Below are 56,231 nucleotides of genomic sequence, written 5' to 3' on the forward strand. Positions count from 1 at the left end.
TCCTCTTCTACATTTCCAGGTAGATCTTTTTTTTTATCTCTGACTTCTCATTGATCCCCCTCTTCCTCTGTCTCACTTGTCCTCCAACGTCACCCTCCGCACTCCCCCTTTCCCTCCGCTACCACCTCGCCACTCACTGTGGTAATCCCATTACTCATGTGTGAATACCAGCTGGGAAAGAGAGGGAGGGAGGGGAAGGAGGATCTGGACAGAGGATAACTGTGTAGAGGCCACGGGTCTCAACTGGACGGTTGGACATTCAGGACTTTTGTTTCAAACTCTAAAGAAGAGAGAAAAATATTTACCGATGTCTCAACAAATGTGACAACCCACTCTGATCCTATCAGGTCTAAAAAGGGAAGAAAAGGAGAGACGGAGGATTATTGAGTGGATGTCTCAGTCAAAACATAATTCTGGGACACTCTAGAATATCCATTAACGCCTGGTCTAGAAAAGACATTATATTTTTTTTCATTTAGACCCCATTAAGACCCCATTTTGGGATATGTAAGGAGAAAAACAATGCTGGAGGAAAGGAGACAGGAATATCTGGCTGTGTCTCCTGACGGTTGGACTGGCAAGCTTGAAAATAAACAACTTCTTTGGTGACAAAGAACCCATTGACTCTCGTCCTCCCTCTCTTTCTTTCTATCTGTGTCTCTCTATTCCACTCCTTATTCTCTGCAGCTTTGGTCTCTTTTCCACTCTCTCACTCTGTCCTTTTTTGCTCTTGCCATTTCGTAGGGGTGAGGAAGGAGGGTGAGGATAGTGTGCGTGTGTGTGTGTGTGTGTGTGTGTGAGGGTTTGCAGGGGGAAGGCATTAACCGCCACCCTGCTGCACTTGTTGTACCCTCAGCTGCCGGCTTTTCCTTTCATCCGGGGCCGCTCTCACCCTGCATGCTTTTAACAACTAGCGACCCATCTTCCCGTCTCCTTTCTCCGTCACACAAGAAGTTAAACCTTTTTTCTTCTCAGTCAAGGTTCTCCATGTGAAGAATCAAAGCTGAACAAGGGTTTAACTTTGCAGGCACTTTATATAAAACCGTCTGAAGTTGATTGTGTAAAATTATTTGCTGGAAATCGAGTAATAGATAATTGCAGCACTTACAGAGAAGGTGAAAAGAAAGCCAGCGAAGAAGAAAAAGAGTGTGTGCACATGCATTATTTGAATGTGTGTCTGCACGTGTGTTAGTGCTTTTGTGCATGTCAGTGGTATGAATCATCACATACCCTATTATGTACATATTACACCTCTGTTGGTTGTTTAACGCCCCGTCCAGGAATTATAATCCTGCATGGCTTCTACTGTTTGCAGAAATCAGGTTCTGCATGAACGTGTGTGTGTGTGTGTGTGTGTGTGTGTGTGTGTGTGTGTAAATTCCCTGCCCGTGGTGGCACAGGTAAGTGGGCTACCACACCCATTGTCCATGATAATTACACTGATGAGCCATCTGTAGTTTAGAGGCACAGAGCTGAAGAAACTAGTGTATGTATCAGTACTGATCATGATGCAGGATATGGAGTTGCAACCACTAACTTCCATTTATAACTTTTTGAACCCCTTGCAGACTAACCTGCTTCATAATTTTCAGTCACATACTGTGTCTCACTCATGTCACCCACTGCCACTTAGGTTGGCACTATAACCTGAGCACACATGGGATAAAAAGAAGTGAAGATGGGGGATGGGTAAGGATCTCAATCTATATGAAAGATATCTGGGGATGTTCACACCCTCACCCACCCAACTCTGAACATTCACATAAACACTCCAGTGACAAACTCTCCGCTCTCCCTTTCATTCTCTCTGTCTTTCTCTGCTGAGCGTCTGTCTGTCACTCTGATTAGAGACGGACAGCACTGCATAAAGCGCTGAGGGGATGAAAAAGGGCGGGATAGGAGATAGAGGGAGTTACAGATGATGTGGAACCAATAGGACAAGGCTCGTCTGTGAAACACCCTGTTTGTCAAACCCATCAACAAGATCACTTGCCAAAGTTCCAGCCAGGTCTGATTTAATGGCCAACATGTGATAATTTAACATAACAGATGTGAGGATAAACAGATGGATAATTGTCATTCCCTACTGATATCAAAATATGTCTATAATATCCATATTTTTATATGTAATTAAAAGTGAGTGCACTAATTCATGCTCTAACTTGAGGACAAAATGTACTGTTTATCTACTGAAATTGTTATTTGTCCATTAGCCTTTAGTCAGAGCTTCAAAGACAGGTTCATATATTTCGAATCGCATACAAAAACTAAATATAAGACAATTAAGATTATGGCCATTTCTGGCATACATTTCTAACACATGTAAGTGCTTGTTAATATTTCATTTCTAAAAAAGAAAGCCATACAATGTTGGAAAATCTTATTCTTTTACTTTGATTCTGAGTGAAAGAATATGAATACACAAAGCAGCCAATCACTATAAATTGTAGAACATCTTTGACATATTCTATCCATGCATCCATCAACCTTGAGTTTATGATGAACTGAAGAGGCAACGTGTGTGGTGAATGTGAGGGCAGGAAAGAGATGGAGGCGTGAGAGTGGCAGAGGAACGACCAGGAGGAGAAGGAGAGGAGGTGTAAGCATACAGGTGTGAAGGAAGAGGGTGGACAGACATATGGAACAATGGCTGTTGACGAACGATGGGATTGCAATGAAAAAAGTAAAGAAAAAAAGTGTATAGGAAAAAGGGGGAGTAAAAACAGTAGAGGTGGATGAACAGCCAGAATGAGAGAGGAAGACAAGGAGGAGGAGGACATGGGTAGGAAAGAGGGAGGGTATCGAGTGAAGCACTGTTTATCAGTGTTCAGAATGTACTGTGCCGTTCATTTGTCTGTAAATGTCATCTCCTGTGCTAAGAGAGTGCTCATGCAAGTCACACACACACTGAAACACACAAATAAATTCCAGAGAGGAGAAACCATTTGTCTGCTCTGCACTCAACCGCTTAATAAACTCCTCTGGTCCTCTCTTTGATTTCTTCTCTCCCGCCTTTTCCTGTGTGTGAAGAGGACAGGGCGCTGTGTCTCCTCACCTCCACCAGAAAAAAAAGGCCTACATGTGAAAATGATGATGGTAGAAATGTAATGGATGCATGCCAGGTAAGATGGCAACAAATGAGACCAAAACAAAAAGATAAATATAGTGAAATATACTGGAAGTGAAACTCTCTTGTTCCGTGCTTATTGATTTATTGTCAATATTCACCCATTTCCCTGTGACTTCCCTTTCAGACTGGGAATCGCAATATAGTGTTGTAGTATTTAAAATTTCTCGATAATCAAAATTAAATATTGTGTTGATTGATCAGTAGAAAAATCATGGACATTAGGTCATATTTCAAGTGAAATCAACATCTTTTGTGACACACTAACTGTTAATGTTAGCATTCAGTGAGTTTTTATCTTTTAACCAATTACACTATGCTAGAGTGGCTAAATGCTATCATCAGTATTTTATAGGAACACTTGGAGTAAAGTTCTAGCAAATAGTCACGTTAGGATGTAGCTGCATGATACCATTAGCTGTTGTCTATTGGTAACTAATGGATTATAAAACATGTTATTTATCATTAAAACATGCTCTGTGTCGTTCAGGATTTTCACTATCCTTGAGCAATTCAGCTTATAACCAATCAGGGATGGCGGAATTATAGTGATTTATTTGTAGGACTTTGCTTTAAGGGCCCCACCATGAGCTGCAAAAGGAAAAATGTCTGTCAAGTTGATATTTTGAATTGTTAGCCTGCGTGAGAAAGTGCAAGAAATTGCTGTTCAGTGGTTTTCCTGCTCTAAAGAAATAGTACAGGATGACTGTTTCCTGAACGTGAAGGTGCAACATGTACTATAGATGCTCCTCTTGGTCTAGTTTCTTATCAGTCAGAGCAGAATGGGTTTCCTGATTCTTGCAGTGAATGGCCAGTGAGCGGAGGAGAAATCCTGTTTGTAAATCAAACTGAGAGGACACTATGGCTGTCATGGGACTTTGTTTACTTTGTTTTACTACCCCTGTCTTATCCTGTTGACAAGGCAGGTCAGTTGTTCAAGAAATGCACAAAAACACACAGAGCCTACATCCCCTGTGCCAGGTGCCAGTGTGCAAGAAGGCAAAAGAGGAGATGCACATCATCTCCCATGTATGACGCCTCTCCCATTCATATGCACTTATTGATAACATCTGACAACTTCATGGCACGTGAGAAAGCGGAAGGCCTAAGGGTTTGAGGTGACAGGAAACAAGCACTGGCATGACAAACGCTACTCACAATCAAACAAGTCAGGCGTCAGGTGAGAGAGTGATATGACCGGATGTGTCTATATGCTTTGACACACGCAAAAAGGAACATTTACATGCATCATATGTACCCTAAGTGTTAGCAAAGATGTGTATGATACTGGGGTAAGGGCCAGATTGTACAGTTGGCTGCACCTTTAAATAAGAGGAAAAGGGTGTTATTTCTACATGAGAGACAGAACAGGATGCAGCTTTATATTTCCTATTAACATTTTGTTTTGTTTGGTTCATATGTGAGAAGTTTTGGGGCTCTTTAATGCCCACTTATGCTAAATATAGCAATTACAAAACACTAAATGTGGCTACTGTGCAGTTTAATATAGTTGTAGTATTCTATAACCTGAAACCGACTTTTCTTGCCTGGACTTTAGTACAATTACAATAACAGGTAATTTCCTCCACTGTTTTATTAGTGTGAGCATAACAATACTCAAATGTCAAACAAAAAAATACAGTCAATAAGAGATAACATTTGTTTAGTTGATCTAATTATAAATTAACTGTATTTTTGTATTTACCTTTCAGATCTGATAGATTACACGTATTACATTGGAATTGGTTGCGCCAGGCCTACGTTTGTTATTCATCAGAACAGATCAAGGTAGACCATGTGTGTCATAATAAGGTTACTGGACTGATCAAATACGCAGTAACACTGACACAGAATTAGCTGTTTTTAACAGTTAGTTACACACTGACGCTTTTGAGACTTAATTTGACAATTTAATAAGTGTAATTATCTTGATATGAAAGCGGCTGATTAGAACTAATAACCCTGATTGACGCAAGTGGACACGGAGAGCCGAGCATGATCTCGCGCCTCTCGAATCGTAGGTTGTGATGTCACCACGGCAGCGCGCTGCCTGGCTGTGTCGGTCTCCCAGGCAACGCCGCGTGCTGCAGTGACGCCAGCCCAAGTCTCCCGGCTCGTGGTGAGTGGGCGTGACTCGCTACATTAGCCCCCCCCCCTCTTCTCCTCCGTCAGTGTGGGCGGGCCCCGCTCCAGAAGAGAGCGAGCGAAACACGACACCCCGAGGACGGCGAGAGGCACGGGGGGAGGAGAGAGTCGCACTGAATGGTGTGAGAGTGAGTGGAGGACTTAAAAAAAAAAGTCTGTAAAGAAAGAGAGCTTCCTCTCCAACGTTTATTTCTGTCAAATAAGTAACACAGCTTTGCGGTAGAGACATGTCAAACAGCGGCGAAGATGCGGTTACGATGGACTAAAGAGCCACTGAACAGTTAGCCAGAGAAGTTGTTAAAAGAGAGTGAACGGCTGTTTGGCTGCCTCGAGACGGGACGGTTGGCAGTTTTCCGCCGCGACTCGAGCGGAATTCAGCGCTGGTTGTTCCAGAAGCGACGACCGACAGCGAAGTCTTGATATCGCGGGGAAGTGAACCTCTCGGTTCGGTTGGCGGAGAGCCGGTGGAGGGGGAAGCGGAGCGCGGTGGCGGCGGCGGCAGCGCGAGGACGGGAAAGCCGCTGAAGTTGTTGCTCCAAAAAGTTTGCCGTGTGTCTTCACCTAGTGATCCAGATCAGGAACCAAAGGGGAACGGAAAGGGCCGAGGGGACTGACTTTCCTTTCCACGAGCAACTTTGTGGGAGCACACCCTGCTCTGTAAACTTTTAGCAAGCCCGCTGAGAAGCTTAAAGAACAAAGAATGAAAACACCTGGAGAAAGTGGTAAGTTTGCATGACCCCTGCTCTGATTTCATTTTAAGTCCATCATTGTCTTTCTGTTTACTTACAGTTAAAAAAAAAGCTTACAGTAACTACATTGCTTATTAAAGAGCGAGCCAGATAGTAATCGACATCTGCATCCATACCAGAAAACCTGATGAAAACCTGTTGATTTGAGCTGTTCAGGATCAATGCACAAGTGCGTGTATTGTTGCTACAGTAGATATGAGAATCAAATCTGGTGCAGGTTAAGTACTGTACTCCGATTCAAGAGGAAGTGGTTAAACTACTGTACAGTTGTTACGGCGACATCCTGTCACCCTGACAACCCAATTTCACCATCCAGCACCTGTAGGAGAACCCACTGAAATCCTGGAAACACTGTAAGGGGTTTGGTTTTTTTTAATTGCTGAGTGAGAGAAAAGGGGAGCGATGGGGACGTGTTAATAAGTTAGTTGATGACTTCCTCTCTTGGTGGGGGTGTTGAGGTTATTGGATCTGGCTTAGGTGTACATGGAGCAAGCTGATATTAACACTGAGCATACAATTGTCAAGTACTTGACTTGTCAGCATAATGAAGTGGGAGCAGGGGTGGACTGAGGGTGGGTGGGTGGGGGGGATTTCCAGTAGTCAGCTGAGGTTTGCGTGTGTCATTTTGTCTAATTCCTGAAATGCTTGCATAAGTTTGTTCTTGCTCCCTTCACAGGAAGACAATTTTTCTCTTCAAAGGAGGAAGTGGAAGTGCGATCATTGGTGCTGGCTATAACACAGTCATAGTTGGTAATCTCCCTGACATGACCTTCTCTTTAATGAGAGTCCACAGGAGATCAGTTTGATTTCATTTGTTAATATAAAAGCAGAATTTGTGCAGCATGAAGATAACGCATGAAAGTAAAGATTCCTACTGCATATTTTTTCAGTACAACATATACATATTTGAAATAGTTTTTTTTAAAACTTAAACAACTTCCACTTTTCTAAGTAGTTACTGGTAAGCATTTTGCATAAATACGTATGCTTGTGAATAAGTACAAATTGTCTTGGACCCTTACTTTTCCACATGGGACATTCCCCTCCCCCACCCTGTCCCCTCCTGACTCCCGCTGCACCCAGCCTCAGCCCCTCAGCCCTTCACATTCCTGCACACACACACCCTCTCTCCCTGCAGCAGTCCTGAGGAGGCTACCATGACATCACACTACATCCCACCACAAATAGCCTTTTATTATAAGGAACTCTGTGTTTGTGTGGCAGCAGATAGCTTAAATCCTTTTGGGAAGGTACTAAATAAAAAAGATTGTACTCAGGTTATTTGAATGGTGTGTTGTTGTGTAGTCGGTTGTGATCAATGCACATTGTTTGGTCCGTGTATAGTTGTGTGCTGCCATCCATGTGGTCTTTGTAATTTGGTACTATGACAGCTTTGTATATCAGTTTTGATTTTTCTTCTTCTTTTTTTTTGGGGGGGGGGGGGGGGGGGGGGTTTAGACCATTTAGAATAATGAAGCCCAAAAGGGAGACTTGGGAATGTTCACTCACTTTGGCTCACAGTCTTAACACCCAAAGTTCTCAATTTGTAAAGATAGGGGGCAACAAACACTTTCTTTTTTAGAAGTTTTAGTTTTTGACCCATTTTAACCTGATCAGTACTGGCTCAATAATTGATAGAGCATATTGTGATATTTTGTGTGGTCCCAACATAAAATACACATCCACCTATTGTACCAGTGTTATATCATTTAATATAATGCTCTCATGACTAACTTTTTTTTCTATAGAATGATAAATAAATACGTTTTTTTTTTTCTGTCCACTATTGTGAAATCCTTTGTTAATGTAGACAGAAACAAAGAAACTTATATATTTATGTAATTTCTGTTGAGCATAGTTTCACTTTCAGTTGCTGAAAGGGGAGGACGTTAATATACGTTTTTGGAAAATGCTTAAACTTGTGGTAATAGATTATTAAGACAATGATTTATCAGCTGGCCTCTGGTGTGCAATCCTTTTTCCATTTACTCGCCATTTCAGCAGTATCTATTTGAAATGTTCAAAAATAACTGGTTACATAAATCTACAATTCATCAAGTTACATATAATTTATCTAAATGAAATGTGATCACCTCCCACTTGATCATCTGATTGATTAATCCTTTCTGCTTTAGTGGGTAAAAAGCATCTCTCTCTCTCTCTCAGAGGCATTATCTGACATTACATGTGATGTCATAACATCACTTTTAAATAGTTGAATTATTGACATGGTTTATCCTTGCCGCAGTCCCGATCTCTCAATCTCCTGCTGTTGCTGCATCTGCAATCAGGACACAAGTTTGAACCCTTAACCTGTGTATATCTCATTGTTTAGAGCAAACGCTTTTCTTGAATGTGGACGGATATAACAGTGCCAGGATAAGTGTAGGATAAAAAAATGCAATCATCCCTTCCCAGGATGTTTGCTGATGTAGGATTATGTCCCATACGGTAAGCTGCTGCCTCTGTTGAGCTTACCTCCTCTCCCTCTATCAGCAGATGCTTCCCCTTGCACTCCTGTTTTCCACAGTCACTTCATTAGCCTGAATAGATAGATGATAGGATTTCTGCTGAGATAGAGAATTGATGTGATGAGACAGGAAATGGCAGGGCGATAGATGCATCTGTTGTTAATTTTGCAGCATTTTAAATGATCCAGATTAATTTCAGTGTATGTCTAATTACTGCTGTTTAACTAGTCTTTGTTTTGGAAAATGGTTGGAGGCAAATAATTCTACAGGTGGCTTGAGTCAGCAGACAGGGAGTTGGGGGCTTGTCTATTCTTACACAGTCTCTGATATCTACTGTTTTGTTTACGTAAAAGGTGTGCTAATGATCGATTATGCTAAGATAAGGACACACACACCCTCCATAACAACATGCCCGTTGTGTCTCCGCACCACCGCCACACATGCTTTGTAGTTTGCGTTTCTCCCTTTTTCCTTCGTCCTTCCCCAATTTTTCATCCTCTTCTTCCAAATTTTCTCTGTCAATCTTTTCTCTCTCTCTGATGGGATAAGGACTGGTGTGTGTCTTTGTGTGGTGGAATTGCTTAGTGGGACCCCTGGCTTTAGTGTGGCCTTTGTGTGTGTGTGTGCGTGTGTGTGTGTGTGTGGAGTGTGGGACAATGGTGGGAGTGGGGCAGGCCCTGGGGCTGATTGTGTGCAGACTTGTGGGGCCAGGGACCTCTCATTGTACTCATAATGGTGCGGAGTAGCTCATAGTTTGGTGATGCTTTTGACAAGTGAAGAGACCGCACTTCTGCCTGCGTGTGAAATGTGTGTGTGTGTGAGAGAGAGAGAGAGAGAGAGAGAGAGAGAGAGAGAGAGAGAGAGAATAATGTAAATTTGGCTTGTCAGTTTAGTTTTAATTAGTCACTCAACCACGTGGCTTAATGATTATTGTTTAGTGCCTCTGTTCTTGAGTGATTGATGTGCATTGATTCCACACAGACAGTTCTTCCTCAGGTTGGGACAAAAGGCTAACTTTTGAGCGTGTTACCTTTTCCTTGTCTGGGTTTGTACCAGCTTATGCTTTTCAATCTTAACACACACCCACTGTGGTGATAAGAACAGTGATTAGCCTTATCTGTGAAAACTCCCTCGCACTGCTGACCACAGCAAAACCACTACCTCCCATTATCCCAATTCAGTTTTACAGCCGGCTTTATGGGACAATCCCTGCTGTGATCAGGCTCAGCCGACATGCTTTAAGCTCGAAACAGATGAAGTTTCATAACACACTCATTATCTTCCATCAAAGAATGCAGTCAAATTCTTTTATGTGACAAGAATTAAATAGTTTGGGGTAATCTCAGGAAATGTGCCATGCTATTTATTTAACATATTGCATTCCCTGCACTTCTTTTAACATTATTTAACACATTTCTCAGGGACTTTCTCCAGGGGACTTTCATTGTTCTGTTGCTGTAAATGCCAGTTTTTTTTAAATGACAGTTTACAGGGGATCATGGAAGTGATTCTCTTTAGTTCTCCACCTCGATGAAAACCAACTCCAAGTTAACCATAGTTAAGAGGAACAGGCGAAAAAGCCCAGAGGAAGAGGATGTGTTTACCAACAGCTAATGTCTCCACTTATAATGTACATGGTGTTTTCACCACAGCAGCACATACATCAACAGTACTGCAGCTTTCAGTTACAGTGCCCGTTATTCAGGGGTATTTGACGTGCAGTGTTTCCATGACAACGATAAACATGCTGTGTATCAGGACGGCTCTTGTCATGGCGGCCGCCGTGAAAGGACGTATCCCGTTACAACTATGAAAAGAAGGATTTTTCTGAAACACAAAGATATTTGTGGTAATGTATGTAGCAGTCAACAAACGTTTTTATGTCACATGTTCAGACAATTTGTAAGTAACATAGATATTTTAGTGTAAAACTTCTTCATAATGGGCCTTTAAGAGTGTGAATTTTACACTCAATATTAAAGAGTCAGACGACCCTCGTTTTGTCATCTCCACGACTCAAGAGTTCTTAAGCTTTTTGACATGGCTGTCTGTGAAAAAAGACTTCTGGTAGGAAAAGCCTTCAGTTGTGGAAATGTCTGTATGTAGGCAGGAATGTGACCACAGAGAACAATGCGCTCAGCCAATTGACACTAATGGACCTCCCAACCATTAGTCCTGTGTCGCCCTTGACCGGGGAGACCACAGAGTCCAAAGCCAACAACGCAGCACTACCCTTGAAGGGTGTTTCTGACCGCTGTTCAGCACCCCCCCCCCCCCACCACCACCACGCTCGCTGCTGCCCCAGAGGCCTTCACATTAACTTCAGATCTGACCATCGACTCCTATAGATCTCCGACCCGTTTGATCAGCTTTGTGATTGTGAGGTTCTGCTCTAAAGGCCTCCATTTAAAATGCACTTTTTAGACTGACAACACATCAGCACATCTCCATGTGTCCTCAGGCCCTGTGTGTTTTCCTGTGATGAGAGTTGAGCCTACTTTTACCACAATGCTATTGGCTGCAGCCGACAGCATGACCCCACATCGACCATATTAGTTGTTGGTTAGAGATGGTAATGAACCTGAAAGGGATGAACTGTTGACAGATAACTGTAAAGCTTCAAGAACACATGTGTGAGTACACATACACCGAAACACACGCGTGCACACACTGCTGCCTTTTATTGGAATTCTTGGACCTCCCACATTCCTGCTTAGAAGGTTAATAGTTGCCGGCTGTGTTGCATTACACATGAGGGGAAAACACAACAGTTACTATCTCTGCAAGCCTCTCTCTGCACACGCTTAGTGTGCAGAATAAGCTACATGTGCTCAGTATGTGACTTACTAAAGGCATGTGTGGACTATACAGACATTCTGACTTTGAATGCACACATTAATAAAACAGGATTAAGATAATTCCCTTTTTTTTTTTAGTAACCATCAACCTCAAAATGCATAGATTACACACACACAAATGCACTGAGGCTCTAATTTCAAATGGGTATCAAAATTCATGTGGAGAATGCAGAAGGGTGTGTTGTTCTGTATGGATTGACTTGCTCTGTTCAGCAGCTGTTTGTGTCTGCGCGTGCATGTGCATTGTAATGTAATATGGGGAATTTACAGAGCTGCATTGTTGTAGATGTGACTCAGAGTGTTGGTGCAGAAAGCCATGTTATTGTTAAAGAAATGTAAGTGTGTATATGAAGGAGACAGGTTTCAGGGTGGGCAGCTGTGTGGAAGGTGTTACTTGTGAACTTGTGGGTGAATGTATAACAGATTTGGCGACGTCGGTGCCATTGATAGGAATCTGAGTCTGACAACACACACACACACACACACACACACACACACACACACACACACACACACACACACACACACACACAAAGTTCAGGTAACTTTATTCCTCTGATCCTTCCAGATGAGAGGTTTTATTTTAGATCCTCAACACAATGACCTGTCCTTTAGCTGAGAGCCTGGAGTGTCATCTCCCTGCTGGCTGAAGTGCAAGCAGGGTGTAAGCTATCAAGACCATGACAACACCATGCCAGTCAGTCATGAAGCTATCTCTCTTTTCAAACCAAAGTTCTAAACACAGCACCACTTCACATAACATGGCCTGTTGTGAAAAGACACAATCCTCTCTTGGTGGCTCCTCGCTGCGGCTGAGTTTCCCAGTCGTAGCCAGGACTCTGTGTCCTGTGTTGTAATGTATACACTTAATCTTTTTAGATTAACCCCAATAATACAGGTCACGCTGAGGGCAACTTTACAGTGGGGATCAGCACCAACGTGTCTGCTAATACACGTTCCAGGGTCAGAGCAAAACTGGATCTACTTAGTACTGGGAAATAAAGTAAACTGGAAATGTGTCTAAACGTTCCAATAGCCTGTGTGTCCTTTAAAGGCGCATTTATACTTAGAAACATGTGATCTTTGTTTCCTTATTCATGTAAAAAAAAAAAAAAAGGACTTACAACTTGTTCACGCTAATTTTAACTTTATATGCGTGCCTGTAAGTGTGTGAGAGTTTGGGCTCTCCCGCTGTCCGAGGCTCTGTAACACAGGGAGGGTGCTGAGAGGAGCGCCTAACCCCTCTCTAACCCCTCTAAGTCCAGTGCAGTCAGCAGACACTCCCTACAGAAAAGCAGCAGTGTTTGAATAGTTCCTCTGGCTATTTTTATCTGGGAATCTGCCTCTGTGCTGGACCCAGGGAGTGGGGGGGGGGGGGGGGGGGTTGAGGGCAAATATCTAATCTAATTTTGGATGATGGGAAATCACCAAAAACACTTCTGTGCCACTTGCATAGTGTCGATATTTTGTGTGAGTGTCTGCTGAGTATTGAAACGCTGTCTGGCGCCAAGTTAAACTTTTTGAGCTTGTCACCCTCCCAGCTTCTCCTCTCTCTCCCTGCCTCCATTACCCCTGTTTTTTTCCCTTGCCAATCCCTTTCTCCTCCTCCTCTCTCTCTCTCTCTCTCTCTCTTTCTCTCTGTCTCTCTCTCTCCTTCCCAGCACCCTGGGTAAGGAATGCACAATCACGTTTTGGAGTTTTCTTTTCAACCAGTCTTTCCTCTTCCTCTCTGCTGGCTGTATCCGTCTGGCAGCCTTAATCTTGTTTCTCTTCTTCCCTCCATGTTCAGACCTGTTCTGTATACGTCAACGCTCATTTGTACTTTGAGCCAACTCATTACAGTCTGATGTAAGAGAGTTATGTGCTTTGGAAAGGCGAAAGAGCCATGTCAGTGTTAGAAGGCGCACAGACTGTTGCACTGATTGTTTTATGTACTTAAACAACATAAACTTCTGATCACGAGCACATAGCGCTAGATGAAGGACGGATTATCTGCAGGACATAAACTTGTCACATTATTTAAAATCAACATGCATTCTGTTTGGTAACACAGGTGGTAACAAGCTGTGTGTGTGTGTGTGTGTGTGTGTGTGTGTGTGTGTGTGTGTGTGTGTGTGTGTGTTAGTGAGGAAAAACGATCAGTGGGAAGAGAACCTCCTCTGCCTTTATCAGCAGCAATTGCTCAGTCGTCTTTCCTTCTTTGGATAACCCCACACATCAGAACTGACTGTTCTCCTTTAGTGAAATCTAATAGTAACATTCACTCTGCTGTATAGTTTGTAATGCAGGCGGTTTGGGAGTTTGAGAGAAAGAAAGAGGCAGAGCAGGGTGATATGGGACTGACAATATGAGGAGAAAATGGGCGACCGCTGTCTGTATAGTAGAATCGACTAACCTTATTTTAACGCAACATAAACTCTATCGATATAAAGGATATTGTATTACCCTATATCTCCTTTGAATATATCAATATATCTTAAAAACTCAATATATATCCCAGCCCTAACATGCACATGTCCCTGCAGGGGAGTGAAACCATTTTAAGCATCGATTGACCCGCCCGTCCCACCGCCCTCTCCCCCTCCTCACTATCATTTCTATGTCACCAATCCATGTGCTAATACCCCAGTGGCAGCTCCTCTTCCATTAGCCTACTCCTCCTCATCTTTCCTGCTTTCTCCCCTTTCTTTCCTGCTTCATGTCACCTTACCCTATCGCTTTTTTTTTTATCCTCGGACACCCTGATTTATCAGCCTGCATGACTGGATGGGCAGTTACATTAAGACTTTCTCTTAGCTTGGTTCAAATGGTATAGAGGGCTGTCAGTCAGAGTACATCAGAAGTAAGACATGTTGCCGGAAATATGAGCTAAAAGTCAGACTTGATCACAAGCTGCTATCAAGTGTAATAAGTTCATGGAGAGGTTTGAAATTATTATGTATTTTCACTCTCTCTCTCTCTTTCTCTCTCTCACACTCACACACACACACACACACACACACACACACACACACACACACACACACACACACACACACACACACACAGCTAACAGCTAAGGGCTCCTTTCAAGTTGTGTGTTCCCCTCAGGATAAAGTGTGGTGGATTGGACAAACATCCCTCTCTATTTTTGCCCACTGGTCATCGTCCTCTTAAATGTTCTTAAGACTTGCTTCCTCCTGTCTTTCTCTTAGCTCTCCAGGTGTGTTGATATGTGTGTGTGTGCATGTGTATGTGTGCGTGTGTATGGGCTGGCCTGAGAGAAACTGAATAATGCATTGGATCATTGGAAAAGTATTTATAGGAAAGTATAGCGATTAAACTTTAATGACAATGTCGGCCATCAGTGCAGAACATCGTATAGCATATCCTCCTCCACTAACACACACACACACACACACACACACACACACACACACACACACACACACACACACACACACACACACACACACACACACACACACACACACAGGACAGGCTGGAAACACGCTTATCTCATCATATATTTCTTATGGAGTTTGTTCATAAGTGAGATCAAAAACCAGACTCATGTGCTGTACCACTCTCCAGTCTTTAAGTGCCTTGACCCAAACATATCCTCATATACAGCTTGATTTATTTATCATTAATGTCGTTCCAGTGATGGATTTGACCTGGGTTGTTTTGACTCCTGGATGGGATCAGTTTTGAAGTGGGGTTTACTAATTTAATAGTTGTGTTGTGGGTTGTTTGCTGTAGTTAGTTTGTTGTAGTTGAGATAAGAACCAGTCTGCACTTTACCATCCTAACAGTTACCTGAAAGCATATCTTTCAATTCAAAGCCCAGTTCTGTAATTCATACTGAGGAAGCACAGATTACAGCTTGGCTTGACAACCTCCCTGTTAGGCTGCAACACCTTTTTTTTGTTTGTTTTGGTCTGTTGCCTTTATTCTGTAGGACGGCAGATTAGAGAAGCTGGGGCAGTGACATGAGAGAAAAGATTCAGGCTTGAGTCTGACATGAACTGGCCTGACTTTAGCGTCTGTACATGGGGCGTGACTGCTGGCTTGACTATGTGCAACGATATTAATGGGAAAAGAGTCAGGTTTGGTGTGTGTCCCTCAATTTTGGTCTTATAACTTTTATTCAACATTTCTCATTATGTTACATTTATAAATGCTTATGTCACGCTATTTGTGGATTCAATAAGGACGTGAATAATGTGTTAAAAATTGCTCATGTAAAGAAAATCTTGCTTTGTTTGTCTCTGCTGGATCTATGATCTAGTCAAAGGACTGACAATCAATGTCAGAAAACACATCAAATCTGCATGTCATAGTTCATGACATCAGAGTTAAGCAGCTTGCCCAGCCCCTTCTGTCTTTGTGTACGTTAGCCGTGTTTGTGTGTTCACCAGCGCTTCCATACAGTAGCCCTGCCCTCGGTCACATTAGTTTTATCCATGTCCATTTTTAGCATCAGATGTGGCCCAGTGAAATTATGTAACAACCAAGCAGTTGCTTGTGGGTGGGCGCACACTCATATAGGCCTACTGTACATTTAGACACACATTTAGGCAGCAGGGGGTGAGACACATGTCCCCACACACACACACACACACACACACACACACACACACACACACACACACACACACACACACACACACACACACACACACACACACTGTTTGCTTTTGATGAAGAGAGCAGTGATTTTGATCCCCTGACCAGCCTCTGTATGTGAGGGGGGAAAGGAGAGAAGAATGGGTGAAGAGATTCACAAATAGAGGGAGAGAAGGATGATGAATTAACCTTATGATGGGGCTGGAAAACATAGACAAAGAGGTTAATGATGACTCGATTGTTTTCAAGTCCAGCATAGTTGAAATTCACTGATTTCAAAGGTGACTTTTATAAAGGTGAGGTGGAAGGCACTTCACATCCAAAATACTGTGCAGAAGCATCTGAAAACACTCTTTAACATGGAACATGTTTCATTGGCATATTTTCTCTAACGTGGGCTATCTGGTTTTTTTTACAACCAGAATGTGCATCTGTGGTAACTAATTATACTTTGTATACATGTTACCTTGGAAACAAGTCCCCAGCAGAGCCGATTCGCCTGCAAAGAGATGTCAATCAAAAAAAAACAAGAAAAAGAATTGACTGCAGGCGAGGGAAAGAGGTTATAAAATGAATTATAAAGTGATGTAACAGTCATTTTAAGGAGTTGTTTTTGCCCACTAATATAAGGTCTTTGTAGTCTCACACACCTTCATCAAACAACACATGCACTTTTGTATGCAGCTTTCCCTCCAGCTGGCCCCCCAGCTCGCATCCTCACTGTTTGTGTGTGGGTGTTGTGTTAGTCGGGGTTATTGTGTTCGTCTGGCCCAAGTATTAGCCGTGTTCTGTGCAGAGGTACTCTCTCTCCCTTAGGTTACCAAAGAGAAGGAGGCAGAGTGCAGAGGTGTGTGTGTGGGAACGTGGGATCTGTGCGTGTGACTCATTGATGTCGGTGCTGTGAATGTGTAAGCTGATTTTTTTTCTGCGTAATAAAGGGTTTTTTTTTGTTGTTTTTTTGAAGCTTCATACATGTAGTCTGCGTGTGGCTCTGTTTGGTCAACTGCACAGTGACATTAGATCATCACAGCAGCACAAAAAAGGGAAACGTTTCTACGCCTCCTGTTAACTTGAATGATGACTATTCATTTTCCACGACTCTTTTCCATGACTCTGTTTATAAAAATGCATCATTTTCATGATACACTCCCCAAACGCCCTCTTGTGTGTTTGCTAGATTCAAATTCAAACAAACATCAGGTATATCTTACAGGGTTTCAAGCAGTGAAGAAATTCAAACGTTTCTCACTCCAGCTTGTCTGTCCGAATTGAACTAAAGTGTGCTTTACATGAGACAATTTTCAAATCCTAACCGATTTTAAAAAATGTGGGCGACCAACGACCTAAGGACAGTCTACATTATGATACTCTAAATCCAAACTATGACTTGGCAAGACTGTTAGACCACACAGCTGCCGTTTCCCAAATGTGAGCTCATACAGAAACGAAATCAAACGTGACTTCAGAAGAAGAACAAATATGGCGGATGATCGGCCTGCAGTGAGTTCTGTTTGAGAGTGAAAAACAAAGAATAAGAAAAAAAACCCTGAGAAGATGAGCTGGAGGTGATTCAGCAACATCCGGTTGGTTACGCTTCACGGTCTGCTCTCTCATTGGCTGTAATGGGTATTCCTTTGGAGGCAGCCCGACCTGGAGTCTGAACGATTCGAGATCGGAGAGGCTCTGACTCGATTGGAAGCAGTAAAACAAAATAATGCAATATAGTTACACCACACACGAGGATTATCTGACAAGAAAATCGCTTGCAAGAAGCCGAAAATCAGAGGGTCAAATCTTCTAGTGTAGCCATCTTTGGATTATACAAGCTTTTACAAAGTGACTCTGATCTATTGTTTGTAGATGTGTGTCATCAAACCGAAATGTAGAGGTGTAGCTGGAAGCTATTGGGGCTGTCACTTCTTGGGGAACTCCGGTGCTACCTTACACTCTGACAGATGATCTGAGCTCTTTCAATCACAGCTCGCGCGGGACAATAGTTTGCATGCATGCTGTCTGTATGAGTGTTTGTGTCTTTGTGAGAGTCGTGTAACTGAGAGGCTCCACCATTGTATGTTCCCATACATGAACCCACATCCAAACCCAAACACTCTCACTCACACACACACACACACACACACACACACACACACACACACACACACACACACACACACACACACACACACACACACACACACACACACACACACACACACACACACACACAGAGACAGACATACAAACAGTGAGGTCACAGCTCATGTCCTGAGTTTCACAAGGCGGAGGGTATGAGTGTGTGTGTGTACACTCAGCTCTTGCATAACACCATCCAAGCAGTATACTGACAGAGTGGGAGAAAGTTGTGTCCTCTCTGTGTTTGCCAGTCAACCTTTATCGTTCTCTGAACTTTCTTCCCAACTCCTCTTCCATTTCTTTGTTTTGACTTCCTTCCTTCTTTTATCATGTTCACCCTGCTGTAACCTGTTTTATAGCCTGATACCTTAAATTCCAAATACCAGAAAATGTACAAAAAAAACAGCCTGTGGCAATTTAAAATTTGCAATATGGAAAGGCATTATGCCTTTCAGAAACACATCATGAACACATTAAGAAAATGAACGTACATTTGAAATGCAGCAGCAGTAAAACAACAAATGACAGAAAGCTTGAGTGAAGTTTAACATTCAAAAGACAGCTCATGTCATGTGGTCTCTCTTTATTTTAAGTCTAGCTGATGTCGCAGTGCAGATTCTTTTATATATTGTACATGTAAATGTACTTAGCAAAATAAAAACTGATTCTAATTTCTACATTGTTGAGAGTAATGGCAGCCTGTTAATTAAAATGTTGAATCTGATTAGGTTTTTATTGAGTCGATAATCAATATTTGTCCATTTGTTTGAATGTGTTTTTGAAAACTACGTCAGTAACAAGACCTTTTACAGTATCTGTATGCATCTCTAAAGTACATGTAAAGCTCATGATCTCAACTTGACCATTTAATGATTGAGAATCAGCTGCATATATGGCTACGATGCGTTTCCTTCCTTTCTGGATCTGACCTTAAATCCTGCAGTTTGGTTCTGCGTCTGGCTGGGGCAGGGCTTAGAGCGTGAAGGGGACTGATCTGTGCCAGTGCAGGGCAGCTGTGTGTTTACTACTGCTGAGCTCATTGCCTAGTAAAGCAGATTGTCCAGCATTGTTCAGATGGGTAGCTGGCACCATAAAGCACAGCTAGGTATATACATTGGAGCTTGGTTATTGTGTAAGGTCAAGTGCCTCAAGACCTTCTGTCACACACCTCCCTTCTTCTTTCTCCTTCGCCCTTCATTTCTGTTTTGCTCATCTCTCAAGTTACATCATCATCAGCCTTTCTTTCTCTCTCTCTCTCTCTCTCTCTCTCTCTCTCTCTCTCTCTCTCTCTCTCTCTCTCTCTCTCTCTCTCTCTCTTCCTCCCTCTCCTGGGCTCTTGCATAACGTCCAGCTTTATTTGCTCCAGCTGAGGATTCTAATCTTTCCCATGAGGCAGAGCGCAGGAGCAAACCAGGAGAGGAGAAAAGAGGAGCCGTGGCCGACCTTTCTAACCCGTCTGTGTGCACCGCCTCGTTAACTCAATCACTCCACCAATTAATGAGATCTGGAGCAGGGCTTTGTTTACATGCACTACCAACACAGTGTTTGAGCCTACGAGACGGGCGCTCGTTTTTTGTAAAGGTGTGTGTGTGTGTGTGTGTGTGTGTGTGTGTGTGTGTGTGTGTGTGTGTGTGTGTGTGTGTGTGTGTGTGTGTGTGTGTGTGTGTGTGTGTGTGTGTGTGTGTGTGTGTGTGTGTGTGTGGGGGGGGGGGGGGGGGGGGGGGGGGGGGGGGGGAGACATGTGTCTCACCCCCTGCTGCAGTGTTGTGGGTTTTCCCCCTTGGCCTTCGACAAAGGGATAAGCACTGATTATATGCACTCCTGCAGTCGTACCCCACACATATACACACACACACACACACACACACACACACACACACACACACACACACACACACACACACACCTGAGGAGGCTGTGATAATGTGCACATTCCTCCATCATCGCCAAATGTGCTCATGTCAGTGAGACCATGTGCTTGCTTGGCTCAAATCCAAGACGTGTTACCATAATACATGCACACAGGCTTATGCGTGTGTGCAACTGCAAATACGCCATGCAGAGTACTGTTCATTGAAGCACATTTTCCCTCTCTGATTTCTCTCAATCTCGCACCAACACACACACATTTACACACGCACATAGACAATATGCTGGCTGGCTGGCAGCGACGTCTGTGCGAGGTGAATGTTACGTAAGGCCGATCAACACTACTTAATCAGCTTTAGGAGACATGCTTAACAAGCTGACCAAGTGGGGTGAGCTAGAGAGGAGGGGGGAGGGGGGGGGGGGGGCAAGACGAAGGCAAGGCCAGAGAATCAAGACCTGAAGGAAAGGAGGAGAAACAGAGGGAAGGGTGAGAACAGTTAGGAAAGAAGGGAAAGTGGTGACAGGCGGCGACACGGCATGTGTCTCTTGTCCCTGTTTACGACGGGATAAACACACACACACACACACACATAAACACGCTGTGCTCTGCCCTCTGTGTCCCCCTCACAGCCCACTGTGACGCACAGTGCTGACTGCCAGGAACCGTGTGTGTGTGTGTGTGTGTGTGTGTGTGTGTGTGTGTGTGTGTGTGCGTGTGCGTGTGCGTGTGTGTTTTTGTGAAGTTGTGCAGAGTGTCTTTTGCAGGGCAGTGTGTGTCCAGTCAAAGCTCGCTCTCATGGCAAGCTGGGGACAGTGTTAATGCAGTGTTATTAAAAATGCACTAGATTTTTTAAAGGTTTGTTTTGAGGCTCTTTTTATTTTAGAGACAGGACTCTGGATGGAGTCAGAAATCAGAGAGAGAGAGAGAGAGAGAGGAGGGAATGACATGCAGAAATAGGTCGGATTCGAACCTCGGCTGCTCGCTTGGAGGACTCTAGTCTTCGTTCATGAGGCTCACACACCAACCAAAAAGCTACCAGCTCCCCAAAGTAGGCCTAGAATTAAACCGGTAAACACTATGATGCTGTGACTTCATCAGATATGGATGGCTTGCGGTCTATATTATATTATAGAATCTTAAAGAAAGTAAACTGTAAAGAAGTGTTTTTTTGTTTTGTTTTTTTACCAAAGGTTCTCAACCCTTCTGCAAAAAAAAAAAAAAGAGTTATTTGTGTTCATCAACCTGAGTTTTGACTTCTTGTCTCCTGTGGCCAGAGTTTCCAAACCATGGGTCGTGCGTTCTCCCTCTGACTTTTGTTTCGGCCTACAAATTACTTCCATTTGGGTGATTTATGTTCATTAAAGAGAGCACTGTTTCAAGGCTCTCTGCCTCAACATTTGGCCGTGCTTTTCCAGGGCAAATTGAGCTAAATTATAATGTTTCGTTTATTTCGCATTTCTCTTGACTTTTGATGGCAGTTTGTTGCTCTTGTGGTTTACCGCTGTCAAGTAAATGCAGAGAAAACACTCCAAATCCAAATGATTGTGTTTTAGTCGTGATTAACTTCTTTTTTTTTTTTTTCTGAAGCGACTCTGTCTCTACCTCAGTTTTCTTTTTTATCCTACTACACACACACACACACACACACACACACACACACACACACACACACACACACACACACAAAGCTCTTAAAGAATGACTAGCAGATGTGGACGGAGCTTTTTCCTTCATCTAAAATTAGCTGATAGAAGAATGGCAGGAAAGCGCAGAGGGCTGGACACAGTTGGGAATGGTGACGGTTGGGATGGAGGATTGATGGAATAGAGGAGAAATGGAGGAAGGAATAGGTTGAGAGGACGTAGCGAGGTAGTGTGTATTTTTGGTGCTTTTCACACACATTTCTGACGCACAAAAAGCATTGAGTCTGACGCCCGAGACTCGGGTTGTTTTACGCTCTGTGAATTGTTGCATGTTAGTGGGCAAGTGTGAATACATTGTTGCATAAGGTAAGAAAAGGTTACAATCTTCTCACTATTTATCTGTTTGTTTGGGCTATTACCATTTTTGCCCTCTGCACGGAGGGCAACAGTCCAAAACTTTATCAACTTTCATGATGCCAAATAAAAGCTTCCAAAATGCTGATCTTTTTGTTCAGGCCCCTGCTTCAGCTGGAAACACAGAGAAGGTGCACTGTCGTCTTCAGACTGTTTATCTTACCACTCCTAATGCAATGCTGATGTGAACCTGTTTTTTTTTCTACTAATTAGTCATCTATTAGCACTTTCAAAGCTGGATGTTGTAGACGCCTCCAAAGCTGCTCTCCCTCCAGCAGCAGAAAGGTGTTAAGGACAACAGTGCTGGTTGGCAAGCTGGTGATGTCCCCTGTTCACTCATCACCCCAGGGCCCGTTCAGAATACCAGGCCACCCGCCCTCTGCTTCACCCTTTAGCAAGGTTTCTCCTCCCTTGATGATAACCGAGTCTTCAAGGAAGGGTGCGTGCATGTGTTGTATGGGAGCACGTTGGCTCGGTCAACAAATGACACTCTGATCTTGTTTTCCCCGCACACACTTGCTGCCAGTGTTTGTTTGTGTGTTTAATTTCGGAAGACCTGTGCACCATTTGTATTTTGATGAATCACTTGATCTAACTGTGTGTGAGCCTGTATCACGCAACACACCGTGAATACCTATTGAATGCAAGCCATCGTCATCTGCACAGTGAGCAGCACCAGAGAAAAACACGACTCCCCGGGGCCAGTCACCTATTCCACTCGCCCCTCTTGTCTGAACAACAGCATGCAGCTCATAACAAGAGGCACACACAAACACACACACACACACACAACATCCTACACGCTTCCCATCTCAGCTTTGAGTTTTTTTCAGTGGATGCTGTCTTCAGCTGTTAAAGTAGTGCCATCGAAAAATCAACATACATGCAGTTAAAAAGTGCACAAGGGAGTATTTACTGGGGCTTTTAGGTAGGAGTTTTTTTTTTTAACAGTAGACAGTACAGTAAAGGTCAAACTTGTCAAGAAGCATTAAACATAAGTTGTGCAATTTAGAAGAAAGTTTGTAGATATTTGCAAGGAACAGTTAAACAAATACACCCACAATTTAGAACTCCTTCAGAGGCTCCGACCCCGACATCATGAACACCCAGGGCCATGAAAAGGACTCTTAACAAAAGGGTATGTAATAATCCGAATGTCTTGAAGTTGTATACTTGACATTTCGTGTTATCTGAAAAGGTTGACAGCACTGTGTCGCCACACCTTGAATCAAAGTCGCAGCGTTTTTGTCCAAGATGTTTGATTGTTTGGCTTTAAAGCTTTAAAAACGCAGTGAGCCTTCAGATAGGAGAGCTTCAAGAAAGACCAAGCTCAACATTGTCCTGAACAATACAGTGTCCTTCAGCGCTCACTTATAACAGTTCCACTTACTGAGTTGTTACATGAAACATTTTTATGTACCAGAAAAACCTTTGGACAAATGAAATCCATTTCACTGTGATAATACTTTTATTCACATAAAGCACCAACCTGACCAGAGCCAATGCTTCATTGTCTTTTGAATGAATGTGTTAAGGAGATGTACGCTAATGTTTGGGCTGCATCTGACTCTCCACTTTGTCAGGCCTATTGCTAAAACCCCAAACTTTAGTTATATTATATTAATTAAATGAGGATATATTATTATTAATAAATGACTCTAACTTCATACAAGCCCTACTACATCAAACTAGAGAGCAGCTCAGAAAAAATCCTGCATTTATATAAACCTGTTTTATTCATAGTTTCAATCACCCAGTTCATTTGTCCAATTTGAGACGTTTGTAACTTAGCTCCTGGTAAAAACTTTGTCAGTGATGGAAACATAAAACAGTCTTTTGTGAAGTGAATAGCTTGTCTTGCTGTTTGTTTTTTTATTATTGGTCCGATGATGATGCATCATGAAAAAACTAAGAGGAGCAGCAAATTGAGGGACAAAATGTGACCAGCACAAGGTCTCTCATGAATGTAATGGTCAGGCACAGAGTTAGGAAAGTAATGTTCTGTGCCAGAGGACTGACCAAATTTACAGCAGAGTTCAAACGATTGTTCATCAACCTTGACAGTTGATACAAAAAAAAAATAAAAAATAGGATTTTTTTTTGGTCGATAGCCTTCATAAGACAGGACAGCTGAAGAGGCACAGGAAATGCTGGGAAGAGAGAGCGTGGACAAGAAGCCCCACATCATGGTCTCAGCTTTGGGAGTCGAACCAGCAACCAGCAGTGTGTCAGGGGCATGGTTTTAGAGCTAAACAAGTGCTACGATTGATTCGTGGTGAATTAGATTTAAAGGGCTTCACAAATGAAACATTGTCTGAAAACATCATGTCAAATGGAACAATCCATATTTTTAACATTTTAAATCAATGCTATTTTAATCTCTTCCGGTTTCTGACTTTTATTTAACAGTCAGGGATTTGAATACACTACCTCTTCTCTAGAAACTTGCACAAGACAACTGTAACATTATTTATATATATATATACACACACATATATATACACACACACACACACACATATATATATATATATATATCTGTAACATATCATAATAATGCAATGAAAAACAGTCTGTAAATGCACTTCTCTCATAGACTCATCCCTCACCTCCGCTTGAGGTTTTTTTGCTAACTTGCACACAGATTGATTTGAAATTCCACCTCTCGTCTCCTTACAGGCAGGGCATACAGCAAGAAGAGATTAGACACAATTACAGACGTTTAGCAGCATGATATTAATGCATTATGACTCTATCAGAACAACCTTCTCCTGAACTGTGAGACGTCTGGTGTAAAGATCAGGTGTCTGGCTGCTTCGTCTCTAGCTTGCCATCACTCATCCAGAATGTTAATCCACCGAGGAATGTGTCGGCTTCAGACGCTAGACAGCCAGCCTCTGTGCCCGCTCATGACTCAGTTTTCTTTCATAACATTGTTTTTTTTTATTAAGTTGTAGAACAAGGAGGGAAAAGGATAAAAAACACAAAGACAAAATAAAGGTGCCTGCCGTCAAAGATTGAGAGGTCCTGACTGATCTTTTGACGTGGTGTCCTCCTTAAACTCAGCTCTTGTTTGGCGGTTGTTGCGGGACAGCCGGCTTCGTTTATACTGGAGACTTGTTTGTCTTGATCGGCCCTGGATTTTGTAGAGGGTGGAAAAGTTCTTTCTTGTTCGCAGCCAAAACTAGTGGGCACACAAGCACACACACACACACACACACACACACGCACACACACACACACACTCACACACACACGCACACACACACACACACACACACACACACACACACTGTCATTTAGCTTAGACCTCTGTCTCCTGACGACTACCTGTTGCTGGCAGATTCAGCCCTCCCACTCTTTTCTCTCAGCATCTCTCGCCCGCTTCCTCCTGCCCTGCTCTTTTCCTTTCTAATACCTACTCTATTTGAGTCTGTGTTCCAGGCTTGAAAGGATTAATTGCCGTTTATGCTTTATTTTTTTGTTCTGTTCGTTTCTGGGGGGTTATTTTTAGGACTTAAGTGTCTGGTTGCTAGGAGACACTGTGAGAGAGAGAGAGAGAGATAGAGAGAGAGAGAATGGGGGAGAGTTTGCGTTGTGAAGGCTGAATTACAAACACATTCACGCACTGAGTCAGCACTGACACACACTCACAAACATAAATATATACACGCGCAGGGTGTTTCAGTCTGTAGCTGTAATTGTGGACTTGTTTTTCTGGTTCTGTGTATATTTTCAGCAGGTCGGAGAACTGTGTTTGAAATGTCAGGCTTTTCAACAGTCCCTGCTGTCACATGCACACTTCTATAAGTCTGTAAACAAATGAAAGCGTGTACACAGTGTTGAAGTTGCAGATGTTTTTGCTCATTTGTTAAAAAGACAGTTTAGTGCAACAATTGTGCATAATTTTTTAAATTCTAGTTTTGAACTGTCCACTTTCATAAAACACCAAACATGACTAATAATGTTCACTGTTTCGAAGTAGAATGAGCTGTTTTTGATTCGGATCAGATTTGAGTGTAAATCAGAAGTAGTGACATGCATGGACAAACACAAACAAACACAAACACACACACACACACACAGGAAACAGACCTGTGGTTGTGGCGCACAACAGTTGCTAACATCCTGTCCCGCTTCAGTGGCACATTCCAGGAAACCACCTCCCAAAAGTGCCATCTATCTCTTCGAAACACACGCAGACGAACACGCAAGCACAAGCAGTAGACAGATATCTTATTTACTACCATGTGGCAAAAACACACTTTAACCTTTTGACCTCACAGCAGACATTTACACTGACCACAGCCACGTGCGTAGTGCTCCACGATTAGGACCAATAATCTCGTCATATGTGATCATTCGTTCACATTTCATTCATTTAAATTAATAAAATGAGATACATTTACTTTTATCCCTTATCCATCTATTAGATATTGTCTGTATATGATGTTGGAAAAGAGTGAAATGTGCCTTTATGTCCCAGTTCCACCTGAACTAAACTTTAAATGTCCTGCAGTCCAAAACACATCATCACACTTAATAGTGAAATACAACTTTAGATCTTCAAATTTTGACCATTTTGGTTGGAAAACTACTAAAAACATTTATAAAAGTATTAAAACATTTTATTTGAAATATTTGTCAAGTGGACTTTGAGTGTGTTGTCAAATTAAGATAATGTGTTTTAGCATTTTGAAGAAAGACTAAGAAAATACACATCCTTTACCACTGTAATGATATCTCTGTCCCGATGCAAGTACACACACACACACACACACACACACTGGTGCAGGCAGTAGTGAGTGTGGGCAGTATGTTGTTGAACCAGAGGTGAAGTGTCATCTGGCAGCTCTCTGCCAAGCTGTTGGCTGCAGGAGTACATTAACAGCAGCCTGTGAGGTGGAGTGACAGAGTGAAGGAGAAGAGAGGCGCCTGTGGCCTCTAACACACTCGTGCTAGCCTTAACAGCTTTTCCCTAAAAAGTCACTTTGAAGGACATTATTAGGCCATCATGGGAAAATGACACACGACTGACACTAACCAAACTCTAAAAGCCACAATGGTCATGTTTTGACTTTTGGACTGAGGTAAAAATGAACAGCATCACTTTGATGGGGTTGCTTTTCCAGATTAGATCATTCTTATAAATCTCGCACAGAGATTTTTAACACCGTAGCTTTATGCATTTTGTGTTTGACTCACTGAAATGATTTCAAGACACTGTTTTATTTAATTTATTTATTTGGAGCTGCCATGCTAGTATGCATCCGCTGAAAAATAAGCAATATTTATTTTAGCCTTATAGGTGGGTGTTTTTACTTTTGTCCTTTGCAATGTTGGGTTTTACAACTGCAGCGTGTGTGTGTGTGTGTGTGTGTGTGTGTGTGTGTGTGTGTGTGTGTGTGTGTGTGTGTGTGTGTGTGTGTGTGTGTGTGTGTGTGTGTGTGTGTGTGTGTGTGTGTGTGTGTGTGTGTGTGTGTGTGTGTGTGTGTGTGTGTGTGTGTGTGTGTGTGTGTGTGTGTGTGTGTGTGTGTGTGTGTGTGTGTGTGTGTGTGTGTGTGTGTTGTCCAAGGAGAGAGGTTAATGTCCTGGGAGAAGGAGCTTCACTTTGGTGAGAGTAAAAATACCAAACAGCATCCAGAGACAAACAGGACTCTTTTCCCACTGACACAATGTTATTCTGCTCTTCTGAACACACTCTGGGGAATACGTTCATCAAACACACACACACTCCCTCCAGGCTTGTTTATGAGTATGATTACACAGGGGGGAAGTCCAGTTGTCCAGCCTTGCTGAGAGCGCATCAGGTGCAGGGCCCTAGAGCTTCACCTGTGGACATTAAAATCTGTTTTTGTTCACATGGTCCTACAGCTGTTTGTGGACGGTTTGCTCTTTTAGCTCACATGTTCCTGTGTGAAAAAGCTTGATTGGTGTGTGTGTATGTGTCTTTTCTTGGAGGTCCCAGGTGAAGAAGTGTCTGTTGTGTGTTCATGTTGCTAGTGAGCTGGTCTATGTAGAGTGTTTAGCTGTCCCAGAAGGAGATGCTGAAACACTCCCAGTCTCATATCAAAGGATTTAGCTCTTTCGTAATCAGACGACCCGCTCAAGTGATGTAATAACCGTCTCTCCCGATTGGTAGTTGTTTAAACTTGTTTCATGTCAGCACTTTGTGTAGACCCGACGAGAATCTGTTCCCTTGTCGACTGTACCCACCTGAGGGACATTTGTCTTGTTATTGGTCAGTTAAACGTGTGTTAAACTTTTCGTTTGTGGAACCTGTGTGACAGCTCTTCCAGCCGATCCCTACATCTTTTACTCTGGCTTCATCCTGTTCAATGAGAGGAGGCGTACTGTCCATTTGTATACACAGTCCTAAACAGGTGCTCTACATGTAGCTGCCCTTCTTCACTCCAGCTCCCCAACAAATAAACCAATGGCTGTGTTGTTTACATTAAAATATAGTTTTCAATTTAGCAGGTATGTAAAGTTATTTGTAAAGTATTGGTTGAATACCCGAGAGCAGTGGTACAGCTTTAAAAGAAAAAGACAGGAGATAACTCACTCTTCCACCCACTTCAAAGCCTTTCCTCACTTAATGGGTATTTGAACCATGCTGTGACTTAACAGGCCGTGTACGCTCTCCCAGTCGAGCATATGAATTAGATGAGGACGGCTGCTGGAGAGCAGCTCATTCTGGAAGAGAGGATCCCTATGGGTGTTTTTTTTTCTCTCTCTCCATTTCTTGCTCCTCCCCTACAATTTCCTGGAAAAGAAGTCTGTCTGTTCGCTGTTCGACTAGCTCTACAGCCGCGAGCAGAGAGACTAAATTGTTCACCTTACGTCATGTCCTTCTCATTCTCTGTCCCACTTGTTCCCTCATCGCCGCCTCCTCTTCCTCCTTGAGCACTTCTGTACTTTCCCTCTTTTTCTCCATCTATGTTGTGTTCCTCTCTCTCACCCTCTCCCTCTTGCTCTCCCACTGTTGAACAATAACCCCAGTGTGTGTGTGTGTGTGTGTGTGTGAGTGTGTGTGGTGCTATTTTTGGCCCCTCCAAGGCCACAAAGCACTCTCCTCTCTCTTGCTTTTTTTTTTCTCTGCTGCTATATGGCTGTGAGTAAGAGCCTATAGAAAATGTAAACTGTTGTGACCTGTAGGAATAAACGAGCAGCCTTCTAGGCTGACATGTTTTTGTGTGTTAAGTGGGTTTAACTCCCCAGACTGACACTCAGGTGAGGCAGCGGGGGCATCAGTGTTGTCAGACCTCCAACAGGAACTATATCCTTCAGGGCAAATCCTTTATGTTATTCACAACAACACATTTGTCGGAAAGATTGTGTCCACCTAATGCAATCAATCCTGCAATTAACGATAAAATTGCAATGATGCCAAACACACTTGATCCATTAAACTGCTTATTCATCGCTGACTACTAAAAGTACTGCAAACTGCAATGTGTCAGAGAGAAATTAAAATGGTTCACTGAACTGCTTTACGTCTGATCTAAACTTTTCCACTGGCAGAACTTCCCCTTTTAGATATTTGTCAATATGCTGATTATCTGATTGTAAGCCGATTCTTTTTCAGCCTCTTCAGGATGTTTGTCAGACAAAACAAGCCACTCTCAGATGCTATGTTCTGGGCCTGTTTTGATTGTAATTTTACAGACCAGACAATGACTGGTTTTTTAGACAATAATCAGAAGGTCGGTCCAGATTGTAAATCATTGTTATTTGAGCTTCCGTTGTACTAAACTTTGATACATTCATTTGATCGTGCAATTTTTACATTTCAGTGTTTAATTAAATGATACGTATCAGTTGGCCTCTGTCAAAGTATCAAACTTCAGCAGTAGCTCATATTTAATTAGAATTTTAATGAATACATTTTATTCATCTTTCATTTTTCCCAACAACATGTTTGTTGTATCCGTTTCTCTCTCTCTCTCTCTCTCTCTCTCTCTCTCTCTCTCTCTCTCTCTCTCTCTCTCTCTCTCTCTCTCTCTCTCTCTCTCTCTCTCTCTCTCTCTCTCTCTCTCTCTCTCTCCTGAGTCCCTGTCTCACTCTCCAGCCTTCTTTGAGTATGGCCTAATGAATTTTTAATGCACTTGGTGGGAATAGTCCAGACACTTTGGGATTCAGGCGTATGGGCTCTGATTACCCACCCTCCCACCCTCCTCTTTCTCTGCCTCCTTTCACTCTCACTTTCGCTGTCTCACCCTCCAGAGTCTTTAATATCCCTCCATCCCTCCCCTCCACCTCCCGCTCTTGTGTGTCTGTCCTCTCTGATCCGCGGGTTTGGCGCTTCAAGCAGTTTCACTTATCCAGGCGGCTGTGTCAAAGACAATGCTGTGTCTCCTTGTGAATGAGAGCGCTATAGGCAGATATACCGTCTGGCAATTTTAAAAAAAAAAAATTGGGGGGGAGTTTTTGACAGACTAGCAGTGACCTCACCTCCGCACCCACACAAACTCTTGCACCCAACGTTTCCCACATCCACACTAAAGCTGAGTTGGTTTAAAGTAGCGCAGTACAAGCCAACTTCCACTAATGGCTGTTCAGAGGCCCCAGCCCTGTGTAAAAAGCCTGAGTCTGCAGCTCCTCTGTTAGTTTGGCACAGGCCTGTCAGTTGATTTGCTGCTGAGTAGGACTCACAGCTCTGGGAATCTCTCCTCCTCATCTCTTTTCTCACTCGACTACTTTGTCTCTCTGACTGCCCGTCTGTCTCTGCCTGCTTCCCGTCAGCGCTCGCCCTCCTTGGCATTGCGCTTCCAGGTCATGTCTGAGAGACTGTCACTTTTTTTAAATGTCAGAGCCACAACTCTTTTCATCATGGCCGAGTTCTGATCGTCTTTCACAACATCATTTCAACACCGAGAAGTGTTAATTTCTCAACACATCTTTTTGCACACGTCAAGATTTTTTAATGTGCCCCAAATAATGCAGAGTATCGTGAACATCAGGTAGTTTAAGAAGAAACTTTTTTGTTTTTCTGCCCATGTCCCATTAGGGCTTTGATTTCAAGTTGTACTTAGTGGAGCTGACAGATAAATCACTTTTTTTTATTCCTTCCCCCAATAGACATGAGCAGAAAAGACTGTTATACCGTTAATAAGAACGTTTTCGTATCGATGCAGTTACAGTCAACAATGCAACGTTTGAGCAGTTAGAAGGAGCCCTCGTTGGCTGTGCAATCACATCGGATGAAACTGGCATTCAACTGATGAGCCATGACTTTGTCAAACGCACACAACGGCAGCACCACACTGAAACTCTGACAACGTCCACTCAGTGTGGGTTTATTTTAAGTCATAATGTCATCGCAATACTTAGTGACGTTGACGCACATGGCACAGTTTGCTCATACCGTGAAGGCTTCGTTCATGTGAAATTTCCCAGTAGTGTTGTCTGAAGGGCTTTCAAGAGAACACGAGACAAAACTGCATCAACCATTCAAATAAATTATGAACTCCAAGAAGTAGGAGAAGAACTCATGTGTAACGGCTAAATAGAGCAGGCATAAAAAAAAAGAGGGAAATGTTACGCACACAAGTTGACCAAAAGTTGTCCTTTACTCAGCCTTAACACCGCTCAAGTCTTCACAGCTCAGGACTGCTCTCTTCTTCTTTCAGGATTCTTTTCTTTCAATCTTGTTTCGTGTAGTTGCTTTCATCCCCCCCGACCCCCCCCCCCCCTGTTCTTGCAGTGTGTTAAAGAGTTGAGGTCATTGTTTGACTGGTGCACATAGCTGGAATAGCAGCAGTGTTAGAAGTCTTCTCGGGGCCTGCCACCAAGATCACTCAGGAAAAGAGGCATCCGCACTCCTGGAGAGGAGGAGGAGGAGTATGAGAGGGGATGGAGCGAAGAAGAAGGAGGAGGAAAGCGGGGGATAAGCAATCTGATCTGGATGACAACAGACTACCAGACGAGCTATGATCTCATCCCTCCCTTAACCTCCCACCCTCCTCCTTCCTTTCCTTGCCATTCACCCCCTCTCTCCTCTCCTACCCTTACCATTGTCTCTCTTTCCCTCCCTTCCCACTTTTGTTTGCCTGCGCTCCCTCCCCCGTCTTTTTCTCTCTTACTTTCTTTTCTCTGTTCTCCTCTCGCTCTCTCTCCCCCATCTTGTCATGCCTTCTTCTCTTTCACTCCCCCCCCCCCTCCCCCCCTCCTATCATCCTCCTCCTCTTCGTCCCTTTTGCATCACTTTCTACCACCTGCCCCCTCAACTCCCAACACACACACACACACACACACACACACACACACACACACACACACACACACACTCACTCACTTACCTCCTGACGCACTTGCTCTCTCTAGTGTCCCAGGGCAGAGATTAGGCGCACCCCTACCGTCAACCCCCCACACCAGTCTCTACATTATTGATGCTGAGTCTGTCTGTGTGTGTGTGTGTGTGTGTGTGTGGGTGAGAGTGAGTGGGGCTTTGTGAATGCATGCTGTAATGGCTATCTGGTGTCTCCCCTGGGAGGTAGTAAGGGAGGGAAAGGGGGTGAGGGTGGGAAAGGAGCCAAAAGAGTGGGAGAGTATAGAGGGCAGAGAGGTTAAGTGTGCTGGTGGGGGGGAGGTGAGGGGGGGGGGCTGGGTAAGGTCGTGCGCTGCAGGGTCTTCCACGCCATCGCACTCTCCTTCATCCTGAAACAAATCTTCACAGATCATACCCCGTCACACGCAGATTCCAAAAATTCCCCCATTGGTTGAACAAGGCTGATGGCTGTTGTGCGCGCTGTGTTGTGTGCGTGCATGTTAGTTGATTCATAGAAGTCAGGGCATCTCAGGGTTGAGAGAAGGACAAAAACACCTGTTCTTGCTCTCAGCATTCCTCTAAACATAATCCTTACCATCTAACACACACACACACACACACACACACACACACACGTACAGTATTTGTAGTGTGCTCTTTGATGTAAAGGCTTTTGACAGGTAAATTGATAATACAAAGTACCAGACACCTTGCCATGTATTTGTACAGCACACACACCTGTGCTGCAGTCATACCTGTGTCTATATGATATTTACACGGTTGCCTTGACACATGCTGTTGCTGATGACACTTTGACATTTGCGTTTAAAGTTGAAGTTGTCACACACAGCCTTGCTGCCGCTCACCCTCCTAGTGTTTACATGTGCTCCATTTCACTCAGGGACCTGAATGAAATATGTGTGCGTGTGTGTGTGCGTGAAGTGACCTCTGTGGTCTACGCCAAAGTCAAAAAGATCATACGTTGCCTTTTGATAGACAAACACTCGCCCACTTAGCCACAAACTCTAAACGAGAAGCTTCAAAGTGAGTGTGATTCCTTTTTCTTCCTTGTTGTGCTTTACATGAGCACAGTTACACACTGAAGCTGAAAGCTCCTTCAGATGTTGCCCCCTGAGCAGCTTTAGTGTTGCAGGTCAGTATAGATATGGCCAGTTTCATGTACTCATCCCTCCCATAAATACTTTATGTTGACACAGTCTCCTTCTCTTTCCTATATCTGGAAATGGATTGTCCCCTGCAGTAGGAATACCCTGTATGTGTATGTGTGGGTGTAATAGTGTTATTGTTGGACATTCATGCCAGCCTGGCCCCCATGTACTGCCCTCCGCCTGTTTAAGAAGTGAAAACTGAGGAGGGTGGAAAGAGAAAGTGTGTGTTTTTGCATTTGTCTGCTAGCTGCTACCTACATTGAACAAGGCTGGAAAGTCTGAGCAACTTCAGACACAGACGGTACAATTAATGCTGTTTTTACACCCATGGTCGTTTCACACATTGTGATGTTTGTTAAAGAGAACAATAATCCATAGTATGAATAAAGAGGGTAAGCTGTCTGGATAGCGTGTTTGTTGATTCCCTCATTAGCCACCTACTTGCTGCATAACGTCAACACTGATAAAATCCTGTCTGGAATTTGGAGATGGAAATAGTGTGGGCATGGTTTTCCTTTTTCTTTTGACTGATACTCAAAGTCTTTATTTTAGATTTGCAAAATGACTCGTGAGTAGGTGGGGCAGCTGAGTGATTCATTGACCATGCCTCGCATATACACAACTGTGATCGGAGGAAAACAACCAAGAAATGGTGGAAGGGAACAGCTAGTTGCCTACGCTTGATGAGTAAGAAGACATAGGAAGATAACTTTCCTTTCAGCCTATTTTTAACAAGCTGGAATACCAAACGTGTGCTCCTTTCTGTTCCCTCGTTAAGATAAACACAGTGAAGAAATAAAAGAAACTGTTTATTAACAACACTTATAGACTCTTAGATGTGCGGCAGGTGTGCAACCAACATTATTTAATGTTATGCAACAGTGACTAAATGGTCAGAAGGGGCTAGTGCAGCAGAGATTATCAGGGCTATCTATCTACGCATCAGGCTCTCAGCCAGCTAATCCATAGACAGGCCTGCACATCCATAATCTGATGATTTTGGTCTGTTTGTTTTCCAATCTCCAGCCCGGCCTGCCTCATTTCCTCTGTTGCCATTTGCATCCACTGCAGTTAAACACACTGCGAACACTGGCTTCATGCTAGTCTTACATAAGCTAAGATAAGCCTTTATTTATCCTGAGAGGGGGAAACTGAGGGTTTAGCAGCAGCACAAAGGCCAAAATAAAACAGGCTGATAAAGAAAGCCATGTTTTGCCATGTCATGTTTTGATTGTTAATAAAATTAATGTATCTATTTTAAAAAAAAATTACTTCTCTTAAACTGTATCAGGGTGCTGCTTTTTTTTTTACATCTTTCTGATTATTCATCTATACATGTAAATCAGGTTCCCCACATAGGAGGAAATACTGTTTTGCGATGATACATTTTCATGACCTCGAACAAGAATCCAGTCAATATGTATTCATTCAAAAAAGCAGGCACAACAAAGTGGAGCATTTATGAAAGTACTTGTGTATTACTTTGCATTGCATCAGTCAGGTAACCGTTGTGATTGTTCAGTGTAATGTGAGAGCAGGTTAACGTTGCACCAAACATCATAAAACAACTTCTATAAGCTCACTGCAGCAGGTTGGATGCCTTTTTTTTTTTTCTTCTTTTTTTTTTCTGAAGTCCGCCTCCTCACTTGTGTGTTTATCAGCACTGTGAGGAGGATTGTTGATAAAATAAAATCAAGTCCAAGCTAATTCTGGAGGATTATTACACGGCGATAGTCTTATTTTGCTCGGCCGTGTCAGATTTTCTTGACCGCCCAGGCAACAGAATGTTAGTGGGAGACTTGCGCAAACATTTTCAAACATGCACACTGGCACATTAACTCTTTTCAAACTTGTACATGTGGGCACACACATGCTCATACAAACAGTCCTATCTATACCCACACCCACGGTCTTGTTCTGTGTCACCAACTCTACAGGGGGCGAGCCGATGGAAGGGATAGACAAGAGAGATGACTGGCCATGTTGTTTTCTGCTCGTAGGAAAGAGTGACTGCATGAGAGGAAAGAGGTGGAGGAGAGGTGGAAAGGTTTTTCGTGCATGAGCCCAACAAGTTCCATGAAGCCCACTGAGTTTACAATTTTTACAGTTGTAGTTTCAGTATGCGTGTGCGTTTCCTGTGAAGAGCTACTGTGGTGAGGACGTGACCTAATGACAGCAGAGAGATGCGGTTTATTTAATCTTTCTTCTTCGTGGTCTCTCTCTTTTTTTCTGCAAATACAAGCCGACAAAATCATTATTTCCTCATTTCGATTTGGAATAAATCCTCGTACATAAAGGTCGATGACAAAAGGCTGTGCTTCAAAACTGAGCGAACAATCAAATTTCCACTTTAAACTTCACAACACTGCCACAGTTTCAGTCTGAATTTTCAGTCCAAAGAGACAGAAATGGATGTATTTTACAAGGTTTTCAACATTATTGTGAAAATATTCATGTCCATGCTTGTTAAGAACCACAATATTACACTTCTATGAGCAGGCTTCCTATACTAGAGCTGCAGGTTAAGCCCACTGCATAGCTTCTAGCTCAACTGAGATCTGCCACCTTAATCTCTCTCTTTTACTCTCTTTACCTCCTCCTGACCTCCTCTTGCTTTCACTGTGTCAGCCTCTCCAGTAAAAGAGACCGGTTTGGGAATAACCCTCAAACAATATTTAAAGACTGAGTCGAGTGACTGAAAAAAAAAAAAAAGCAGAGAAAAATAGGAGCAAAGAAGACAGCCATGTGCGGTGGGAAATATGAATGAGGACACTCTGTGCTTGACTAAGCTGCTCTGTTGTGTGTGATCTATACTTGGCTAGACACTTATAATCCTCTTTTCCCTCATAGAATAGACTCACCTGAACCTTCCACAGCTGCTGACTCCTAATAGACTTTTCACTTCACTTATTTAAGCACAGTCTGAATTTCTCTATAGAGAAAATCAAGGTTGATTTGATAAATAAATACCAATCAGCTGTTTCAGATTTGATGCCATCTCTTGTGTTTATCTACAACACGCGCTCTCTTCATCTTCGTTAACTGATATTGATGCTCCACGGACAGACACTGACCCCTCCTCCCTCTTTGTTGCTCTATCACAGGGTTCGCCTTCCCAGACTGGGCCTACAAGCCTGAGTCGAGCCCCGGGTCCAGGCAGATCCAGCTGTGGCACTTCATCCTGGAGCTGCTCAGAAAAGAAGAGTATCATGATGTCATCGCCTGGCAGGGGGACTACGGCGAGTTTGTCATCAAGGACCCAGATGAAGTGGCCCGGCTGTGGGGGGCCCGGAAATGTAAACCGCAGATGAACTACGATAAGCTTAGCAGGGCTCTAAGGTATGACGACATGGACGTGTGTTTTATTATGTATCTGTATGTTTTGGACTTTAATGGCGCTAATCCCATCAAGAGTTGTACTTTAATTGTGGGGCCCCACATTGCTTCTTCAATAACTTCAAACTGGACTTCGTTGTGGAATGGTAGGTGGAACAAAATGTAATGATTACGGATTGATATGAGAAATGTACTAAATTATTCAAAACCTCTGACTCACACTGATGCAGAGACCTTTATGAATCATCTTGTTTCGAACACTTACGAGGGTCAAGAGACCTGCCCCTCTCATTGAAACAAGGCCGAGCAATAACAACAATTAAACATAATGTGCAAACATTGTAAGCTTGTTCTGTATTTCCGCTCTGGCAGTAGGAGAAAGTAGGGACCTTGCTGGACTCTTGACCTCACCTTCTAATGAGGCCGAGACAGTGGGGGGGGGGCGCTAAGAGGGAAGAAGACTAAGCAGATCATTTTTCCATCCGTTGTTTTTATTAGATGGTGGACAGTGTTGAGATTTAATGGGAAGGAGAGAACGATTAAAAACAAGCTGCTACCATTTCAAGCCAGATGATGTAAACAGTCCCTCAAGGATTTTTTTCCTGCATATTTTGCATTTGTTGCAGCCTAAAACGAGTATGGTAATATATGTTTTGTAATGTATATTTTAATTAATAATTTAGTTTGCAGATAGGTTGTGTTGATTAAAGTAACAAGGCCGCGCAGAATGCACAGGGATAGGTTGAATTTGTGTTAGCGTTTGGTACCAGGACATCGTAACTTCCTGGAGGGAAGTTACCATAACTTGCCTCTCTGTTTCGTGGGAGTCACTCAAGCAGCAAAATTGCTTTATAGTGGTTACACAACACCGTGAATGTAATTTTATTGCCTGCTGCTTCAGACGCAGCAATCCCTCAACTCGATTGAAATGGTGAAGGACACATTTAAGAATGATTTGCCGGACTACCTGTAGAGTATTTTAGATCGGATTAACTTTTTCATAGTTACAAAAACAGCTGGAGGGAGGACCCGGGGGGGGGGATGTTAGCTGTTTAAGAGGATGTTTCTTACTTTCTATTTGCTGCAGTAATGCAAAGAGGGGAAAAAAGCACATATAAGTGTGTTGATCCTGTGGGAGCTCCTCCTGCAGTTTCTCCCAGGGAGTCCCCAGAACTCAAACTTTATGATGAAGCTCAGTGCTTCAGTGCTGCTGCCAGAGTGAGCTTGGCCCCATGCCGTCCCACTGAGCTGACCTGGACAAGTATAGTAACAACACAGACCTGTTTGGCCGGTCACACTTTAAAGGTTCATTATGTCAGTGGATGCAAGCTCACTGAGCTCTGCAAAGCCTGTCAAGTCTGTTACGACAGTTATCTGGCACAGTAATTGTTTTGACCCTAGTTTTAAGTTCAGGTAGAAAATATCACATAAAAATATGGTGTGTTATCATGATGTTATTTTTCATGCATGATCAGGGGATAGAGAACTCTTTTGTTTTCAGCTGTGCTTTAGGAATTCATAAAGAAGTTTGATTATCCCAGGAAGAGATATGTTCATTTTATTTCTCCTGATTTAAACCCAATTGACCCTCAGCACATTAAAGTTCAAACTATTTACCTCTCTCTGATACCATTTTGAATACCTTGACTTGATTGTCTGCCAATTCTGTATCACCCCAGTTCAAGGGGAAGAAACTTTAAGAAACGGTATAGTACTCAACCTGTATGGATGTGATGTAATATCTATAAGACATTGATTTTCCTGTGTTTCAACCAACTTCAAATATCTATAAATAAACAACAAGGCAGTCTTAAAAGTGTGATTGAAAAAGATTGGATACTGATATTTTGCTAGTTTTGATAAACTTTACTTTTTTTGTCTTAATGGCCAATACTGCATGTTTTGATATTATCTGTACTGATAAGTATTACATCACATAACAAGATGCACTTGGAAGTACTACGGCTCATTCACTGTATCATGTGTCCCCCGGCTTTTTGTTCACGCCAACCAAGATTAGACCAAGCGATTTAAAGAAAGCCACAAAGGCCATTAAAGTAGGGATCTCTATTGAGTTGCTTAATTTAGGCTCAGATGGCTTATGGACGCTCATTTACACTTGTAAGATCAACATAAGTTGTCATGGATCAGATCCTATGGGGACAGAAAAATTAACAGATGAGCACAAATGTCAAACACACACACACACACACACTCAGTCCGGAATGAACAGATTTTGAGTCTTTGAATTTAGAGAGAAGAGTACGGACGCTCAGGCTGTGTATTTATAGCTGGTCCATCCTAAAGAGCAGTAACAGATTTGGAGCTTAGGCTGCAGTAAGTGCTTAAATATAGACAGTCTTAGTGCCCTCTGAAGGCCTGGCCTCAGAGGCTGATTACCAGCAAGTTTTCTCCACAGGAGTTTCCCCTCAGGCTCTCTTTGTGTCCTCGTCCACCCTCTTACAGCCAGGTTGTCTCTCTTTGTGTCTATAAATTTAGCAAAGCCAAGTCAGGCTTACAGTAAAAAAGGACAGGTCAAGAGAAGAACAGCACACACACACACACACACACACACACACACACACACACTTGCGTCCATCTAGTCACCTGAATTGACACCAGAGCTGTCGTCAGTCCTGCACCGCAAGAGGCCCTGGAAATGAAGCCTTTCGAGACGCACATCAATAGTAATGTGGCGGCAGGATTAATGGCACTAAAGATTAATGAAGTCATAAAGGAGGCACACATGTGCACTCTAACAGTCCCCATATGTTGCAAACTGTTGGGGAACAGGCTACCTTGTGCCCCTCATATGGAGAAAACCTGGAGTCCGCTAATAAATGAGACCACAGTCAGCATGTGGAAATTAGCATACACTCATGTGCTTACATACCAGCACTTTAAAAGGAGTGATTGAAGTGTTCTTTTTATCACTTTGCCTTTGTGATTATTATTATATATATTTTTTTTTACCTCTGTGATCTTTCCTGTCTGCCGTGCACATGATGGAAATTCCCTTCATCAGGAATTAGGGCTGCTGTATTGTGTGTGTGTGTGTGTGTGTGTGTGTGTGTGTGTGTGTGTGTGTGTGTGTGTGTGTGTGTGTGTGTGTGTGTGTGTGTGTGTGTGTGTGTGTGTGTGTGTGTGTGTGTGTGTGTGTGTGTGTGTGTGTGTGTGTGTGTGTGTGTGTGTGTGTGTGTGTGTGTGTGTGTGTGTGTGTGTGTGTGTGTGTCCGTTCGTTGGCTTTCCGTTGAGGGGACACGGCTTCAGTCCATGCGTCATCTTTGGTCTCCCGCTCCCACGGCTGCTGTGAAATTCCCACTCCTGTTGAGAGGATTACACTCACACTGACCGTGAATGTGTGCATGAGGACACGCTTACAGTTGACGAGTTACATCGCCGTTTTTTTATTATTCTGTCTTGTTAGTTTATTTATGAATGTGTTTTTCTTGGTACAATGAGTCAACACTTCTTGGTGCTTTTTTAGTTTTTTTGGGGGCAATTTACAAATGAAAGTAAAAGCAAGATGAGGAACCTAAGTTCAAGCCTGCACAAGTTCTTCTGACTCACACGTGTCTGTCTGTAATGAGACCTGCACTGATCCACACAACAGAGTCTAGAAAATGAAGCCTTGTGCCAATCAGTCTTTTTTTTTTTTTTTTTTTTTTTTTTTAAACAGGTTTTCCTTGCTTAATGAGCGTAATCATGCTAAGAGGTCCCAGCTAGAGACCTTTGGGCCCCCTGTCCTGCAGTCAGAAGCCAGCATTTGCTTCTACATGGTGGTCAGAGGTCAGAGGGACTGCCACGCACAGCTGGCAAAGATTAACAACACAGCACATGTGCACATTCGCGTACACAAATGCACCATTGTACACAGGCCTCCTGCCCGTGTATGCACATGTTTGTAGTGTTAGCTTTATTTCCAGCAGTCATTTAGTTGTGAAGGGGGCCGCCTCGGATGAAACACTGGCACATAAATAGAATAAGGCTTCCACAAAAAAAAATCCTGGGAATGGCGACGCTGTGAAATCAGACAATTTTGTTAACCTTTTTTTTTCCCTTTTTTTTAATGGAAGTATTTATTGTATGCTAAAACTCCAACGATCTGCAATTAAGTCCCACCAACACTGCAGAGAAAACAAATTACCACTCTCCATTGACTGTGTCAGGGCGCCTCTCTGTCATTATGCCGATTTTAAAAAGCTGCTGAACAGAAAGAAAACAAAGTCAGAAGTCAGGCCGAAAGTGAAAAAACATGCAATAAGACTGAAAGACGTGGGATTGAAACACCAAGGCGTTTAGGCTAGCAAACATCTTAAACGGGAGACATGATGATCTTACCTGGTGCTTTAATGAAATAGTTGTAAAGTCGTAGTTTTAATTCATAAAGAAAAACAAGGTAAGGAGAAGAGACGCAAAGACAAACTGACAAAACTTTTACAGCCCTGCTATAAAGCTCATATCCATGTGGATAGGTTAGATGACTGAACTCCTGCATGTGCACACACAGTGTTACTGAACCCTCTGGCTGCGCCTGTTTGGAGGGTGGAAGGCCTCTCACCACAGAGATCTCTGTGTGTAAACACCCAGGGAAAAAGTGCAGAGGGAGCACTCAGGGACAGTACCACTGTATCCACGGACATGCATCACTGTGCATTGTCTTTCATTGTCTCTATCTGCAGCATGTATGTGTTCAGGGTACATGTTGTTGTTTGCACGTCATTGTCCTCCAATGAATGAGGCCTTTTATTTTGGACGAGGGCGGCATGCACACACACCAGAGTATGCTCGAGTACATATTCACACCCACATATCATGTGACCCGCCTAATCGTACCCTGACCAGATCCTCCTTACGCACAAACACACATGTTCAGTACATGTCTCTCATCTACACACACTCATGACGCCTTTTCTTATCATATCCCCCAATCCCTGCCCACATCCCTGCACAAACACATTTTATGTCCTTTTGGAGACAGTAAACACTCCAGCCCCAGAACAAAGCACTCACACGTGTAACTCTGACACACACCTGAGTGTGAGCAGCTGGTGTGTGTGTCTGTGTCTGTCTGTGTGTGTGTATGCAGAGAAGGATCTGGCTGTGATGTGTGTGCAATAGCCAATGCTGACGAAAGAGGCAGAAAATAAACACGGGGCTCATGGGGAGTATTGTAATCCCAACTTCCTGTCACAGTCAGCGCCTATTTACAGCCCAACAATGGGAAAAGGCACAGCCAGTCCACACTCGCACACTCGCACGCACACACACAGGGGCTGGTTCACTTTGTGTTCAGTGTGAATGAATTGATGCTGAAATAGATTGGTGAGCTCATACACATATCATATTATAGGGTAATACAAAGTGCTTTCAATAGCAGTCAGGTCTTTTCTCCAACTTCACTATCTGAACTGGAACACAGATAGAAGACATGAAGCCAACAATACACGTGCAGAAACCTTTTAAGCTTTTTTGTTGGTGTGCAAAGGAGCTGCAGGTGTGAATGAGCTCGAAGCATGCTCCGGTACAATGCATCGAATGGCAACGTTTCTGTTTAATGTTGGTCATGGTCCCCTTGCACACATATTTTAACATGAGCATTCGTATAGGAGTAAAGGCTGTAAACTAACTCTGAGGTTTCCAAACTTATCGAAAAGCTAAATGACAGTCTGAACTCTGAATCTCTTTTGCCTTCTTAAAACTATTTTTCGAAACGTTACATTCTAAGTCTTGTCGGAATTATTCAGTGAGCACAGTGTAATAGAAGCAAGGGACATGGAACTTTTCAAAGTTTGCACATTTGAGGGGTCTGTCCTATTCCAAATTGAAGATTTCCTTTTGTATTCTTGCCGACAAAGACCAAAATCACACATTTAAAAGCACCTTTAACCCTGGATAAAATACTGCTTGAAAAAGTCTCCGTTAATTTGTTGCATCGGAGTTCCTGCGGTCGCTCCAGAGTGTGAGTCTGCTTTGATCAAAATGTTTTTGGACCACAGAAGGTCTGTGTAATCACTGCCTTAATCCCTGGCCTAGAATCACACACAGAAACATCGGAGTTGATAGAAAGCCTTAGCTCTGTTTCCCTGAAGGCTTTGCCTAAATCCATACTCGCATTGATTGTTCAATCTACTCTTTTGGTTAAACAGGGAGTGGGATAAAGCCGCAGCTCCTGGATGACATGTTCATGAGGGTGTGTGGGGGCCCACGTGCACCCGTGTGTTTGATTGCGTCTAAATGAGATGGCAGTAACACACTCAGGGTATCAGATGGATGTGTGTGTAAGGCGAGTGCGGTGGGCAGCTAAACACAGGCACTCAAAGAATCTCTTTCTTCTCTTTTGAAGTGAGTTCAAATGCTCTTCAAAGACTGTCTGCCTGTATGACAGTGCAGGAGGAGGGGGCATAGAGAGTGAGTGGGTGACCATGTGCTCTGCTCTAAACGCAGCTTCAGTTGCTGCTGCTGCTGAGATTAAGTTAAGTTGTCGTCTGCTTCCAAAATTACATTTTAGGATTGTATTAGCAGCATGTGTAAGAGCAGCCAAGCGCAAACAGAACTTTAGTTGGCCACCCTCCCCTAACAGACTGCCATGAGCCAGAGTCAAACACACGTGTTAACACAGCAGTGTTAGTAGCCTTTGGGATGTGTCCGTCATCATTTCAAGTATTCACTCAGTTTCCAGTATTTTAGGTGCACTTCATCAAATGATGTCTCGCACAATAAACAAATCCTGCAAGCTTGAAGGTGATGATTTTCAGGTCAAATAAAACGGCTTTACAGAGGTGTCCACCTTATTTATCAAGACTGACCGATCAGAGATATGTGACTGACTAACAAATGACCCAAAAGACTCGAGCGAAACAAGCCTGGAGAAAGACTTACTGTACATCAATGAGGTGATTGGTGGATAAACATATATCCATGTCATGGATAAATGCGACTACTTTGCAGGAAGTTAAATCAATTGTTGAAGGTGTTACTGGTTGCTTGTTTACTGTGTTGGGTGACGAGCATGTTAGTCAGTAGTGACAGGAAAGAAAGCGGTAGAGATGCAAGATGGAGCGAGATGAGATGAGACTACTGCTGTGTTTATTTGTATTTCACTTAGTGTTGTGTTTATTATACCGTTAATTGATGCCCAAGTTCAGGATTGATAGTCTGATTTTCAGCCTCGGTTTTCGATCCCAACAATCTGTTCTTGGATTGGATGCTGAACCAAAGCACAGCCTGTTGCCTTTTTCAAATCATCAGCTAATTCAATCACAGTGCTGTTGTGATTTTAATTCTGCATGACTTCCTGCCCATCTCTGTCTGTCCTCTTGCTCCTGACTGCCTCTCTCTCCCCTCCTTCCCAGCCCTTGCGAGTGTCTCCCCTGGAGCAGAAATTACATGCTGCTTTGTGCCTGGCGTAAACAATGTTTTCAACAGTGCAGGCCTGTCCTGTCTCTCCCTCGCTCTCTCTCTCTCTCTCTCTCTCTCTCTCTCTCTCTCACCCTCTCTCTCTCTCTCACCCTCTCTCGTCGCCTCTGGGGATGAGTGGAGAGCGCAGGGAGGGGACTGGCATAAAGAGGGGGAGGAGGATTGATGAGAAGGAGGGAGGTATCAGTAGGATAAAGGGAGAAGAGGAGGAGGAGGAGGAGGGTTGAAGAGAACAAGAAGAAAAGAGCAACAGTCTGTTTCGGGAGCAAAAAAAAAATAAAAAAAAAATGGCCCAACCGGTCTGCGTAATAAGCATAATAAGAGCGGGTGAAGGGTGACACCTCCCCACCACCAAACAGACAGACACATACACACACTGTGGATAACTACCATTCAGTGTAATGATAGTCAATGGGCTCTGATTATCTCAGCATTACCTACATACCCTGAAGCCCCTGTCTTTGTCAGCACACTTCACTTAACTTGTGCCAGCAGACTCGCGCTGAAGGAGAGGAAATCAGACTCGTGTGCTATAAAAGCAGGTAGGCATGCAGACATGATGTGCAAAATGTGCAGTCTGGTTTATTCAGTTGTTAAAAAGCCAGAGGGAGTGTTCAACATTTAGGTGGTAGTTTCTGTGAGCTTGTTATCTCCCTGACAGACAAAACACAACATCTTTATTCCTTTCCAGCTCTTTATCTCGTTCTGTCTCCCTTCATGTGTGAGGCCTGGCAGCCAGGGATCTAGAGGTTACATAAAGTGGATGTGGATCCTGGGAAGAAAGCAGAGAGATGTTACATAAAGAGCTGTGGCTGGACAAAGGTTAATAAAAATGGAGCCTTGTACTGTAGGCAGGAGGGAATGGGAGAGCGTAAGCTTGAGAAAAAAAAACAACATAGAGAATGGCCATTACATAAACAGATAAAGATGGGGTGAATTATTGGTGGCTTTGCTTCAGAGTTACATAAAGAGATGGGTCCATCTAGCAAAATGAATTACAGCATGCTTGTTGGACAAATCTGGACTCATAATACCTTAAAAGACGTATTTCTCTCTGATTCCTGGATATGTTTCACGCACATGGATTAGTGAAGGTACCACGCCATCAAAGTCCACACAGAGTACACACACACACACACACACACAGAGGAACACACACACGCACACACGCTACTACTCACACACTTGTGTGCTTTTGTAATCAGTTTGCATTCTACATCAGGCCACATCTGGCCCATGTTTTTAGTCACAGATAATGATATGGAATGGATACAATGATTTTTTGGGAATAACTTGTATCTTAACCATTATCTGGTCTTTACTCCGAGGGAAATTCTTTTAAAACATGATTCTGAGAATTTTCCTTCGATTCTCTCAGAATTCGTTACTGGAAGCAATTCTTTGTACGAGGAAGCTTAATGAATACGGTCCCTGATCCTTTAAATGTTTATTTATCCCTCCACGCCACATCACAGCTCAGTCCATCCACAGCTTCCCATCATCTATCTGCTTTCTTTCTTTTCATCCCTCCGGCCCCCCTCTCCCTTCACTGTCTGCTGTCATACAACACTCTGTAATATCTATCATCAGAAGGGGGAGGCAACATGACAGGCTCATGCTTATTAAAGTGTTCAGAGACATCTGTTTGACTCGATCACTGAAGGAAAAATCACATTTTAAAACGAGGTGTACTTTAGTGAAAAATGGAGAATAGGTATTTCTGTTGGTATCACAACTGTTGCATAAGATATTATGTAGTCAGTTATTTAACACTGATGTGTGTCCTTATATTTACCTTTACATGCAGTCGGCTTGTGGAAGCACAGAATATTTTCTTAATACATGTCTCTGTTTTCTTCACCAGATACTACTACAACAAGAGGATACTCCATAAGACCAAAGGCAAGAGGTTCACATACAAGTTCAACTTCAACAAACTGGTTTTGGTCAACTATCCCTTCATTGACATGGGCTCCACTGGTAAGTCTCGACAGTTTGGCACTGTGCGTGCGTGTGTGTGTGTGCATGTTCAGATATCTCTCAATCCCTCAATAGGATAGCATGATTGTATAGGATTACACAGGAGAACATAATGTATCACTTCTCAGTATTCTTTTTCTCTTTTATTTTTCCTTCCTCGCTCTCTCCCCTGGTGTCTCGCCACTTTCCAGGAAGCAGCGTCCCTCAGAGCGCTCCTCCTGTCCCCACTGGAGCGGGGACTCACTTCCGTTTTCCTCCCTCCACACCATCTGAAGTCCTCTCCCCGAACGAAGACCTGCGCAGCCCGGGTGGCATGTTCAGCTCGGTGGCCCGACGGATGGCCCGCGGCTCTGTTAGCGACTGTAGCGATGGCACCTCTGTCAATTCTGAGATTGAGGAGGGCAACACGGGAGCAGGAGAAGAGAGAGGGGAGAGGGGTGTGAGTGCAGGAGGACATGGCGGTGGAGGTGGAGGTTACAGAAGCATCATCCATCCCCGTCTTTCTCACGAAGCCCTGTTTCGTATGTACGGAGGACCAGGCAACCCCGCTGGACACCCAGGCTCCCGAGGCCCTGCAGGGCACCGGATCCACCAAGAGCCCCTGTCCCCCTTCCCCGTGTCTCCTTTACCAGGACCAGGAGGAGCCGGTCTGCTCGCACCTCCTCTGTCTCCAGCGCTCTCCATGACCCCAACATCTCACCTCCCCTACACTCCCTCACCCACACTCTCCCCAATGTTAGGCTCCCACTTCTCCTTCAACCCTGAGGACATGAAGCGCTACCTGCAGGCCCACACCCAGTCAGTGTACAACTATGGCCTGAGTCCCAGAGCCTTTCTCCAGTACCCCAACATCGTCATCCCTCAGCCCCACCGGCCGTCTGCAGACAAAACCCTGACGGGAGAGAGAGGAGAGAGAGCGGAACGAGTAGCTGGCGGGGGCGGAGAGCGGCACCATCACCCATCCCTGTCTCACTCCGCCCACCACCACCCGCATCCGCCTCATTCCGCCCATCCTCACCCCCATTCTCATCCCATGCACCACTCGCTCCACCTGGGCGAGGAGCCGCCGCACATGTCTCCCTTCAAGTTCAAGCTGCAGCCACCGCCGCCGGGCAGGAAGCAGAGAGAGAGTCAGAGTAAACCCAGGCAGAGCTCCATGTCCTCAGGCTCAGGATCCGGGTCCATGTCGTCTACATCCGGCCTCGGCTCCTCACTGTCGTTTGGCAGCGACCTAAGCTCAGCCAGTGGCTCAGGACTGATCTCTGCCTCCTCCTCGACACAGTCCCTAAACAGTGCAGGACTTCCCAAGATAAAGGTGAGTTACATGGACACAGTTTTCTCCCTCCGCTAACCACACATAAACTTCAAATCAAAATAACACAAGTTAGCAAAATGTATTTCTTCCTCAGTATCAATAACATCTTCAGACTCAGACTCTATTTGAACGAGAAAAAAAAAACGTTTTAATTAATTGATTAATTTTAATTAATCATCAGATGACTAAAATGTTGTATTAGGATTAATCAGTGGCTTCTATAACGTCCTCTTTTCCTGTTGTGTTCGTCCTCATCTGTTTCATGTTTGTCTTATTCACCAGGTGGAGCCCATCTCTGATATCGAGTCAGAGGAAGAGGTGGAGGTGACCGACATCAGTGATGAGGACCCAGATGAGAGAGACGAGGATTTCGAGCTCTTTTCCCCTCGCAACTCCAGAGCCCCCAACCACCAATACCACCACCACCATCATCACCACCACCATACTAACGGCACAGCAGTGCCCAAACACCATCCCCATCCTGATGAGGACCTCGACGAGGACGTCTTTAAAGCCCCTGCTCCACCTCCGCCTAGCCTGATGCCCTTCTTCACCTCACATCATCACACACACTCCACTTTGCATCGCGGGTTGCCCACCCTCAAGATTGAACCCGTCGAATCAGGGGATGGTCACACTCCTCCCCCTCAGACAGGCTCAGCTGGAGCTTCCCAGACAAAATGCATCCCCCTGAAGTTACGATTCAAGAGGCGCTGGAGTGAAGACCAGCGCATGGAGGCCTCACAGGAGGAGTCCGACGACAAGAAAGTACGACCGCAGGAGGAGAGGGAACGAGAGAGGCAAAGTAATGGCCGGATGGAGATGGATGAAGATGGGACAGGCAGCGGGGATGGAGACAGTCCTCCACCGTTGACGTACGAGGGCTCTTTAACCACACCGTTGTCCTCGCAGCGGAGAGTGAGTGCTGAGCTGCATCGTGCCACTGCGCAGCTGTCTCTGGAAAACAAAGACTGCTGATGAGAGACACAAACACTACTGCTCCAGTAGTACTGGAGGTGGAACAGGGGTGTGTAAATGGTCCCTCTGTTATCCCTCCTCCACACTTACAAACTAGATTCCTGAATCCTCCAGTGAGCTGAGAGCTCAGTCCAACATACACACACATACTAAACCTTCACCTCAAAGAAAACCGGACTCTTATTTTGTCAAATCTTTCACCAGACCTCTGTCTGGATCAGGGTTCTTCTGGGACACATCCTTTTTGGGGAGTGGGACTCACTCAGACTGAGCCATCCCCGCCACCAGTGACTGAGACGGGGGTGAAATCAGAGGGAGACTTCCCCGATGAAACTTGACTCCAAGTTCCCCTCCCACCTGGCCAGTGAAGCTCCCCATGCCCTACACCGGTAGCACAGCTCCCTCATTCAGACCCCATCCGTCAAATCAGCAGCACTTTCCTGAGGAGACACACACTCCCTTACAACCCAGAAACACACCCAGGATGATGTTGCGCACACTCTCCTCTATGTTCTTTTTCCTAAAAGCTGGTGGGACTTTGATAAGTGCCTGTATCTAAAAACCCACAACCCTGGATGTACAGGAAAGAGAGCAAAGGATAAAGAAGAGTGCAATGATTAATCATTCTTTAAGTCATGAAATGCTTGTAAAGTTGAAAAATAGATACTGACATAAAAAAAAACAAGTGTGTCTCAAAGACTGAAGAGTGGGGCCGTTGGTGTTTTCTGATTGACTTTTAAACCTGGCCCACTCCACTCAGGGAAGTCTATTGCTGTATGTTTATTGGAATCATGCACACAAACACACAGGAAAAAAACACAGCCAACAGTGAAGAAGACCCACGATGGAAATCACAAAAGTACACACACACACACACACACACACACTTACACACACACACACTTACACATTCGCAAATACACTGACTTTGACTCTCGCACACTGTTCTCTTAGAGCTTTTGACTTTTGTATAACCTTTTCCTGTCTCTCTCCTGTCCTGTTACTTTTTTCTCTTGCGAAGAACCTGTGGAAACACGACTCCTTTTATGAAATAACTGTAACCCCAGGAAGATTTGAGTTGAAGCTTGAAGAGGAGAACATTGTAGAAAAGGGACAGCATATGGGACCAACCGTGGGGGAAGGCAGCAGGAGGGATTTTGAGGCGTTCATGTAACTGTTCGACAGCCTAATCACCTCATCTAACATGGCTTGTACATCTTTAAAAAAAAATAAAAAATAATCTGCAGGCCAAGCAGCACAGAATACTAGATCACCAGCTAAAGCTTCTCTAACAATCATAATGTTTAATAACTGAACCAGCAAACACACATACAGACACAACACTGCCTTTAGTCCCCAAATAGACACACACTGTCCGGACCTCCAGCTCTCCCTGAAGTGGCATCATCCTCAGACCCTGAGAGTGTTAAACAGTGCCGGGCCTGTGAGAGGCTGAGAGACCTCACACACACACACACACTCACACACAGCCTATCTATGCCTTGTTTTTATAGCATGTATAAAAGTTCAAACTGAGCTCTAATAACACACAAACAGACTATATCTTTATATATTCTAAATATTATAAAATGAAAGGAGTTACATTTTAAAGAGAGCCATAAGCATTTTAATGGTAAGATTGATTTTGTAAGTGGATTTTATTTTGAAGTGGTCAGAAACTCGCGTAGTGATGTTCGGTTACATGGAGGGTGGGTGGACAAGATAAAAAGGGGGTGGAGGTCCAGGTTTTTCTTGTAAATTTGTTTCATAGAAGAAACAAGCCACAAAACCAGCAAAAGAGTTCAAGAGACTGACAATGATTCACTCTGCTGTTCGCTGTGTCTTCAGCAGGCAGCACTCTTCTCCTTCCCGTCTACACAGTCGAGCTTGTCGGGTTCTCCCAGTCTTGAACTCTCCTGGCCCTAGGCCATCTCTCCAGGCTCTCTCTGTGTGTGTACCTGTGTGCTCATTGTTAGCCAATGGGTTATTAGTGGAGTAGTAATCCTGTCTTTTATTCCACTTAGCATAATGCTCCAAAGTTCACAGCAACAAGGGGGAGGGGGTAAAGGGGTTAATCATTACTGTATGATAGCCTGGAACATGTGAGACCCTGTCCTTAAAGGCCCCTCTCCAACTATGCACATTCACACATACACAAATGATTATGTTTAACATTCTGGCCAGGTCATGGAGGGGTCTGATTGGTCACTGAGGCGAGCTGTGTTAACCAGCAGCCTGTCCCCGCCTGGCGAGCGACAAGTCAGATCTATAGCAGCGACGTGTGAGATCGACTGCCTCCAGGCGGTCTGTGTGGCTGAGCTGATTGTATTTCCTCATCAGACCCCTGTGGGCTGGACTGGAGCATGTCACAACACGCACACACACGCACACACACACACTCACCCTCACTGATTCCTGACTCTGTACCTGAACTGATAGCTGCCTTATTACTACTTGTCATATGTCAGTAACAGATGAGGAATCTGTCTTACCTGCTCTGCACTCTTTCCTCTTTCCATTTCCTTTTTTCCTCGCTCTGTTTCAGGCTTTGTCTGACGTCCCGCTAACTGAGGGGCAGTCTGACTCGGTCATGATATTGCAGGGTAAAAAGATCGACTGGACTCTTGATTGTAACACAGGCTATCTCTCGTCCTGTTCCTGGCCTCTACAGTCACAGAACGCTAGATAAAAAGCACAGTTACATCTCTCTATCAAAAGAAGAAAGGTTTCTCAGTTTATTTTTCTGATGTTGATATTGATTATTGTTGGATGTTATTATTGTTCCCATTGGGTTATGTACCTTTCCATCTGGCATTATTATTATTCCATGGCTCTGTTAGCTGTTGCTTTTTACGTTGTGTACATCCAAGCTCCTTTCTCCTTGAAGCCCCATAAACCAGAGATGTTTTACTTTTTAAGTTTTTAAAAATGTAAAATAACTAAAATGTGTAATATTAATTTTGATGCTGACAGAAAAAAAACACCCAAGGCAGATAGGAGAAGGGCAGCGGCAAAGGGTCTTCTTTAGAGAGAAAGGGAGGAGGGGTTTTATCTTTTTGTCATGTATTGTAATTTTTGTTTTATAATGTTACTTTTATCTCTCTCTTGCTCTTGTAAATTTTTTGGGGGGAGGGGTATATTTCAAAAGAAGAAAAAAGATGTGTATTGTTTGACTGTGTAAAGGTCTCTCTTCCCCCCTCTTTCAGTCTCTTCTTTTGCCTCGTCTCCCCCGAGCAGTTACATAACACTCAGATGGAGAGATGAGAGTTAATACCATGATGTAACATTGAATTTCTCCACTTCTTTAGTGTTTTTTTTCCAAACTTGTAATTAAGCTGTAATCAGGGTTAATTAAAACTGGTTAAAACCCAATATGAATATCAATGTGTTGTTTATGTCTGCTGTTCTCTCAATCATCCATATTTATTAGTGACACATAATAAGACTGTTGAGTTTTATTGGCAGGTTTTTTTTGTAAACAGGGAGATTAGCTCCTTTCTTCTCGTCTCATCAACATGCCAACACAAGTATTTGAGCTTCAGGTATTTCTGAGGTCACTTCAAAATGACATTTGACTTTTGTAAGCAATTTGTCCAAAAGACTGAAAGTGAGAGAATTTCTTAAGGAAAAAAAAAAGAAAATTGGCGGTGACTTTTTATACAGATATTACACAATATATTTTTAAAATTATAATTAATAAATAATTTTAATTAAAGGAGCAATATGTAACTCTGACACCTAGCGTTTAAAATTGGTAGACTCTAAATTAAAAATATTGGAGAGCACTGTCTCCCACCGCCACTTCTTCCCTGAGGTCAATGTTAACGGAGGTTGCCGTGTCACGGATGCTGGAGCTTCAGTGTTTAGCCAACTAATCATCGGTCTTCAAACTTTTCTGTGTCCTAACCACTCTCCATTTTTCAAAAGCATCTCCAATATTTATCATTTATCATGGACCATTTTGATTGCCTGCTTCCATCACTGCAACACCTGTTTGTTTGCCGTTTGCTTGGCAAACCCAAAGGCTTTCAAAACGACTGTGTGGGGTGATTTAAAACCGCCTCCCTTCTCTGGTCAAAACAACAACAAACCATTCCAGGAAGTTGAATTGAAACTCAGAAGGACTGACTGCCGCATTGTTGTCGGAGAAGCCAGCACTTCAACAAAGCATTTATTTATTTCTGATTGTGAGGGAAGGTAATTTTATGATTTACAGTAAAGTCAGTATATATCTTACAGATTGATGCTTTCATAAACAAATGAACATAAATAAAATGTGCAAAGCTATTAGAACATCAACATTTTTGTTTTAATCCATGTAAATCTCAAGTAATTCAGACTTAGTCTTAGTCTTTGGGAACTTATTTCTCTTTTTTTAAAAGACAAAATATTTTATCATTTTATCATTTATTTTATTTATCATTTTTAAAGGTTTACAGAGCCCTTGAAGTCCCCAAACATAGCATAACAACATGTTGTGAGCAAAAAGATTGTTGTATTATTTTGTTCACTTTTTAGGAATTCAAAAGCTACAAAAGTACTTACAGAAAAAATAGACCTTTCTGTCTGAATTAATTTTATGATAATTTTTAATAATTAATTAATGATTAATCTATTAATCTATTTAGTCTTCAGCCATGTTTTGGTTTAGGTTAAAATAATGTTCAGTTAAGTTGAGCTAGGTCACTTCAAATGAACGTCGATGTCTCATATTCATGCACCGAGGGAGAATCGATTTATTGATGGAAATTGTAGTTTTAAATGATGAAAAATGAAGACCATGTCCTTTAACTTAGCCTTTATAAAAGTAGCATGGTTATAATGAGCACTTAAATGTATGAAAGAAGCCTTTGAGGTTGTATACACAGCAGTGATGAAGAAAAACACTTAGTCTGTTGTTCTGCCTACTCACCCACATAGTGTCCACATAAGGCTCCCTGTTTACCTTTGAACCTGTTGCAGTGCTAACTCTTAATCACACACTTTTTGCAGGTAGCCTAAGAGAAGAGGTGCTGCTGGAGAAAATAGTTTCTATCCTTAAACTTCTGGATCAAAAAAATCATATTTAACATTAAACTGAAAAAAAAGGCAATCAAACATACTCAACACCACAAGTCTATCTTTATACTGTAAAAGTGAGAAACATGAACTAAAAAAAAAATTGGTTCTGGCTTGAAAAAAAAAACTAAAATGAAGGTATGTAGTTTCAATGTTGTTTATTCCCATATTGATGTAACTAAATTAAATAATGCATTCTTTGAATCGATCAGTCCAAGACAGGAGAAACCACATCTTACTTGTTGCCACTAGACAAGATATGTTGGTGTAAAGATGTCCTATTTTAATTATTTGGCAATTGTGGGCTGAATGAGTAGACGTGTTTGAGCTGATTTATGAAGCTTCAGGAAAGATATCACTGAATATCAGAAAAGAAACTATTTTTGCTGGAGTAATGAGAGCAGATTTCGTTCTGCAGGTCTTACAGAGTAATCACAGCAGTGGCCTTTATAGAGAGGAGGAATGAGTCAAGCCTCCAGGAACTTCATCAACATTAATACTTCCACATCAACTTCATCAACATTAATATGGAGAAGTGACTACTGCATACTTGGAAAAAATCCTTAACTATCGTTTTAAAAACAATCACCGTCATTTTTCTGGTCATAACATGTTTCAAAGGGTTGTGACAGTATAATGGGGACTACTTCATGAGTAACCAGTGAAAAATGTAAAGGGGAATGTTAACATTACCTGACAAAAAAAAGCTCCTGTGCTCCAAATACGTCAGTATGCAACATATGACTCATGTAGCCTGGTTTTAACCATATTTGACCTTGGCTAGGGTCACTGTATCTGCATGTGTGTGTTGACTGTTCACACACAAGTCATCCAGGTGCTCCATTCACAGCAGAAAAAAAGAAAGAACAAGACAGAGAGACCACAGGAACCACTGTACTCTCTCACCTGTGCCACATCCCTCTCTCCACTTGCTTCCTCTTGAGCGCTTGCTTTCGCAGAAAACAGCGCAGAGCAGTTTTTGTGCTCCACATATGACCACAGCACTATGCATTATGCACACGCTGCACAGAGAGAAGCTTTTGTGAATGCACACACACACACATATAGATGTTGCATCCTCTCTCAAAGCTACGGTACAACATCATACAGAGGCATGCGAGTAAGGTTACCACATCCTCCACCATACAGAGAAAAGCTGCACCACACAGGAGAGTTGCAGCGTCCGCTTTCAGTCACACTGAGCACAGATGAGTGTATGTACACACTGATGTGGTTTGTTTGAAATTCTGTTACTTATATTTTTCCTTTCCCGCCTTCCTTCTTGCCATTTTGTTCAACCTTTTTTTTTTTACCTTAAAAGAAATGTATTAATTTTACTTTAACTTTTTAGGGCTGACAGTCAGTGACTGTTGTGTTGTGTCAGCGATTAATAAGAATTAACTGAACAAGACTCAACTCGGCACATTTTTTCTTTACACTGTTGAAACAAATGTGCTGTACTTTGCGCCATCTGCATTTCTATTTCACATTGAACGTCTCCCCCTGTTGTTGGATGAATGCACTGCAGAATACGCAGCTTTAAGTTGAAGTGCTGTCATGGTGCTGTACACATTTCATAGTGTCCAGAAAAATAGAAGGTCAGTCTTTTTACAGTTTACGGTAGAAGGACAGTGTTTTAGAATTACTTTGTTTTTGCTGCTTTAAGTCACTTATTGCTTAAGGAACATGAAGACGGTGACTACCTGTACTTTCTATACCACTGACTCATTTCCACTGACTTCAAACATGGTTCTAAAGTGGGGACATCTTTTGTCAGATTTCATTACAAAATCTATTTTTTTTTAATTTCCATTTGAACATGGATAAAAAGAAAGAATAACTTCATTTAAATCCATGGTTATAAACTAGGCCTTTGTGTATTTTATACTAGAAGTGTATAGTAGACTTTTGCACTGCTTATAAACAGAAACTGTTGTATACACTGGATAGTCTGGAGCAAAATTAAAACAAACTGTCAAACAAGAAAACAGGTTAAATGACTTTTGCTTGATAATCACTCGCTCCTCATCTTCTCTTAAACAGGCAGGAATCTGTGTGTCCATGAGAGTCTAGTCTCCAGCACCAGGACCTGATGTGGACCCTGAGGAACAGCTGAGGGGTGTAAAGTTACTGTGAACAGGAATGTATTGAGTACAAGGGCGTACTGTTCTCTGCACTAAAGCTTGTCTGGATGCCCTCTCTGTTCGAATTTATCATTGCTTTGATGATTTTTTTTCCCGAGCAATTTAGCTTTGCAGTGAAGCTAATACGAACAATATGAAGGAGCTGGTCAGGCTTCAGTAGCTGCTGTAAACAGAGAGACTCTTGAAAGAATGTATATGCAGTGCTACTTGTAAAATGTAGTGAGCTAAGCTAGTAGTTACTCTGTATGGTTAAGCTACATAAAATCAAGCTTTAATACACCAAAGCCACCCCTTGTAGAAGTGTAGCAGGCTTAGATACAGTCACAGTATCGAGCCCATTTTGGTCACAGTGATGCTTTATCGTTTAGTTAGAAGGCTCTGTACTAAAACAACCAGCTGTATCTGTTTAACCTGCCTATGTCTGCGTCTGTGTAGCTGTCTTATTATTTTCTGTTGCTATCTCTTAATTCACCTTTTTTTAATCTTTTAATGTCCTTGAAAGATGCTGTATAGGTAAACTTCCATTAGTTATTTACTTAAGCTA

The 56,231-nt window shown here is 43.1% G+C and overlaps 1 protein-coding gene across 1 annotated transcript; it reads left to right on the plus strand.

Annotated features, from left to right (window-relative positions):
- Positions 1-5,194: 5,194 nt before the first annotated feature.
- On the plus strand, positions 5,195-51,857 carry erfl3 (Ets2 repressor factor like 3). Its single transcript, XM_079343059.1, has 5 exons — positions 5,195-5,994; positions 36,562-36,796; positions 46,077-46,192; positions 46,384-47,507; positions 47,790-51,857. The coding sequence occupies exons 1-5, from the start codon at positions 5,973-5,975 to the stop codon at positions 48,483-48,485; spliced, it is 2,193 nt and encodes a 730-aa protein (XP_079199185.1). The 5' UTR covers positions 5,195-5,972; the 3' UTR covers positions 48,486-51,857.
- Positions 51,858-56,231: the final 4,374 nt, after the last annotated feature.

Source organism: Symphodus melops (assembly GCF_947650265.1).
Source record: "Symphodus melops genome assembly, chromosome: 5".
Taxonomy (NCBI): Eukaryota; Metazoa; Chordata; class Actinopteri; order Labriformes; family Labridae; genus Symphodus; species Symphodus melops.

Bases quoted from the DNA above. Each gene is read 5' to 3' on its own strand.
- erfl3 (XM_079343059.1), top strand. From the start codon at position 5,973: ATGAAAACACCTGGAGAAAGTG. The intron at 5,995-36,561 runs GTAAGTTTGCAT...GCTCTATCACAG, and splicing joins GAAAACACCTGGAGAAAGTG to GGTTCGCCTTCCCAGACTGG. The intron at 47,508-47,789 runs GTGAGTTACATG...CTTATTCACCAG, and splicing joins CAGGACTTCCCAAGATAAAG to GTGGAGCCCATCTCTGATAT.